Here is a 72,089-nt window from a genome sequence, read left to right on the forward strand (position 1 = left end):
AAATAATTTTTCTTTTTTACTATCTCTTACATCACTATTCACCGTTCCATTGTTATCTAATTGATACTGCTTTTTTTTTTTTACATACTTGTTTCATTTTTGCCTTTCTAATTCTTTCTTTTCCTATAGCTACTATTGTCTTCAATCTCTACAGCATCTTTGAGATTCAATATCTTTTTCAAATAACTCAAGTTTCAATTGTTTTAATGGAAATTCATATCTTATTCTTATTTGTATAATATCATCTAGCTATGTATTAATTTCTAGTTTTCTTTCTACCAAGTGAAGGATCAGTCTATACAATGATAGCTGATTCAGGAAATGACACCAGTATCAGTGATATTATTTCCTATCTGTTAAAATGCAAATTAGAGGATTATACTATTATCTATTTGCCATAATTGGTAAGTCCATTGCTTTATAATTCTTTTTAAAATGAAATATTAATAACGCATGTCTTCTGCCTCATCTACAATTATTTGGCCTCCATTATTTCTTGCATTTCATCAATATTTTCCAAAGTATTATTTCATCCATATTCCCAACATTATCTATTTGTCCATATATATGTATGCATATATACATATACCGCATGTCTCTGTATATATTTCTATACATAGATATAAATATACATATATTTATTTACATGTAATATATCTAAACTGAATAAAAAACAAGCTGTTATATCGGAAATATGGATGGAAAATATAGAAAATAAATTCCAATGAGGTGAAGGTCAAATATTTGTAGAAAAATATAGAGGACATAAATAAATATGCTCCTATATGTGTGTTTATATTTATGTATATGAACACACACATTTATGCATGTATATGTATATAAACATGCACACATATATACAAATGGAAACTGAAAATAAATTGCTCTCTCACTTAGCTGTTTCTAATACAGTTAGAACAGACTACACCCAAGGAACAACTGGTCCCAATTATAGACCATCCTAATTGCCCAAAAAAATATAAAAAGAATAAGCAGTCACTTGAAGTCTGAATTTACAAAGTTAATTTTTTTTCCAAAGGCCATCTTAGTCCCTATCTTAAAAAATGCTCTGATGACCAGAAATGAAAATTTAAAAAATACTCATTCATCTTGTACAAAAATATAAAGTCTTCATAGAAATCATATCATATTTAAATACTGCAAGTGTTTATTTTGTGTACAGATTTTGAAAGGCAGATTCCCCTCCAGAGACACTTAGAACCCCTCATAAAAATACAACTATACTATAATGGATTTTATTAACAAGGTTGATATTCTCTATTAGGAAAAACAAAGGGGAAAAATGCAACACCAAAAAAAAAAAAAAAAAAAAACTGGATTAAATAACCTCTTTTGTCTTCTCCAGTATTTTGATTAAATGATTTGAAAATAATAGCATAGAAACATGATTTTTAATATAAAAAAGAAAACTGAGATATTTATTACATGGATTTTTTTTTTTTTTTTTTTTGGTAATTCTTATAATGTCTCTTTTCTCTTAATGGTTTTTTCCCCCTCTTTCATTTTTAGATCAAATGCCAATCTCAGCATTTTCTCTATAAAATGGAAGACACATCATGAATTTTAAACAAAGGATATAGTAGTTTCAAGCAGCTGTCATCTTTTCTGCTTATTTTTCATTTTTGTTTTTCAACTCTATACAACCCCCACTTACCTGCTGCTGATTCTCCTGCTGTTCTAGGGATCACACCTGTTCTTAACTACTAGGGGTTGGTAGGTTGGGAATTGGAAAAAGACACCTGGCTTTTGGTTTCTTATTTACAACTTTCATTTGTTGGCAGGTTCAACTTATTAAATGCTGCCCTAATGCCCTCTCTCTTAAAATGATTCCTTCCCTTGCTGCTCTGTAAAAATCATGATTTTCATGAAAAGGTTAAAAACAAATTTCCAGAAAATGATAATGCAAGAAAAAAAATTGAGCTATTATTCCCTATTTCATGAAAGTATAGAAAAATAGAAAGCGCTAACATAAGGAAAGAGTAGCATTATTCGCAATTAAATACTGAAACGCATTAGCAAAGTAAATGTAGGCAGCCAATAATTTCTAAGTGTTTCCTATTATAATTGGCCAACAAGACTCTCCTCTTCCTTTCCTTTCTGTTTTTCATCTACTCTCAACTTGCAAAATCACCACAACTTCTGCAATGGGACATGATAATGATGATGATAAAATATTTTTGTGAATTTGAAATGAGAAGGGGAACTATTGTGAAAAGAAGGAATAGTTGATGTAAGCATATCCTTTAAGACAATGTTACATTATTACTTTTGGTCTTTTAATTTTAAAATATGAACATTTTCTCAAATGCATTAACTTGTTTGTAACATTCCTTGAAATTCTATCAATTTAAGATTTATCTTCACTAGTAAGCATCCCCTCAAAAACAGAGTTGCTACACACATAGACTTTGAACAGTGCAAGCACTCTTAGGCCTAGGGAAAAAGAAACTTAAAAGAGCAGGATTCCAGATTCATATGGAAAAACAACCAAGAAAAGCATCACTTTGAGTATTTCAAAAGTGTGCCTTTAACCCAAATAAAAGCAAAAAGCAAGAGACTATGTGTGAGTATACCCAGAGAAAGTATCCCCACATGGGAATATACCCTTGGAATATGCAAAAAGTACTAGACACAGTGTGTCTCTACCACAATAATGGAAGAAAACTTTTTTCTCTAATTCTCTTTTTTGTACCATGTGCCTTTTTTGACCTTTTTTGTTTGAAGTTTTCATAAGTTTAATGATATTAATACTTCAAAATATAACTAGTATATAGAATATTGATATTATGTATACTATAAATAAGTATGGGTTAAAATATGTTCTTAGTATGTTAGTCTTGTACTCTAACACCAAATTATAATATAGAGGTAAAAATTTCATTGTGAGTACATTTATAAAAATAAACCCAAAAGAATATATAGAAGAGAAAGTATTGGTATAGAAATGTTAACACAGAAATATTAACCCAGGAAATAAGATAATTGATAGCAAAAAAAGGAAGAGGAAATATTGAAAGGAGAGAGATAGATAGATTGAAAAATATGAAGGCATATAGGAAAAAACCACAAAGCAATAGAAAGAAAAATTCAGAGAACCAATCAAGAAGATTTGAGTTTGAATCCTGATTCAGATACTTTCAAGTATGACAACAGGACCAGACATTTAACCTCTCTGGACCTCAGTTTCTTTACCTATAAAACACAGAGGGCTAGGTTTATAAGTTCAAAGTATTTTCCAGTCCTAACTTTAGGATGTTATGGCTTTGGAAAAGTCATTTGCCATACTTTCTTAAAATTCCTCAAGACTAGTACTTCACTTCAGAATCTTTATCAGGAAATATTGTAATGTTTTCCTTCTTAAATTATGGCTAAGAGCACTTCCCTCATTATAACTAAGGCTGTTACCCCAAGCCTTTGTAAAATGTTATGCTTAAAAAAACCCACCAATGGGTCTATGGAGACCCGACTTTAGTTAAGTTAGGATATTTAGTTATTAGGATATTTTTATCCTTTAAGTATATCTGAGAAGAATGAAGTAAAACAAAACAATGGACTGGGTTTATTTTAAAATGATGACCTATTTTATACCACCTTTTTGAGTGTCTTTAAAGTAATAATCTCTACCTTTATGAAGGAAAGAAATTGGATCTGTTGTTGTATGACATGTCAAATCAATCCATTTATAGATATTAAAGTGGTGATATGGACATGGAAAAAGGAGGGCAAGAAGACAGAGAAAGTGAAAGAAAGCAAGAGAGAATGAGATTCCCAGACTTACACACAAGTTCCATAATTATGTCTTGCACCAAAAAGAGGCAAGATAAATGTTTGTTAAAATATCTGGAATTCACCAACATGTTAGGGGAAGCACTTTGTACATTTCAAAGTACTTTATTAAATGTCAGTGACCATTTTAAGTTGGCTGGGAAAATTGTTTGCAAACTTGAATTTTTTTGGAAAAAAATGACAAATCAAATCAAATGAATCTAGTTTTTCTATTATTCAAGTAAAGAGTATATGAATTTGCTCAATTTGCATTTGTTTGTGAAACTTTAAGAATATGACTTTCTGGTAGCTGGTCTGTACTTCTAAATGAGATGTCACCATGTTTTAAGGAGTTTTATTTTTCATAACTAAATTCTGCCTTTTAAGGTCTAGTCTATTGGAATTCCTTACAGATGTTATTTATTAAATGAGAATATTTAATGTTTTAAATTTAATTATGTGGATTCTAACCAGAAATTTTCCAAGGCCCAACAGTAGTTTGGACTGATAAATTAAAAATAGAGGTAGAAAAGTTCAAATAAAATTGATTTTTCTATTAGGTTAATTAACAAATAATAGAGCTTTTTGATATGAAATGCCTTTTGTTTTGTGTATATTTGTTTTTTTATAATAATTGCTATTTTCTTGATTGTAGTTCTAAATGTTAATAATAGTCTTTTGGTGGTGGTGGTGGTTTTAGCTCAAAACCAACTATTTCTGGTACATGAGTGGAAGTCAAACACCAAAGCTTTTTATTTTATATTTTTTAAGAATAGACTAGAATCAACCAGGATGTCTAAAACATTGATTATGTGCAATATATTGCTAATGACTGGTGTTGCAAAGTGAAAAAAAAAAGTTCTGAAGGAATTTAAGAAGCTTATGTTCTATTGGGAGGAGGCAGAATGCAAACAGATAAGTGTATACATGGCAATCTGAATGGAGACAGTAACAAACTGGGGTATTAGGAAATGCTTCTCATAGAAAGTAACATGAGCTGAGCATTAAAAAACATGGGATTCAAACAGATAAAGATATGGAGTACACTTGAGACATAGAGAACAGTCTGTACGAAGGAACAGAAAAATGGAATAGCTCAAGTTTAGTGGATCGTTTTGATTGCACTGACTTCATCAGTAGTAGTCAAGCAATTGCTAAATGGAAGGAAGTCAAGGACATGTTTTGGTCCTAATAAGAACTGACATTTATGTAGTATTTTTTAAAAATTTCAAAGAACTTTACCTTTGTAATCTCCTTTGCACTTCATAATATTATGAAATAATTATTACAAATATTATCATCCCTATACAATGAATAGAAATAATAGAAGGAAGATTTAAATTCAAATCATTGTGATTCTAGTCCTCTCCTTCTACTTATGGCATATTCCTTTACCTCCTTGACAGTGGTACCCTGAATTATCTCATAGGAGAAAGTTATACAAGGAAAAGAAGGGGAGTGCTCAGGGGAGAGCCTGTAACACTGAAATCAGGAACTGCCATACCTAGCAATTATATTTCTCTGAAAAATTTTGGGACAGAAAATAGTTAATGCATTAGTCCATAAGAGATAGTCTTTGGAACTCAGACATCATAATAACAGAAAACATTTCCCTGAGCATCAAAGGCCCAGACAAAATGTTCAAAAAGGCCTTCAAAGGAGGATACAGAGACACATTAACCAAGGCACTATACTAATTAATATAAAGATGAGACAGTTTCTCCTCATTAGTGTGAAGCATCTGAACAGCTAGCCCAAACATACTTCAAATGCTCCTACAGAAAAGAGTTAAATATATCATAGAATTCAGAGCTGAGAGAGGCGTTAGTGATAATCTAGTCCAAACCCTTCTTTTTAAAAATGAAGAATCCAAAGTTTAGAAATTATGTTGCCTGCTCAAATTCACTTACCCAATAATTAGCAGAATTGGGTTTCAAATCCTGGCTTCTGAAATCTAAATCTGACATTTACATCATTGATTATTTGATTAAAATAATTGATTTATGTGTAATAATATTAACTAGAAAACATACTGGGGCATCAGGATCTATTTTCTGTCTCTACAATGTGATTTTTTTTTTGTTACTCAAGAAAGGACCACATCCTATTAGAATCTAGAAATAAATCCTTCATAAATTGGTATGGTATTTATACATGATTTATACGTGACCTGCCAGGGGAGGCAGGGGTAAAAATACTCACCTGCATATTTGTTTTCCTTCTTCAATAAGTCCCTCAAAACACACATTATATTTTTTGGTAGATAATTGCATCTGAGGCACCAACATCTTTGTATACAGCTGTTTTCTTTTCCCCTAGGTATCACACTAAGCATGAAGAGGAAAATATAAAAACTATAATAATTAAAAAAAAAAACAATGATAATAGCAACATTTATATAGTCTCTAAAAATTGTAAAGTGCGTTAAAATATTCTTTTTTATTTTTTATTCACAACAATTCTACCAAGCTAAGTACTATTATTGCCTCATTTTACTGATAAGGAAACTGCAGCAAACACGAGTTAAGTAATTTTGGAGGGGTATCACAGGTAATAAGTTTCAGAGGCAAGAATTGTACTCAGGTCTTCCTGAAACCATGTTCAATAGATAAGTATCTCTTACTGTCATTCAGTTGTTTCAATGATGTCTGATTCTTCGTGACTTCATTTGAGGTTTTCTTGGCAAAGATACTGCAATGGTTTGCCATTTCTTTGTCCAGCTTATTTTATAGTTTAAAAATTTTGGCAAACAGAATTAATTGTGGCATACATAGCCAGAACATGTCTGAGGCTAGATTTGAATTCAAGATGTCTTCATCTAAAACTGTCATCTAAGCAACCTAGCTTAGAATATTTATCATGCTATTTAATTGTTTCTCTTACTTTCATTTTATTTATAAATCTTTCATTCATCTTTCCATTCCTTAATGCACGTGTTTAAGTATTTCAATACCTATTTTCCAAATGACAGATTCAGATAGTTTTTTATTCTAATGAAATTAATTTTTTTCTGGATATAGTTGAAATGTCAGTTGCATTTAGTCATGAACAATTACTTCACATAAATATTTTCTCTATATGTATATGATATATAAGTATATGTATATATACAAACACACACACATACACACACACAAACACACACACACACACACACACACACACACACACACACACACACACACGCACACACACATTTTATTTTTATTATGGCCTAAACTTTGTTTCCAGTATTAGCCACTGAAAAGAAGCGCTGTCATTCATAATTTGATATATATGGGATTTCTTCTTGTTCTTGTCCTTCTCCTTCTTCTCCTTCTCCTCCTTTTCCCTCTCCCTGTCCCTCTCCTTCTCTCTCTCTATCTCTCTCTCTCTCTCTCTTTCTCTCTCTCCTTCTCCTCCTCTTTCTTCTTTTCCTCCTTCTCCTCCTCTTTTTTCTTCTTCTCCTTCTCCTTCCTCTCCTTCTCCTTCTCCTTCCTCTCCTTCTCCTTCTCCTTCTCCTTCCTCTCCTTCTCCTTCTCCTTCTCCTTCTCCTTCTCCTTCTCCTTCTCCTTCTCCTCCTTCTTTATATATATATAAACATATAATTTCAGGAGGTAGAATTAGTAAATCAACACAAACAACTGAATATTAGAGGTGAGTGAGATGGAAAAATTCAAAGTAACACATCTGCTTGGATAATTACATGTTTGGATGAGGATGCAATATCATTTACCTTGCTTCTGTAATTTTAGGATTACTGGACTTTTCCCAGTATGCTAAAATCTGTATGTATCTCCTCGCCCTCCATCCTGCACAGATACACACACACATACATACACACCCACACCCACACACAAAAACCTTCAATTAGAATATGAGCAAGTCAAGTTCAGGAACAGTTTACTTTTTAAATTCTATCCCTATCCTTCAGTGCAATGTTTTCTGCTTATCAACTGAATTTCACAAAAGATCTAAGAGTTAATTAACTCCTAACAATTCAGGTGGACAAACATTCTCTAACTTTTCATCTTAAAAGTTTTGTTTTGTTTGTTTGTTTTTAGAGCATTGGAGTTTTAATTGATTTACCCAGAGTCATAAAGATAGTATGTATCAAAGTGTCTCTGTCCCAAATTGGCTCTTTATCAATTATACCCCACTAAGTACTTAATAAATAATTTTTAAAGTATTTAATTAATTCATTCATCCCTCTATCTATGTATGAGATGTGTTCATTGCATTTGTTCACTTATCCATTGTCAGCAAGTCAATGAGTGAATCTGTCATATTTTCTTTTCTAATAGAAATCCCTACTTAAGAGTAGGGATTGTTGCATTTTTATACACACACACACACACACACACACACACACACACACAGCCATCTATGTGTATACACACACATATATTGATAAAATGCAACTATAAATTCACATGCATATATCTCAAATATTATATATGTATACATACATACATATACACGTTTGTGTTTCTATGTATTCGAACTATACATATACCCCATCCAGTACAGTGGTTTAAATATATTGGAAGCTTAATGAATGTGCTTTTATTGTTGAATCAATTAATAAATATTACACTAAATGAATGATAGGAATCATCTGTCCATGGTTAACGTTGTAATGGAGGACTTGGTCTATAAGAAAAAAGTCTTAGTAGCAATATATAATGTGCTTCACTGCTTGATATAATACATCAAGATGACTTCAAAACATTAAGAGATGTATACCGTGTTTCCCCGATAATAAGACCTATCCCGAAAATAAGCCCTCCCCTTACTGTGTAAGATTCCTCTAAAATAAGCCATCCCCCCAAAATAAGCCCTATTGAGATTGCTACTGTAGTGAAGGTGATCCCCTGCACTACACGCTACATTACGGTACCCTCTGTATGCACCATCCCCCCTCTCCCCCCACCCAGGTAAAACGCACGCTGTGCTCTGAGCTGCATCCAATCAGAGCTGCAGCAGTGAGCGCATCATCCTGTTCTTCCCCAGTGATTTGCTTGCTGGCGCCATTGAGAGCAGTGCCGCGGAGGAGAGCTGAGGCAGGACAACATAAAAACCCGGTATGTAAGGAGTGAGGGGGCATGATGGAGGATAAAAGGGGCATGATGGAGGATAAAAGAAGAACTCAGGGGGCATCATGGAGGATAGAAGGAGCACTCAGGGAGCATGATGGGGTTAAAACATTATTGAGGGGCATGATGGAGTGAAAAGAAGGACTGATGCTCATAATTTTATTATTCTGTCTGTTTTGACCCTCAGACATGAGTACAAAAAGGAAGAGCTAAAATGTTGAGTACAAGAAAGCATTTGTAAAGGAGTCACATGGCAAGAATCTTGCAGTTTTCTGTAAAGAAAAACTTTTGAATCTTTGAATGGTCAGAAAATGGAGAGCAGATTATAATAACCTCAATCAACAAGTGGATGAGGGAAAAGGGAAAAAGTGCAGGTCTGGATCAGGTCGGCAACCCTTATATCCTGACTTGGAGATCCTCATTGGTGAATGGATTGCTGACCGGAGAGCAAAGGCCTTCGTTGTGCGCAGGGCTGATATTTGAGCATTTGCCCTTTCAATGGCACCGGAGTTTGAAATGGTCTCAGAAGGATTCAAAGCATCACAACACTGGTTGGACAGTTTCTTTCAATGGTATGAACTGTCCCTAAGAAGATCAACAACACTGTTTAAGCTGGAAGATGCTGAAGTTATTAAACGTGCACTTGCATTCAAGTCCTTTATTGATAGGATCGACATTTCCAAGTACCAAACCTGCAATATAATTGCTATGGATGAAACTGCAGTGTTTATGGGACAAGAATCTCAAACAACAATTCATCACAGGGGTTCAACATCAATCTACATTCCTACCACTGTGTTTTGGCAATTCCTTTGGATGGAAATAAAGCCACACCTCTAATCATCAGTAAGGGCAAGAAAGATAAGATTGAAGGTGTATCAGGCATTTACGTTCTTGAAACCTAAAAAGCCTGGTGTACACAAGCCGTTATAAGAAAGTGGGTTGATTTAATGCTGCCACTTATTATGCGAGGTAACCAAAGAGGCCTGATAATCTGGGATTCAGCCAGCACTCACTGAGCTAAAGAAATGAAGAACTTTCTTGCAGAGAGAAGAATAGATCAAGTAATGATTCCTGCAGGAATGACTGCCTATCTCCACACCCTTGATATTGCAATAAACAAGCCATTCAAGGACCATTTGCGCATGGAAGTCAATGACTACATTGAAAATAGAATGGAAAGAAATCAGCATGGAAACTTTGTGAAGCCCTGTCTGCAAGAAGTCGGTGAAGAAGTCATGGGATAAAATTACTGACAGCTGTGTCGCCAAGGCACTACGAGCAGGTTACCTGGACAAGACATGTTCATTTAAAGAGAGCTCTATTGCTGGACATGACAGATTGGGTCCACTTCTTCTGAAGGAAATAGAGGCGCAAGACATCCAGGACGGAATTCAGGGTATGGACACTTATGACAATGTTGTTGAAGAAGATGACATGATCATTATTGAATAAAGGTACTTTTTTTGGTTCACATTTACCTGTTTATTAAAATTGCTGTCAATGTTCATTAAAATAAGCCCTCCCCTGAAAATAAGCCCTCTGGTGTTTTTCTGTCCAAAAAAATATAAAACAGTGTCTTATTATCGGGGAAACACGGTATTAACTGTTTCCTGTTTGCTTGCTTACTCTGTGGTAAAGATTAGTCTTTTGTTTCATTAATGAGATTGAACTAAGTATGAGTAGAAAAACTAACAAACAAAAATAAAAAATATATCTATTATCCCATCTAATTAGTCTCTTTCTTGGTAGTTATTAAATTAAGACCTATTACAAACAGGTGGTGAGGAAGGTAGTATTATTCTTAGCAATGGTCTTCTGAAGCAAGCTGCCTACATTTCCAACCTTGGTCATAATGTGAATATGTGACATTTTTTGTTCATTCTCTCTATTTATTTAGTGTTTTTTACTAGTAGATTATTGAAAAATGATTATGACTTTGTGAGCCTAGAAAGGTAAGAAATATTACCCTTGAGATGTCTAAAAACCAAATTCCATGACAGAATTTGCTAGAGGCTGAATCTAGTAAACTTCAGCACAACCCACAAGAGTGAGTGATCTCTGAGAGCTATTATAGACAAGAATCAATTGTTTAAGTTAAATACAGTCTGGTAGCAAAGGAGCGAATTATCCAGATGCTAAGCTTCATCTAGAAGCACACCTGTGGTGTTTGGTGCTTTGTAGCACATGTAAGTGTGAAAGAGAGGGTCTGCCAATGTTGTTGGGGAAGATATGTTTGCCTTCTGTTCCTGATATATCTCCTTAGTGAATATTTCTTGTTAAAATTAATTCATATTAATTAGTAGATGATTTTGAGGCACTAATGAATGACACAAAGGAGATGTTACCTGGCTCTATTATACTGGGAGAATAGAAGGAAATGGGAACTAGAGATGATGATATTGGAATAGGCACCCCACTGTTCTTCAATGTACCTCTAGAACTTGATTAAGAGGTTGACACTTACCATCCAGAGTTGACACTTACCATCCAGAGGACCCAACTTGCCAAAAGCAATTGGAATAAGGATCCCCAGAGTTTCTATATAAGCTGACAACAAAAGTTGATATTGATAATTCTTGTTTGTCTGTGTCAGTTGCTCCTGGGCATTCCTCTGAATATCCCAGAACATTGAGAAGCCCTTCAGTCAGGAGTTTTATGAGAGTAGGCAACCATGAAATTAATTTTCCTGAGTGAAGTAGCTTATAGAGTCCAGGAGATCCCACAGGTCAATACCAAGAATAAATCCCTAAGCTAGTTCTTAACTTGTAAGTTGTTCCATTGTTGTTGTTCTAACTGGGTGAATGACTTCATCTTCTGGTTTCTGACAAAGTCAGAGTGGATTACATGTTTTCTGAACAAGTAACTTATTTATTTTTATTGTTATTGTTATGTTTAGATATGTAATTATTATATGTTGTGTTTCTTGAGATTTCTGGAATCCTTTAATCATTTTCCAGCCTAATTAAAAATTTACCTGGTCATGTTGCAAAAAATACAGAAATAAATCCTCTGACTTTGTTAGGAGAAATGGTTTATTTTATTTCTTTTTTGGAGTAGTAATGACTTGGATCAAATGGACATTTGATATTTTGATTTAATTTTTGTGATAATCAGTTTCATCATCAGTAAATTAGAGATAGTGTTTATATTACCTAATACCAATATTTTTGAGGAAATGACTTTATAAAAACTATGCAACATCATACAAAAACAAGTTATCATTACTATCTTCACAAAGACAGTCTCTTTATGATTATGTTGTTGGCTCTTTTCTGGCTTAGAATGGACTAAGCATATTAAAAGTTTACTATTCCCCATTCTTAATATAATATAAATAATTCGATTCAACAGTTATTAAGTATATAGTCTGTTGAGAGCAGTAGATCAGAAGCCTGAGGAGATGCATGGATAATTTGGGGTCAACAGAGAACAAGTACAGCTTATGAGAACCATCTACAACATGTTAAGTTGTCAATTAGGTATAAACAAAGGAAGAACAGATATATTGAATGGGTGGTTCAGACTTTAACTCAGCAACTACAAGGATTAGCTATCCTTGGATTTGGAATGCTGTGTGGTATAGTGGGTAAAGGATTATCTTTAAATTTAGAGGCTCTGCATTCAAATCTTGTTTCTGTGATTTCTACCTATGTGATTTTAGGAAGTCATTATATGTAAAATCAAGTGTTTAGACAAACAAACTTTAATGTATGCTCCTTCTCTTTAATCTATATGACTCCTCCTTTATTCTTGCCCCTCCAAAAATGAAAGCACTAATCCCTAAGCCTATTATCATTCCTCCCTGTTACAATCCACAAAAAAAAAAAAAAAAAAAAAAAAAAAATCTAACCAAGTCAAAAACAAATTTAAAAAAAAAAATCTTGCCTAAATTTATTGCCTTTATTTCCTTTCCTTTAACTTCTTCCTTGCATTTTGATTTTCAATCCCATCACTCAAGTGAAACTACTATCTTCAAAATAACTAGTTTCTTAGTTGCAAAACTAAATGTTTTTGTCTTCTTCCCTCTCCTTTTTGACTACTCTTTACCAGTACTTGACACTATTATATGTAAAGTGATGATTTATATGACCTTGCCCTCCTGAATTCTGTCTTTTTTCTTGCTTTCATTAATATAATCTTTTGCTTCTTCTCGTACTTGTCAGATTACTACTTCTTAGTCTCCTTTGCTAGATAGATCATCATCCATATTAATCCTGATCTGTGGTTATATATAATATCAATATCTCTATATAAAGGAGAGGATGCTTTCTGTTGAGGATGAATTGAACTACAATAACCACTAGCAGAGGAAAAAAATGCTGATCAAGCCTGCTGTTACTTTTTTTTTTCTCTAACAAAGAACATGTTTGGGCTTGAAAAAAAGAGCTAGTAAAGAATTATCAATATACATGGTAAGATAAGCACCTGAGTACAAATCAGCAGAAATCCTGATGCTCACATTCTCTTTGATACTAAGAGGAGAGCAGTCATAATTGAGACCAGTAAATGTCACAGAATTTTAGAGAATGAGAGAGAGTGAAAGAGAGTGGGGAGGGAAAAATGAGAGTGAAGGAGAGGGAGGGAGGGAGAGGGGAAAGGAAAAGAAGAGGGAGGAGAAGAAGAAAGAAGAAGAAGGAGAAAAAGGAGGAGGAGAAGGGGGAAAAGGAAGTCTACAAATTATAGAAAATTAGCATGATTACCCAAAAGGTGTTATTTGACATTATCATACATATGTACCATTGTATGCTAATGTCAAATAACATTAGCATACAATGGTACATATGTATGATATCTGGTTTTTAACCATAAGAAAGAGCCTATGTATTGGCACCATATTGGGGATAATGAAAGGTGTGTGTGTGTGTGTGTGTGTGTGTGTGTGTGTATAGGAGAACCTCTGGTCCTAGAGGTAATAAGGATGCTTTCTGAACTGGGCCTAGATCTCTGTGTTAGCTTTATCAATCTACTACCTCTGTGAAGTATCAATTCAAGATAAGGAATACTTGAAGAAAAAAATCTATCAATTAGAAAGGAACTACATTAATTCAAAAAATCATTTTTTCAGATCTTGCTACTGATATAGATCAGCTATGTGACACTGAAACTCAATTTCTCATGCAACTGTAAGGTTTAAGGAAGTCACCAGCATTATTCAATGTATTCACTGGAATTTCCTTATACCAAGGAGATTACAAATATAGATGAAAAATATGAGTGCCTAGAGAAGGCAGAAGACAAAGTATTAACATGAGATTTGGGTAAAGAAAGATACCCCCAATATGTGCATCAAAAAATTCTAGGAATTCAATAGTGAACACAACTTATCAAGCACAGAAAAAGCTCTGTGTATCTGCATGCATGCTCATGTGCCTGTGCATATATATTCAGATATACATATATTCATTCATACAGGTATATACATGAATGTTTATATAGATAAATAGATAGATATGATTTAAGGATGTAGACTTAGTAGATCCTTTGTGTATGATTTTAGGATGTAGTTCAAAGTAATACTCAGGATACAAAATGGGGGACAACATGACAAAAAGGTTATACAAAGAAATTGTGAGTTCCTTAGGCAAACACATGGTTGTTTTTTTTTTTTTTAAGTTGACTTGAAATAGTGAAAACTTAGTTTAAATTGTATATATGGTTCAATATGTTGACTAATTTAAGGTTATATTCTTTTTTCTTAGGTTTCACAAAGCTACTCTAAGTTGTCTGTGGTTGTTATAGTAAGAATTGTTATTGAAAATGGGAAACTTCTTACAATTAGAAATGCCCCAAAGTGTATCTTATCTGGTATAAAGATTTGAAGTTCAGACCCCTGATTTTGGATGTTTACAATTCAAAATTAATCATTACACCTAGAAAGAAGCAAAGGACCTTCTTCAATAGTACAGGAAATTAGGCTTGGGGTCAAGAATGTCACCTCAAAAATGTATTACCTTGTCTCCCTGGTCTAATTACTTAAATTCTCCAAATTTCACTTTCCTTATTTTAAAAAATGAAAACTGATTATTTTAAAGGGCTACAGACAGTAGGGGAACTCTGGATAAGGTATAAGACCCTTCAGCCCAGAGGGAAACTACTGACAATGTCTGGTTCTGCTCCCCATGTCCCGTAAGGTCTCTTGGCCTTCCTGAGAAGTGGGGGAGAGTGACAACCTGTGTAGTAATTGAAGCAGAGTGATATTAGGTTGCAAAGAATGATACCAAGTGGCAAACTACATACAATAGCAAGCTGTTTATGTGGTCCCATGTGTGCAGTATATACTTAGTGCACATCCAGTGTTGTTTTGGTTACATAAGGGTATTATGATATAAAAAGGGAAAAGAACTGGAAATAAATGGACTCCATATCTCTACCATCCTCTGGAGTTTCTTTTTATCACTCCTCCACTTCTAGAACCCGGCAGAGGGGCTCTAGAAAACACAGTACATTTTGTCACCCCATCTTGGGGATTCTAGAAAGCAGGGCACAACAGGAGATCTCTAAGAACTCTTCCATTTCTAACTCTGTGATCCTGAAAGGAAGTATAAAAAAACAAGGATGTCTGAGTTAAATAAGTTCATTAGATAAAGAGGGCTCAGGACTACAGTAAATTATAAGATCCTTATAATTATAGAACTTTAGACTACTGAAGGAATAAGACATGTAAATAACTGCAGTTTTGAAAGCAACAATGTAAAATAAGTACATGGACGGAGAAAGGAAGGGCTTGGCTTTTATATCATTAAAGGATTTTGAGAAAGATATAGATTATACTTCCCAAGAATACTATAGAGGAAGTTCCTGTTTATAGTTAAACTATGAAATCCTGTTACTGTGACAAGATAAAGCTTAACAATGAGTAAAGATTTTTTGAAGAGCATATTTTCAAAATCATTTGCAGCAGAGAAAAATATAAAGCAATATTCTCTAATGAGGGGACAAATGCTGCTCATGGGTAATGAAAGGAATGGAAATATATGAAAAAATGTCAGGAAAAAATTTAAAAAACATTTTGTTTGTGTATAAATAACTATATAAGTCAATTGTAGATTATATTTTCTATTTAATGTTAAAATATCTAGATACAGAGCTTTTCTACATAACCATTAGGAAGAACTTCCATGTGACTTTTCCCCATTATATTTCCACTACTTTAAACTCTTTTAAAAGATATTTTCTAATTTACCTCTTTCAAGAAGCCTTTACTGAACAATCTGATTTTAACCTCTTCCCCAAAATCATATGATTATATTATAAGGCATAATTTTCCCTTATGTCGTTTGTTAATATTAAGTGCTTAAATGTTCCCATTTGATCTTCCTCAAAAGCAGTAGGTAGGGATTTTGACACTTATTTCTTTAAGTTTCTTTCCACAGCACCTGAAAGCATGTTCTTCTTACCAGTAGGCACTCAACAAATCTCTGTTCACAGATTTCTAAGATCAAAGTGTTCTGAGCAGAAGTCAATCTTCTGAATTGACTGGCCTGGCTGCTTAGATCAACAGCTTATCCTGGAATGATAGCTGCTGTTATAAATCAGATTCTGCCACAATTGAATGCTTCAGCTACTTTAGGTGACTATTCAATAAATGGGATATAGTATTTTGAATTGCAATACAGAAAAAAAAAAAAAAAAAGAATGAGAACCACCATTCCATCATATATATCTTGCTTTCCTGGTTACCAACAAGCAAATAACGCCACATGAGAAACTCTCTTTTAAAGGTAACTTCTGAAAGTGATGACTTTTCCAGGGAAAAAATAACCTGTATTTTATACCTTAATTGTAAGCTACAAATTGAGCTAATAATGATACTAGTGCTATATAAAAAATGACATTTCTTTTAAAGAAATATTTGCCTTTCACAACTGTGAACATGAAAACCAATTTAATCTATTTCTACAAACTATAAAATTAATTACATAATCTTATATAATTTTCAAAGGAAAGAAATAAAGATGGTAATTAACTATGGTATATAGATTAGAAAAGAAGATACATAAATGTTGGAATCCTTACTAACTACTAACTAATTAGAGTTGATCTAATCTTACAAGAAGATGATTTGGCCAGAACCTGAAACAAGGTACTAAGTAGAACTAATCAAGACAAGGCTTGTGTTCCCACCTTTACTCATTGGAGTCCACAAGTATGCTAGCTTCACAAAGTAGACTTTCTACTTTCAGGGAGTTCACACCTCCCTTAAAGCTCATTGGGCCAGAGAGCACTATGGGAGAAAACCCATAATCCCATTCTCTCAGAAGAGGCAGATAAAAGGCCAGCGATGAGGGATCTATGGCAGAATACATTTTTTCCTCTTGGCTGGCTGATCGCGCTGGACTCGAGAGGAACGACTCTGGTGCAGAGAACACTTTGACGGATTTCAGTGGAGCTACGCCAGAAGCCCTCTCTCCGCGGCAAGTTGGTGGCTGGGCTCCCCAGAAGGAGATAAGAGAGACCTTCCATCTCTGTCTTGGTTGGAGGCAGAAGAAAGCAGAGGCAGAGGCTGAAGGACAGAACCTTTGGATTTGGAGACATCCGAAGGGCTCCAAGCCTCTAAACCGGCTTTGCCTTGAGAAGAACAGGAACTCCAACATTTGAACTCATAACACATAAAGAATCAGAAAACTACACTTTTAGTCCCAACTCTGTCATTAAGCAACCCATTAAACTTACACACACACACACACACACACACACACACCCCACACACACACACAGAATGAGAAAGTGAGACTCTAGTTAGGAAGGCCTAGCTTCAAATTCTGCATTTGATAGTACACTGTAGTTTACTAGCCATGTGATATTCACAAAACAACTACTCTTTCACACTTTCTCTTCATAGTATCTCTGTACAGGGATGGATCAGATGTGTGATTTCATTGGCATAGGAAATTCCTTCGAATAGAGATAGCATCATATATATATATTTATAGTCTTACAACTTTACTATGAGCACTGAGATGTTAAACAACTTTCCCAGAGTCACCCAGCTTTTAAACTTCGAAGATGGAATTGGAACCCAGAAGGTCCTGACTCTAAGGCTAACTTTCTAGCTTTCACAACATACTACTCTTAATTGTAAGGGCCAAATAGACTAATATTGGCTATTTTCTAAATCCCTAAAGCATTATCAAAACATTAATTACTACTATTAAGGGCAAAAAACAAACCAAAATGTAGCTATATCTATTTACATGAAGAGAGAATGGAGAATGTTATGGTAAGAGGAACATAGTGGAATGGAGAGGGAAAGAGGGAGAGAGGGAGGGGGAGAAAGAAAGGGGGAGAGAGAGAGAGAGAGAGAGAGAGAGAGAGAAACAAAAAGAGAGGGAGAGAGAGAGAGTCACAGAGACAGAGACACAGAGATACAGAGACAGACAAAAACATAGACACAGAGACAGACAAAGTTACAATTCCTAACATTTCCTTGCATAATCTACCTTGATCACAATCTATATACCTTAAATTTAAATCTTCTATAATTTGTGGCAGTAGTTATTAGTCCTAAATTACATTATTAAACCCTCAGTTTCCATAAACAAATATATATCTCATTCATTTATTCTATACTTCATTATATGTGGTAGGCTAATTTCATTAGAAAATGATTATTTCATGCCTTTTGATTACATTCTGAGATCTTGGACATTTTATAGGCCACATGTTAGGATTCTTACAAGGTGCTAAGTAAGTGGAATTGATGAGATAATGATTCTCTAATGTACATGAACTTAGTACTTAGTGCTTACTATAATTCCACAAAATTCACACCTTTAAGAGAGCATCCAACCATTCTGGAGAGCAATCTGGAATTATGCCCAAAAAGTTATCAAACTGCATACCCTTTGATCCAGCAGTGCTACTACTGGACTTATATCCCAAAGAGATACTAAAGAAGGGAAAGGGACCTGTATGTGCCAAAATGTTTGTGGTGGCTAGAAACTGGAAAATGAATGGATGCCCATCAATTGGAGAATGGTTGGGTAAATTATGGTATATGAATGCTATGGAATATTATTGTTCTGTAAGAAATGACAAGCAGGATGAATACAGAGAGGCCTGGAGAGCCTTATATGACCTGATGCTAAGTGAATGAGCAGAACCAGGAGATCATTATATACCTCAACAAAGATACTATATGAGGATGTATTCTGATGGAAGTCGATATATTCAACAAAGAGAGGTTCTAACTCAGTTCCAATTGATCAAGGATGGACAGAAGCAGCTACACCCAGAGAAGGAATACTGGGAAATGAGTGTAAACTGTTTGCATTTTTGTTTTTCTTCCCGGGTTATTTTTACCCTCTGAATCCAATTCTTCCTGTGCAACAAGAGAACTGTTCAGTTCTGCACACATATATTGTATCTAGGATATACTGTGGCATATTTAACATGTATAGGACTGCTTGACATCTGGGGGAGGGGGTGGAGGGAGGAGGGAAAAAGTTGGAACAGAACTGAGTACAAGGGATAATGTTGTAAAAAATTACCCAGACGTGAGTTCTGTCAATAAAAAGTTATAATTATTTTTTTTAAAGCATATATAATGAGGAGATCTCAGGGCCAAAGGACAAGCCCACTAGAAGACAAGCCCACTCTCGGAGGAGGAGACAGATTCATTCCAACTTCCACTTTTGTGCTAGCTGGAGACTTTCAGTGAGAGATAGAGGCTGAAGCTGGCAGAGGCAAAGGACTAGCAGCAAAAGATCTCGGAACCAAGGAGAGAGATAGGCCTCTAAGAAAGCTAACTGAGCACAAGGAAAGAGACAATACTTGAAAGAGAAAATAAAGGATATGGACTTTAACTCCTGGTCTGCATTTGGAGTAATTACTCAGAACTGAAACAAAGGCTCCCTCTAGAAGCCCCCGCCCCCAAGAAACCTGCTCCCACAGAATATTGAATTTTAGAGAAGAATATTACATTTTGATGTCCAACGTGGAGCAAAGAACCTTCATATGTGACCCAGAATTTAGGGTGAGTGCAACAGGGAAACTTTGTTTCAGGGCTAAAGTAGAATTTCAGCTAAAATTGGCAGATGTTTAGAAAACAGCTTTCTTTTCCAAATCAAGGAAAATGTGTAGAGAGCATTGTCAGACTTATGAAAAGCCAAGGTTTGATTATAATTTGACAGCAGATCACTGAACTTTTAGAAACTGTACAGTACACATCTCCTTGGTTCTCTAAGGAAAAAGAGTTGAATACAGATGAGTGGAAATTAATAGGAGAGCAACTCTGTCAATTCTACAATGAAAATGGACCTGACTCAATTTCCAAAGACACACTTAATATGTATAATTTAATACAACTGGTTTTAGGAAATAATATAAGTTATAGAATAAGGAAAAAAAAGAAAGATCAGGAGGGAGAGGTGCCAAATAAACTAAGTAAAAAGGATGAAGGATCAGATAAGAATGGAGTTAAGTACAATTTTAAGTGTGAGCCTTCACAGCAGGAGAAATTAGGTCATTCCACATCCCCTGACCTACTTCCCTCAATTAACCCTTCATGGGTGAAGGGAGAAGACAGAGGGGAGAGGCAGTGACACAATCAGCAGTACCTATGAAGCAGTCTATGACAAGATTACAAAAGGCATTGATTAAGGCTAAGAAAGAAGAACAGCCTATATCTGATTTAAAAATAAATGCATACCCTGTGATTGAAGAGCTTGACTTTTTAGGTCAAAAAAAGGAGAAGATACACTCTTTTTGATTTTGAAAAAATTAAGGATTTGAATAAAAGTCGCACTCTTTATGGGGCTACATCATCTTATGTTAAGATGTTACTAGATAATATAGCTTATGAAATCCTAACTCCTAGTGATTGGAAATCCATAGCAAGGACATGTTTAGAACCTGGACAGAACCTGATGTGGCTTTCAGAGTATCATGGATTATGTAGAATTCAAGCCTGAAGGAATAGGCAAAAAGGAGTTAACATACAAATCAGTTTTGACCAACTAGCCAGTGAAGGTCAGTGTGGAGAGAATTCAGCACAGATTAATTACCCTACAACAGCTTGTGAACAGATTGCAACTGCTGCTATAAAAGCATGGGGTTCCTTCCCAGAGCAAAATGAAGGTAAAGCCTTCACAAAAATAGAGCAAGGTCCCAATGAACCTGTTGGAATCCTTACTAATTGCTAACTAATTAGAGTTGATCTAATCTTACAAGAAGATGTTTCGGGCAGAACCTGAAACAAGGTACTAAGTAGAACTAATTAATACAAGGCTTGTGTTCACACCTTTACTCATTGGAGTTCAATGAGTTCACACCTCCCTTGAAGCTCTTTGGGAGCATAAATAGAGCTTCAATGGGCCAGTCAAGGAAGTTCTTCAGAGTGAAGACGCTACAAGTCGGGATTTCACCCAGAATTACGCCAGAAGCCCTCTCTTCAAGGCAAGACAGATTCAACTTGGTACTGGCTCTGGAGGCTGAAGAAAGCAGAGGCAGAAGCAAAGGACAAAGCGGCAAGAGGTCTTGGAACCAAGCAGAGAGATAGGCCTCTAAGCTAACCGGGCTATATTGGAGATAATAAAAGATCTGAACTTTTATCACCTGGCTGCGTTTTGAGAAGAAAAAGCTCACCACATTTTGGTGCCCGAACAGGGACCGATTCAGATCCATCTGAACTAGATCACCACATTTTGGCGCCCAACGTGGGGCAAACAGACCCCCCCCCTCAGTGGATTTCAGTGGAAAAGCTACGATCCTGATCCAGTGGAAAAGACTCTTCAACCCAGAAATTAGGGTGAGTGCAACAAAGAAATTTTGTTAGAAGAGTTAAAGTAGAATTTCATCTAAGATGGGACAGATATTTAGAAAACAGCCTGTTTCTGTTCAAGGAAAATGTTTAGAGAGCATTGTCAAAATTATGGAAAGCCAAGGTTTAATTATAAGTTTACAGCAAATCACTGAATTTTTACAAACTGTAAAGGACATATGTCCTTGTTTCTCTCTTGATAAGGAATTAGATCTAAATGAATGGAAATTAGTTGGAGAGGATCTTTGTCAATTCTATGATAAAAATGGGCCTAACTCAATAATTAATACATATAATGTAATGCAATTGGCTATAAGAAGTCATTTAAGTGATAGAATGATGAAAAGGAAAGTACAGGAGGAAAAAGTGCCAACTTTACTAGGTGAAAAGGAGGACGAATCAGATGAGAATGGAGTTAATTACAATTCTGAGCATGATACTTCACAGCAGGAGGAATTAAGTGATTCCACATCTCATGACCCTCCCCCCGCAATTAACCCTTCATGGGTGGAACAAGGGGGAGGGAGAGAGACAGAAACACAGTCAGCTTCTCCTGTAAAGAAGAATTTGACAAGATTAGAAAAAGCATTAATTAAAGCAAAAAATGAAAGAAAAGATATATCTGATTTTATAAATGCATATCCTGTGATTGAAGAGCTCAACTCCTCAGGTCAAAAAGAGAGAAAATACATTCCTTTTAATTTGGGAAAAATTAAAGATTTGAAAAAGGGTTGCACTCTTTATGGGGCTACATCATCTTATGTGAAGATGTTACTGGATAATTTGTCTTATGAAATCTTAACCCCGAATGACTGGAAATCCATCACTAAAACATGTCTAGAACCGGGACAAAATTTATTGTGGCTTTCAGAGTTTCATGAATTATGTAGGATTCAAGCCCAACATAATAGGCAAACAGGACAAATCACTTTTGACCAACTAGCTGGTCAAGGTCAGTATGCAGAGAGCTCAGAACAGATTTATTATCCCATAACAGTGTATGAGCAAATTTCTAAGGCTGCAATAAAAGCTTGGAATTCTCTCCCTGGACAGAAAGATGGAAATAATGCTTTCACAAAAATAGAGCAAGGTCCCAATGAACCTTTTGCAGATTTTGTGGGACATTTACAAACAGCTGTAATAAGAACCATTGGAGATAATGCAGCAACAGAAATAATGACCAGACATTTGGCTAAGGAAAATGCCAATGAGGTTTGCAAAAGAATTATATGGGGGCTAGACAAAGATGCTCCTTTGGAGGAGATCATAAGACACTGTGCCACAGTGGGCACAAATGCTTATTATGCCCAAACTATAATGAACATGGAAAGACAAGGTCCTTCTTGGCAAAGGAATTATAGAGAAACTCGTCGATGTTTTCAATGTGGAAAAGTTGGACATTTGAGAGCTCATTGTAGATATGGAGATAGAGTGAGAAGAAGGGGTGAGAGAAAACCCAAAACCCCATGTCCAAAATGTAACCGAGGCTTTCACTGGGCCTCTGAATGTAGGATGACCCAGAGAAATGAGAGGCAGGATCCAGCTCCAAAGTATCAATCAAAGGACAGGTGGGGCATGATAGCAGCTGAGGTTACACCCAGAGAGACTTTAGAAATTCAGGATTCTGATGTCATCAACCAACAGAAAAGCAATCAGGATTACAGTTGGGAAGAATACAGGCCTTTTAAGACAACAAGGCAGTATCCAGTGCAAACAGCTCCAACGTAATTACCAGATGATGAGGAGAAATCCCAATTTGGTAAATAGAAGGGAATTAGGTTAACTGCTTGGGGAAGAGGATCTGCTTTTCCACAGATGAAGAAAGAATCAGATAGCTGACAAAGAGACTGTTAAAAAGACTTTTAAAATCTTCAGGAATCATTGGATTTCCTAACACAAGATGAAACTGTTTTAGTTCTTGAAAAACCAGTGAGAATCATTGGATTCCTTAAGATGAAAAATTGTTGATGAGACCTTTTGCAGTACTTCAGAGCTTACAAGAATTATTAGATTCCTGGCACATGAACTAATGGACAATGGAATCCTATTGGACTGTTTCTAGGACTTATGGACATGTGTAAATTTTCAGGATGATTCATGTTATTTGTTACATTACTACTAGCCTGTGTTATATTGCTATGTGCTTATGTAAATTATGTATAATGCCTCCCATATTGATGGATTTATGTATACCATGTATATCGGTTACAAAGTTCTGTCCCATATTGATGGATTTATGTGTACCCCTTCAGAAACCCACTAATCTGATTAGATTTCCTATTTCCTTTGGTGTTTTCATCTAACAAAAGAAAGGGGGAGAGACTTGTAGCGTCTTCACTCTGAAGAACTTCCTTGACTGGCCCATTGAAGCTCTATTTATGCTCCCAAAGAGCTTCAAGGGAGGTGTGAACTCATTGAACTCCAATGAGTAAAGGTGTGAACACAAGCCTTGTATTAATTAGTTCTACTTAGTACCTTGTTTCAGGTTCTGCCCAAAACATCTTCTTGTAAGATTAGATCAACTCTAATTAGTTAGCAGTTAGTAAGGATTCCAACATGAACCCTTTGCGGATTCTAGGGATATTTGCAGATAGCTGTCACAAGAACTATTGGAGAAAATGCAGCTACAAGAATAATGATCAAACAACTGACTAAGGAAAATGCCAGTGAGGTTTGCAAAAGAATTATATGGGGACTACACAAAGATGCTCCTTTAGAGGAGATCATAAGACGCTGTGCCACAGTAGGCACAAATGCTTATTATACCCAAACTATGATGAACATGGGAAGACAGGGTCCCTCTTGGCAAGGGACTTCTAGAGAAACTCATCGATATTTTCAGTGGGGAAAGATAGGACATCTGAGAGCTCATTGTATATATGGAGATAGAATGAGAAGACAGGGTGAGAGAATAAAACCCAAAATCCCATGTCCATAATGCACTCAGGGCTTCCACTGGGCCTCAGAATGTAGATTGACCCAAGAAATGAGAGGCAGGGCTCAGCTCCAACATATCAACCAAAAGACAGGTGGGGCATGATGGCAGCTGAGTTTATACTCAGAGAGTCTTTAGAAGGTCAGGACTCTGATGTGATCTATCAGTCAAAAAGCAATCACATGGTAGAAAGGGATTACAATTGAGGACAATACAGGCTTTCTAACCCAACAGAAGGACAGTGTACAGTGGGAGCAGCTCAAATGTAATTGTCAGGAGATGAAGAGAGATCCCAAAAGTGGTAAATGGAAGGGACTAGTTAGGTTAACTGCCTGGGAGAGAGGGTTTGCTTGTATTTCTACAGATGGAGAAGGTGCCAATGAGCCGTATTTACCTTGTCTATCAGAGAGAGACAGAAAAAGAGAAAAATCTGAAAACAAAGGAGAAGACCTAAGAACAAAATCTGAAGGAATCACTGGATTCCCTAACACAAGATAAGACTGTTGCAGGACTTGAAAACCAGGAGGAATCATTGGAGTCCCTGAGATGAAAAAATGTTGATGAGACTATTGCAGGACTTCAAAACTTGCAGGAATTATTGGATTCTTGGCACATGAAGTAATGGACAATAAATTCCTTTTGGACTATTTCTAGGACATGTATAATTCCTCATGTTGATTCATGTTATTTGTTACATCACTACTAGCCTTTGTTACTATGTGCTTATGTAATTTATGTGATTATGTGTAATACCTCCTATATTGATGGATTATGTATACCTGTTTTAATACTGAGACCCTTCAGAAACCCGCTAATCTGATTTGATTTCCCATTTCCTTTGGTGTTTTCATCTCTCTTCCTGAGAAGTCAGGGAAGGCATGATCACCTCCTTTTTATGATGTTTTCACTCCTTAGAGTACACAGAAAATGGAAGAAATATTGAGTCACAAACTGACTTTAAAGATCTGCTTCTTATCTTTTGACTCAGAAAACTAGCGATGAGCTTCAGTTTTTTGTTTGTTTATTTGTTTTGCTATCTTAAGTACATTCATATGATGATTCTGAATTTCTGACTTACCTTATTTTCCCATAATAAGAAATGTATCTTTGAGAAACCTGGAAAAAATCCTCAGTATAAAGGAGTTTTAGCTGTCTTATGACTATGTCTCTTTCCAAAGATGAATCTTTCATTGCCTTAAAGGCAAAAACATTCTTAATTTCAGAAATTTGGTAGCTAAGTACTAATGTTGCTCATACATGAAGATATATGTCAATGGATAAAAGATTGGCAGTGGACTGAGAAAGATCTACATTCAAATTCAGCCTCAGACACTAGCTATATGACCTCAGGTAAGTCACTTGATGTCTGTTTCCTTCAGTTTCATCATATGTAAAAGGATGATAATAATAATATCTACCTCTCAAGGTTTTTGTTGTAGTGATCAAAAGAAATACCTGTGTAAATTATTGCACAAACATTAAAGCACTATAGAAATGCCAATATCATCATCATCATCATCATTATCATCATCTCATGTCCTAGTACACATTTTGTTGAATAAATCTTTCTGTGAATCAAAAACTTTATCCCCAAAGGCAATAAAGTTTTAATAGAAGGAGGGAGCCAACTATTATTTTTTAAAATAAAATTAGTACTTCTGTTTTTATAATTATAAAAGTAACATATTAACAATCTACATAATATAATTGTATAATTTAGGAAAGGTGTTATGTTGAATTAACCCCCATCTTTTTTGCATAGTTGTTTTAAAATTTGTTTTTCTTACATGATATTTTTTTTCCAATAGCTTTAAATTGGCTTCTCTGGTATACTAGCTTATTTATGTTTAATTACTCAATAACATCTTCTAAGATCCTGTAATGTAAAGAAGAGTGTTTAAGCATTTCATTGTATGATCTACGATCCTTGTACTTATATCTAAAATCCCCTAGCTTGTCTCAACTAATAAATATGGCACTCTGAGACAAAACTATATAGGTCAATAATTATCATCTATAGGTGGACTTTCTGGATGACATTCTTTTTGAAATCCCAAATTTTTCACCTACAGAGTTATAACAACTATTATCTCAGGAATAACTGAAGAGAATTGTAAAGAATGTTATTGAATTTCCTAGAATATTTATATAGTGTAGATTATAGTGTTGGATTATTAGTGAGTTTGGGGAATAGGAAGCTTCCCAGTCTACCTAACCTATTTCTTTGACTGGGAATTTGAATAACAATTAGAATAATTCAACAATTTTTTTTTACTTTTTTTTTTTTTTTACTATCTATATATGTTTCTTTTTGCCTCACAAAATTACTATTGAATTATCTTTTAAGTTTCTTTAGAAAGTATCATATTTAGTATTTAGTAAAAGTCTATCATAACTCAAAGAAAAATGAGAAAAAATATCCATATTTTCAGCAGCTCTGTTTAATAAGAAAATGTAGGACATTAAACATAGAAAAAAATCAAAGAAAAATCCCTAACAAGGCATTTTAGTAAGTTTTTTCTTGAATGTTGAGATACATTCATTAAATATAGAATGAATGTCTTTTCAAAATGGTACTGTTCTTAACAATTAGAAACAGAGCTGTACTATATTATTTTTTCTCCATATGTTATATGGAGGTTTAAATCTGGAAGAAAAAAATGAAAATGAATAAATGAACTAAAATTATTATTTATCTATATTTAAAGTTGTTTAAAAAAACAATAGTGGAGGGATTTTATTTGGGGGAGTATTGCAGATCTATGGTTGTTTTTCATTGATTTGTAAAATCCTTTACAAGGTTGTCTGATCATGCAGGGCTCCTACCTTTAAGAAAGGCATAATTTAAAATTAAATCAGAGTACTACTTTTTCTGTCACTAAACTAAAAGGTATCAATGACACCAAGACTCGGGATAAAGAGTCATTTTTTTTTTATTCATACAGGCTAAAATTCTACAACATCCTTTTTAGCCTGTGTTTTATCCTTATAAAATTTCCCTTGTTCATCTGAAAGTTTGGAGGAATCAACAATTAAAAACTACTTTCGCTGCTGCAGAATACAATCCTGCATGCCTTAGAATACTGTAAAATTTTTGTCTACATTTTTCCACAAATCCATCAAAGAGAACCCACAGAATTAATTAAAATATTTCTCTACTTTGTCATGTCAATCAAACATGAGAGCTCTCCATCTGTTCTCTTTCATTCTTACATTAAAATGATGCCATTCATTTTCTAGTTCTTGTTGATATGTTGCATAAGTGATTTGCCACATCCCCTCACTATTTTTGTTAAAAATCTAGAAATTATCTGTGACAAGCTTATCTCTTTCTATTACTTTGATAAAATTATATGTAGTGTCATGATAATGGTGCCATATAATGACATTGGAAGATTATTTCTATTGAAAGGGATGTATTTTTTTAATGTTTTGAAGGCATTGAGAAGTTTCCCAAAGATGGTCAAACCTTATTTTTCTTTCTCAGTTAAAAACTTAGTTCAATAGCCAATTACAAATTATTTTTCAAAATATATCTTATTTATATCATTATATATCCCCCAAATACTTGTAAACATTTTGACATACATTAAAAATTTTTGAATTCCAAACCATCTTCTTTCTTTTAGCTCTTCCTACAAACATTGAGAAGGTAAACAATATTATATTGGCTATATATGTGACCTCATGTAAAAGATATTTCCATATTAGCCATGTTGCAAAAAGAAAGCATACATACATGTATGTACACACATATTTCTCAAGATAAATAAAGTTTAAAAATTATGCTTCAGTAAGCACTTGGTGTTCTCTCACTGAGTATGGAAAGCATGTTTTCACCATAGATGTTTGGAATTGTCTTAAATCATTGCTTTGATCTTGAGGTATCTTTGACAGTTGAGCTATTTATATTATTACTCTTATTGTACATAGTGTTCTCCTGGTTCTGTTATCTTCACTTGACATTAGTTCATATAAGTCTTCATAGGTTTTTTTTTTTGCAAAACTTTTATTATTGTTATATATTGTTATATTATATAGAACATATATAATATGTTTTAACATTATTATATATTGTTAATAATGTTATATATTGTTATATATATTGTTAAATATTATATAATAAGTCTATCCTAATCATATATCACAGTTTCTTCAGTCATTCCTTAGTTGATCGACATCCCCTCAATTTTGGATCATTTACCACCACAAAAAGGAAACTACTGCAAATATTTTTGTACAGAAGGGTCCTGTTCAAATAGTGTGAAATCTACTATTGCTAGTCTTCCTTCCTTTATTCTTTGGATTTTTTTTTAATAGTCTTGACCTTTTGTTTTTCCAGATAAATTTTGCTACCATTTTTCCTAGCTTTATGAAATAATTATTTGGGAAGCTGATTGGTATGTCATTGAATAAGTAAATTAACTTAGGTAGAATTGTCATTTTTTTATTATATTAGCTAGTTCTACTCATGAGAAATTGTTATTTCTCTAATTGCTTCAAGAAGGGGAAAAACACAATATGTTTTATATTTGTCTTGAGAGGGAGACTTCAAATAATTTTATATTGTCTGCAGTTAATTTAAATGGAAATTGCTTAAACTAGCATTTTTATTTTATTTTATTTTCTAGGATTTTCTAAAAGTTCAGATGATGTCCAAAGAGTGATAGTTTTGTTTCTGCATTGTCAAGCTTTGTTCCTCCTATTTCTCATTTTGTCTTATAGCAATAGGTACAATTTATAATATAATATTGAGTAATAGTGACAATATTGGGCATCTTTGTTATTGATGAAGCTTCAAATTTATCCCAATTAAAGATAACGCTTTTGATTTTGATAAATGCTATTGATTTGGGGGGGGTTGTTTACTTTTTTGTGTCTTTTGTGTGTTTTGTTTGTTTGTTTGTTTTTGCTGAGGCAATTGGGGTTAAGTGACTTGCCCTGGATCACATAGCTAGGAAGTGTTAAATCTCTGAGGCCAGATTTGAACTCAGATCCTCCTAACTTCAGGGCTGTTGCTCTATCCACTATACCACCTAGCTGCCCCATTGCAGTTTATTTTAAATAAATAATGCTTTATTTTAAGAAAAGCTTCATTGATTCAAATGCATTCTAGTATCTTAATAGCTTTCTGTCAAAAGCTTTTCCCTCATCTATTTCAATAATCATATAATTTTATTGCTTTAGTTATTGATATGATCAATATTTTTCCTAATATTTAACCAATCCTTTATTTCTGGTATAATTCCTATTTTATTATAGTGAGATCTTCATTATTGTTCTGTAGTGAAAAGAGCACTAGATATAAAATCAAAAGATGTATCTACTTGTACTAATTCTGTCATTTTTCTGTTCCTTGATTGATCTCAATAATCATTAATATTTGTATCTCTTTTTTCCCGTTTGGCCAATTTTGCTTTTAAAGGTTTATTTCTTTCAGAATTCAGTATTTGCTTCTTTTTAACTGAGCTATTTCATTTATATAATTTTTGTACTTCACTGTCATTTCTTTATTTTTTTTCTCCTGCAACTCTTATTTGATTTTAAACATCTTTTTTTTTTATCCATTCCAGAAATTTTTGTTGGACTTCTGTCCAATTTATGTTTCTTGGAAACTTTGCTATCTTGACTTTCCTGTATTCTAAATTTAGTAATTTTTCCTTATTACCATAAAGGCTATCTATGGTTGAGTTCTTTTTTGTCAATCACAGCAAACTTGGAGGCTTTGGTCAATTAACCTCTCATTGTTCCTGAAGTTAGGCCTATGCTAGCAACAAAGGATGTCAGGGAAGAGACAACAATGGAGGTATCGCCAGGAGACCATTTGGAAGTTTCAAATCCTCAGGTTATGATACGACATGAAGTATGTACATTAAGTACATTGCATTACAATAGTGCATTAAGAGAGATTCAGTTTAAAGGGAAGGATTCTGTGAATAGTGTTTGTTTAGATATTACGGGGTGAGAGAGAGACAGACAGCCAAACAGATGGGAAGACAGGAAACAGAAGACAGAGATAGAGATCTAAACAAATATTGGGAATAATCACAATATACTTATGAGCATAACAACTTGATCTGAATTTTGGATCTTAGAATTTTGGCTCTTAGAATACCCATATGTAGCAATAAATCAGTATATAAGCATGATGTGATAAGAGACTTAGTTTAGAGATTTAATTTAGAAAGATTTCATGATTAGAAGTGAGAAAATCTGATTTCTAATTATTGTTCTGCCACTTACTGACTATGTGACTTAGATCACTTAAACTTTTTGATTCTCTGGAAAATAATAGACTAAGACTAAAAATAACTTATATTTATAATCACTAAAAATCCCTTATGCTTTTACAAGTATGTTTATGAACTTACATAAATGGGTATTTTTTTAAAAAAATCTACATAAATTGTCTTGAAAAGAGAATGTCTATCTAGGTATGACATAATGTGGCAGGTATAATATAGAAGCAGATCTATCTGAAAAAAAAATGATAGCAGAGAGAATACCAATGATAGACTTGTATGTTTGTTACTAAATAATTAAATAAACTCAAATCAAAAGTCAATGTCTATCATATCAATTTCCAACCTACCAATATCCATGTTTAAATTAAATATGTAACTGCAATCATTTTTTTTTTTTTATTTATTAGAATTCTGTAAAGGCACTTATGTAAGGAGCTAGATAGAATTTGGTTCCCAACTTACCTTCATATTCTTATTTCACATCATTGCCCTTCATGTTTTATATTTCAGACAAATTCGATTATAAGTTACCCAGAGTTCAATATTCTTTCTCACTTTCTCACTTATATAAGCAATCATTAATTTCCTCTACCTTTCAAAATCTTTATTTTCTGATTTTAAGTAGTCAGATGAAAGAATTCATACTAGTTATTCTCAATAAAATAAGAAACTAAATTATCTCCTCAAATTATGGGATTTGTAGGTATGGAAGGAGGGGAAAAGGGGGTAGAAAAGTGTTGAAGTAATCATTGAGGTTTGTGAGATTGGACACAGTTAAGAGTAGAGTAGTAGATACAATATCGGGGAGCCAAAATAAAAGTTTCTAAAATATGGTTAACAATATTATATATATATATATATATATATATATATATATATATATATATATATATATTATAGCTTACTCTAAAAGTATTTTGAAGATAGTCTTCAGGAAAAAATTCATTTTATTGACAATATTAGGGAAATATTTTTAAAAACCATAATTTTAATTGGTAAAATTATTTTAAATTATTTTATTTTAAATTATTTTATTTTAAATTTTCCAAGCTCCTTTCCTGTTTCTTAACAATGTCTTTCTATCTACCTAAAAATGACTATTGAAAGAAGAGCACAGATACCCTTTGATCCAGCAGTGTTTCTATTGGGCTTATATCCCAAAGAAATACTAAAGAAGGGAAAGGGACCTATATGTGCCAAAATGTTTGTGGCAGCCCTGTTTGTAGTGGCTAGAAACTGGAAATTGAATGGATGCCCATCAAATGGAGAATGGCTGGGTAAATTGTGGTATATGAATGTTATGGAATATTATTGTTCTGTAAGAAATGACCAGCAGGATGAATACAGAGAGGCTTGGCAAGACTTACATGAACTGATGCTAAGTGAAATGAGCAGAACCAGGCGATCATTATACACTTCGACAACGATATTGTATGAGGATGTATTCTGATGGAAGTGGATTTCTTTGACAAAGAGACCTAACTGAGTTTCAATTGATAAATGATGGACAGAAGCAGCTACACCCAAAAAAAGAACACTGGGAAACGAATGTGAACTATCTGCATTTTTGTTTTTCTTCCCGGGTTATTTTTACCTTCTGAATCCAATTCTCCCTGTGCAACAAGAGAACTGTTCGGTTCTGCAAACATATATTGTATCTAGGATATACTGCAACATATCTAACATATTTAGGAATGCTTGCCATCTGGGGGAGGGGGTAAAGGGAGGGAGGGGAAAAATTGGAACAGAGAAGAATGCAAGGGATAATGTTGTAAAAAAAATTACCCTGGCATGGATTCTGTCAATATAAAATTATTATTAAATAAAATAAAATAAAATATTTTTAAAAAAAGAAAAGAAAGAAGAGCACAGCATTATATTGGCTCTCTTACTACTTGTAATCATTTTGCCTTAATAGAATGAATCTGGAGTGCAAAAGCTAATAAATAGAATGGTTTGTCAGTGGAATGGATTGTGTACAATATACAGAAGTAAATGTTTATAATAACCTCATGTTTGATAAAATATTCAAACCACTTTATTACTCGGGATACTAGAAAGCAGTCTTGTAGAAACTAGGCATAGGCCAATATTTGACACCATATGCCAACATAAGATCAAAATAAGTATATGATTTAGACATAGAGTAATATCATAAGAAAAATTTGGAGGAAAAAAAACCTGTCAAAGTTGTGAATAAGAGAAGAATTTGTGTCCAAAGAAGTGATAGAATATATGATAGAAGATAAAATAATTTTGATTGCATGAAATTCTTTCTCTATTTTATTCAAATAGGCCTCTAGAGATATGAGATTTCCCCTTATTACCGCTTTGGCTGCATCCCATACATTTTGGTATGATGTCTCATTATTATAATTTTCTTGGATGAAGTTATTAATTATGTCTATAATTTGCTGTTTCACCCAATCATTCTTTAGTATGAGATTATTTAGTTTCCAATTATTTTTTGGTCTACTTTCCTGTGGCTTTTTATTGAATGTAATTTTCAATGCATCATGGTCTGAAAAGGATGCATTCACTATTTCTGCCTTACTGCATTTGAGTTTGAGGTTTTTATGTCCTAATATATGATCAATTTTTGTATAAGTTCCATGAACTGCTGAAAAGAAGGTGTACTCCTTTCTGTCCCCATTACATTTTCTCCAGAGATCTATCATATCTAATTTTTCTAGTATTCTATTTATCTCTTTGACTTCTTTCTTATTTATTTTGTGGTTTGATTTATCTAATTCTGAGAGTGCAAGGTTGAGATCTCCCACTATTATAGTTTTACTGTCTATTTCTTCTTGCAGCTCTCTTAATTTCTCTTTTAAGAATTTAGATGCTACACTACTTGGTGCATATATATTTAATATAGATACTTCTTCATTATTCATTCTACCCTTTAGCAAGATATAGTGCCCTTCCTTATCTCTTTTGATTAGATCAATTTTTGCTTTAGCTTGATCTGAGATCAGGATGGCTACCCCTGCTTTTTTGGCTTCACCTGAAGCATAGTAGATTTTGCTCCAACCTTTTACCTTTAACCTGCATGTATCACCCCGCTTCAGGTGTGTTTCCTGTATACAACATATTGTAGGATTCTGGCTTTTAATCCATTCTGCTAACTGCTTCCTCTTTATAGAGGAGTTTACCCCATTCACATTTATGGTTAAAATGACCAATTCTGTATTACTTGCCATCTTGTTAACCCCGGTTTATGCTTTTCTCCCTTCTTACTCCCTTACCCCCCTTCCCAGTATTAAGCTTGTGAGCTCCCCTTGCTTCTCACAGTCCTCCCTTTTTCAGTATCCCTCCCCTCCCTTAGAGTTCCCCCCCCCCAACTTGCCCCTTTCCCTCCCAGTTACCGTATTCCTTTCCACTTAGCTTATTCCTTCCTTTTTCACTTTTCCCTTCTCACTTTTCAATGAGGTGGTAGAAGTTTCACCATAGATTGAATATGTTTAAATTCTTCTCTTAATGCCAATTCTGAAAGCAGTAAAATACTCACGATTTTCATCCCTCTCCATTCTTTCTCTCAGATATACTAGGTTTTCTTTGCCTCTTCATGAAATGTAGTACCCCCACTTTCCCTTTTTTCTAGTACAATGTCCTTTCCACATCTAGTTTCTAGAACAAGGTATACATGTATTCTTTATACATCTTTACAGCCGAAATATAGTTCCCAAGATTAATCTTTACCTTTTTAGATTTCTCTTGAGTTCTGTGCTTGTAGATCAAATTTTTTGTTAAGTTCTGGCTTTTTCATCAGAAATAGATGAAATTCGCTTATTTCGTTGAATGTCCATCTTCTTCCCTGGAAAAAGATGCTCAATCTCGCTGGGTAAGTTATTTTTGGTTGCATACCAAGTTCCTTAGCCTTTCGGAATATCATATTCCAGGCCCTTCGATCCTTTAATGTGGATGCTGCCAGATCCTGGGTGATCCTTATTGTGGCTCCTTGATACTTGAATTGGGTTTTTCTAGCCGCTTGCAGTATTTTTTCCTTTGCCTGAGGGTTCTGTCATTTGGCCACTATATTCCTTGGTGTTTTGATTTTAGGATCCCTTTCAGTAGGGGATCGATGAATTCTTTCAATGTCTATTTTACCTTCTGTTTCTATGACTTCTGGGCAGTTCTCTTTGATAATTTCCTGGAAGATAGTGTCCAGGCTCTTTTTTTCATCATACTTTTCTGGAAGTCCGATGATTCTCAGGTTGTCTCTCCTGGATCTGTTTTCCAGGTCTGTTGTCTTCCCCAGAAGGTATTTCACATCCTTTTCCATTGTTTGATTTTTTTGGATTTGCTTGACTGATTCTTCTTGTCTCCTCGAGTCATTCAATTCCAATTGTTCGACCCTGATTTTCAGTGAGGTATTTTCTTCACTCACTTTTTTAAGATCTTTTTCTAATTGTCCAATTGAGTTCTTTTGTTCTGTGGAATTTTTTTCCATTTCGCCAATTTTGTTTTCCAGTTCACCAATCCTATTTTTCAAGGATTTGGTTTCTTTATCCACTCTCTCTTTAACTGACTTCTCCAGGCTCTTTTGCCAAGCCTCCCTCTCCTTTTGCAGAGCCTCCCTCTCCTTTTGCCAATTCTCCCTCTCCTTTTGCAAAGCCTCCCTCTCCTTTTCCCATTTTTCTTCTAGCTCCCTTGTGAGAGCCTTTTTAATTTCCTCCATGAGATTCATCTGTGCTGAGGGACATAAGGTCTCCTCCTTCGGGGATTCACCTGGGGACTGTTTGTTTTTAGTCTCCTCAGGATTTGGAGTCTGCTCTTTATCTGTATGAAAGCTGTCCAGGGTTAAATTCTTTTTCAGTTTCTTGCTCATTCTGTCTATTTATCAAAGACAAACTATCAAAGAAACAGAAGGAAAAAAACCCCTTGAATGGAGGCTGCTTTCTTTGGGGGAGGGGCAGGGTATTCGTGAGGCACGGGTCCTACTGTGCTATGGCGCCTGCGCGCTGAGATCTGAGCGCTCTGAGATCCGAGCGGGCTAAGACACTGTGGGGGAGGGGTGGCCAGGTCCCGAGAGACTCCAGCTGTTTGGGGTTGTATTCTTCACCCCCGGTGTTTTTAGCTTCTCTGCTGGGCTGCTGACTTGCTCCTGTAGCAAAGCTCTCCCCGCAGAGACGGCTGCGATCGCGCCCCACCCCCTCTCCGCTCTACCCGGTTCTGAGCTGCTATCTGTGCTCTGGTTGCAGCTGCTGCCCGCAGACTGCTTCCAAATACCGTCCCCGCCCTCGCGCAAAAACAGACCTTTCTTGACGAGTCTCAAGGATGGTTTCTCTTGGTAAGTAATTGTATGGTTTTTTTTTCAGTCGAGCATTAATTCAGAGGCATGAAATGAAATGAATAGTGAGAGAAAAACACGGAGGTTACACAGAAGTGTATTTCCTCTCCGCCATCTTGGCCGGAAGTCCCCGATTGCATGAAATTCAATGATGTTTCAGGTATTAAAAACAATGTAGTCAAAAGATAGAAGAAAAGTAGGAAACTGAGGAAAATATTTAGAGAAAATTTCTCTTACGAAGGCCTCATTTCTCAAATATATAGAAAAATAAGCCACCTTAAAAAAAAAAAAAAGCAACTTAGAGCCATTCCCCCATCAATAACTGATCAAAAGTTATGAACAGGAAATTTTCAGAACAGAAGTATCCAGTAACCATATGACAAAAATTTCCAATCACTAAAAATTACATAAATGCAAATTAAATCAACCCTGAAATATCACCTCATTTCTATTTAGATGTCTATTTACATGACAGAAAAGGAAAACAATAAATGCTAGAAGAGATGTGGAAAAATTGGAGCATTAATATCTTGTTGGTGAACTGTATAGATATAGAACTGGTAAGTAAAGCATGTTTTTTACTTTTTTATTCTTTTTTTTTTTTTTTTTTTGCAACAAATCTAAATTGGAAATATATTTTGCATGACTTCACATATAAACTTGATATATTGCTTGCCATCTCAATGGGTGGGAGAAAGACTGGAGAGAGAGGGAGAATTTGGAATTCAAAATAAAATGAATGAATGCTAAAAAAAAAAAAAATAGACTGTATGTGCTTCAGATTAGTAATGTCATTTTCCCCTTATATCTGCTGCATATCTTTTAAAAAAAAAATCACTCCTGGTATACTCAACTTTTAACAATGATTTGTCCTAGCATCTGAACTAAATGTGCAAAAAGTGAAGAATAAAAAAAAAGAGCATGGAATTTGGAGTCAAAGGAATAAAGTTTATTGTGTTGTGTTTGAAAAGTCACTTAATCTTTCTAGGCCTCAGTTTTATTATTGTAAAATGAATTAAATAATATCTATAGACCCTTCAAATTCTAAACATATGATCCAGGAATTAGTCTTTCATAAATTCTTTTAAATTTATTTTGTGTCTATAAATCTTGTACTCCTATTTCAATAGGGTGTTCCTGAAGTCTTTGCTTCACCAATGAGAACAGAGAGTGAAAAGTCATACTGCAAGACTTTTAATCATTCTTGGTTAGTCATTTACCGTGTACTGGGTGGAGAAATAAGTGTATCTAGTGAGAAATTCTCAAAGAACATCTACAACGACATTTTCAGAGAAAACAAGAGTATCAGATACATAAAATTCCCTTCAAAAACCACTGAGTTCATCTTACTACCTCTAAATTATACATTTAAGACATATCAAAGATGGCATAGGAACAGAAAGATCCCATTTTCTTTTAAAATAATGCATTTAGATTTCTAAATTAAGGAAAATGTATTATAAAGCACAAATGCCTTAGGAGTTAAAAGTTTGACAGGACAAATGTCTTATATTTTCTGGGGCCATCCCAGTTTTTTTCCCAAGGGTGCTTGAAATGAGCCTTGTAAAGGAAATTATTTTTTATCAGGCACTATTTCTTGATTTTAGTTTGAAAATATAGTTTTTTATAAAGCTGACCAATTATCTGAGAACCACTGGGTTGTACACTTAATTTTAAAGCAACAAATTCAATTCTAAAATATCTTTTAAATTAGGTTTTCATTTCATATGTTATTTTGATGAACTGAATGATACATATCTTCACATACCAATATATTATTTTCAAATTACCCTGATGATATATCAATGTTTTTATAAAGTTTAAAAAAAATAAAGTACTCCAGCAAATGAAAAGCCAAAATGTTTTAATAGTCATTTTTTTCCTAGAAAATGCATATTATCAATAAATAATAGAATGAATAAATAGTACCTTATTATCAATCTCAACCACAATGCAAAACTATCAAAATGAACCTAATATAGTGTTCTATATTTAGCCAAAAATATTTTAAGTTGGATTTGAAAATGTGAAATGAATTGTCCTAATTCTGAGAAGAAGCATTCATTTTCATTAAAAGTGAAATTGAATACACTTTTAAGAAAGTAAATTTTAATATTAGGACTACGTGCTGTATATACCTGAATATAAATAATGTTGACCAACCTCAATGCTTTTATATTTCTATTGAATTCATCTTTTTATTCTTCATTTCTGGAATTTTTTTTAATGTAATAGATAATACATACTATTGGCAGTAGAAGGTTCATGAAAAAACATTGGAATTTTGCAAATCAGTTCTTATAGCAGAATTTTTCCCATTTATACATACACACATATTTATTTTTTCCTCCAATCTTCAAGAGAATAGGATTCTATGCAATTAAATTTCTTAGACTTTTACTAGTTTCATAAACTACTTTTGACCTCTTAAATGTCCTAATATTTGTGGTCTAAGTGGAGACTATTCAATGAAATATAATAAAGTTTACTTCATTGTAAGCATTACTTTAGAGGGAAGGAAAATAGATGATGTATGTAGTTCATAATGTTCACAGCTAACATAATATAGCAGCTGCATGCCCTCAGGCTAACTGTCACTGTATTTTAATGTCTCGATCTGGAACTTTAGAAGGGGCATCTTACAATGGTTCTTGGACAAATCATCATATAGCTATGGAATGAGTAAAATTGTAGAAGTTTGTGGATCATATGAAGTATCTCCTATGCCCATGAATTTCAGGACAGCTTAAGGGCAAGAAGGATAAGAATACTTTTTAGGAAACCATAAATAATTTCTGTGACTGGTAAAAGGGACATGGAATTTGAGAGAGATTATGTGCTATTGAATCATGTAATATCTCAGAGAACATGTATATATCTAAATAAATCTGTGTTATATTTATTTCAGCCTGTTAAAATTATATTGAGATTTCTCAAATCCTTTCTTGTGACATTTTTTCTGTTGGTGTGATTAATTTGTTCCATTATTATATATGCATGTATATTTTATGGGATTTTTAGATCTAACTGGAGTTCTTGTAATTATAGTTTAGAACCCTAACAATGTTTGAGCCTAAAGGAGGATTGAGTCCTACTCAGTAGTTTACACACACACACACACACACACACACACACACACACACACTTTGAGAGAACATGTTGAGAGAAAAGACTAGAGATTTGGAGTCTCCAGATCTGCCCAGGATTTAATGAACTGAACTCAAAAAGAATCAGCAACACAGGGGCAACAGGGAAATGAGAAACTGGAAGATAAGAGCTACAACAGAGAATAGAGAGAATGAGGCATGCAATTGAGTCTTCTAAAGAATCTACAAAAAGATGACTCAGGATGAAAATTTGCATCTTATTTATTTTTTCAACTATATAGAGAATTTTCTGGAAAGGTCTTCCTTTGGTCAAAATTTGCTTGCTTGTGATTCTCCACTAGCAGATACTATCATATAATCTACTCACATCTTTGGTCTAAATATCTTTTGACTTCTCATTTTGCCTGAAATATAAAAAGATTTACTGGACTTACCTAATATTAAATTATAAAGAGAATATTAGGAATTAGGAATTTTTTCTGAGAACTCTGATTTACTGTGATTGTAATAATTCTTTTTTGTTCTTTTAAAATACCATAACAGAGCAGAGAAAGGAACAAAATGGACCTGAGGCACAGTATATTGTATACAGGTTAAACTAAATATGGATAATTAATTACCAAGCTTCCAAAATAAGAAAAGATAGGGAACTATATGGAAGTAGATGAGCTCTTAATAATCAGAAAGGAGATAGGAATTAATTGATAAAAAACTTTGATAGCATTATCCACTAATGTATGAATGTATACATGTATATTTGTATGCATACACACATATATTTAGGGCAGCTAGGTAATTCAATTGATAGTGGCAAGACTGAAGTCAGGTACGCTCCTTTTTCTGTGTTCCAATGTAGCTGTGTACCCATGTGCAAGTCACTTAATCTTGTTTCTCTTAGTTTCCTCATTTATAAATGAGCTGGACAGAAAAATGGCAAACCACACTAGTATCTTTGCCAAGAAAACACTAAACAGGGCCACAAAGTGTCAGACAACAAAATACATGCATTTATTTAATCTGATGTTGTTGCTTCTATATCCTCACAAAATTCCATGATATCTTTAAGTATGTATGTATATAAGTATGTATTTCACCAAATATGAAATTTGTTGAAAAATTTGTTTCCACAAATTTTGTATCTAGGAAAATGTGAAATATAATTTTATAATGTTTGAAGATGTATAAAAATTTTCATTCTCCTACAAATGAATTTATTCATATATTTATATAAATTATATTTATTTTCATTTTGACATAAATTATTCCACATCCACATAAACCTGAACTATGCAGGATGGTTTTCTCAAAATTTACAACCAGTGAAAAATTTCTTATCTACTCAGCTTATTATTATAAATACAGGATCCACATATTTGTAGCATTTCAGAGTTAGATTAAAGGAAATTGCATCAGGATTCACAAGTTTGGGGAGTAAATAGAAGTTGCTGTATTTTATATGAAATATAGTTCACCATTTCAATTTTTCATATTAAAAAGGAAGATTCAGGTGTTATTTCAACTGAATATTGTACTCACAATGTTACTTAACAATTTCAAAAAAAAAAGTTAACTAAGTATTACTTTGTAAGATTAATCTCCAAAATATTCTATTATAGCTTGTTTTTCAGATTAATAGTGTATTTACCCACATTAATCATGTTTGCTTTATCAATTAATATAAATCACATGATACCATGCCTTTCATCAAAATCACCCAAAATGATTAGATCTGGTATAATTCTGATATAGCTTCAAGAATTATTTAATTCTTTAATTATTTAAAGATATATCAATTGTGTTATAATATATATGTCATGATTTATTTTTTATTTTAAGCCATGGCAAGGTGAGGGGATTTATTTTGTGTTTTTTCAGAGGATTAAAATAAGTGAAGGTGAGAAAAACAACAATAAGTCCACAAGTATTTGTAACTATTTATCACATGCACAGTGACATAATGAGGCCTGGAGACACAAAAATAAAAAATGTTCAAAAATAAAAACACGTTTGACACTGTATTTCAGGTACCATGGAATGTTTATTCCAGAGAGTGAGAAAGAGATAACAGGAACTTGATGTTCCTGGCCAACAGTGGGCTTCACCCATCTTGGAGAAGAGAGAGCACAGGATACAATAGAATGAAAAGCTTTATGCTTTTGTTTGTTTGTCACACTTCCTTCCCTTCATAGAACAGACAGTTTGTTTCTTTTCTGGGCTATACTCTTTCTAATACACCCATGCATGTTTCCCCTAAATATGTATAAGCATGTCAACCCTCCCTTGTCATGCATCCCATGTTCTGTTAATGAGTCTCTAATTTTATGCAGCTTTTGGCATCTTATATTCACAAGTCTTATTAAGCAAGAAAAATGAAGAAAAGTCATCTTCCAGTTATTGATCCTGGCCAATTTAAGCCAGTTTCTATCCTAGACACTTTTGTCAGAAATTTGTAGCTGTTAAATTCTCCTATTGAAAGGTCATTGATTAGTTAAACTTATTATCTTACATTATCTGTGGAAACATAACTTTTCAGTATTTTCCACAAAAGAAAGCATTCTCTGCCTTCAAGAAGCTTACATTGTATTGATTGTACCTCTATACATGAACACTAAACATGATTGTTTACTAAAACTTATTTTAATATAGTAGAAGAGCTTCCTTTATTATAAGACTTGTAGTATTTAGAGATAGGAATAGTCTTAGAAATCATCTATTCAAAAGCCATATTTTACATATGAAGAAATGGTAGCGAGTAAACTGAGTTGCAGAAAGGACACATTATTTGTTCAAAGTTGAACAGTTAAGAATGGCTTGACAAGGATTTGAAATCAAACCTTGCTATTCCAGGTATGGCAATGTTTCAATCTAATCACTCTACACAGCCAATGTTGCAACCAAGCTACCAATTTCAAGTAGGTAAGAATAATTATGGAGTGCTTGAGCATCTGAGTCAAGAAAATGGTATGTAAGAAATCAGTTAATACATAGAAGCAAGACCATCAACAAACTAGATCACTGAATGAATAAATATGTGCAAAAATGATTAAGGACTTACAAATGGAAAAGCAAATGACCTTAAAGAGCTCATATTCTAATTGTGGGAGGAAGATTAGAGGGGAAAATTGAAGCAGAATATTTAGGAGGTTTCAGTTAGTAGTTATATGAAAAGATCCCATATTTTTCAAGGTTTAAAAGCAAAGTGATTGATAATGCATATTCTTTAACATTAGTTTTTCTCTTTTCTTTTTGTCAATTGCTCAAGGTCACACAGCTAGCAAGTGTTAAGTGTCTGAGGTCACAGTTGAACTCAGGTCCTTCTCACTTCAGGGCTGTAGCTCTATCCACTGCACTATATAACTGTTCCCATATTATTTTTCTAATAAAATCATGTATATAATTGAACCATTTGACAATGTGATTTCAGTACTGAGAACTTAGTTTTCCCTATCTTTATTACCTATTGACTGATTAGATGGCAGAGCTTTAGTACCTGTAGAAGCAGCTGTTTGCTAACTATTATTAGTTTTTCTTTCTGATTTGATGATTTCAGGGACAAGGCTAGAAGAAAAACTAATGGTCTGGAGGCTGCTGTGACTCTAGGGTACTATTGGACTTACCCAATTGTGTGTGATAGTTGCTCAGGAGATAGTGTGCTGTTGGTGAAGAAAGTACATCCCTTTGCCACAATGATTAATGTGAGACTAGCTGGAAGCAAATTGGTGGTCTGTAGGAGTCTGCTATTACCAAGATTTTTGGGAAGATAGTTTTTATCTGTCTTGTTATGAGTCCAAGGAGAGATTACGTGGAGGTGATGGAAGAAGTTTGACCTGCCTGGCCCATGCTCCCTTTTTATTTCTTTCTCAGGATGCTTTTCTGATATATTGACTATAATAATGTAAATAAAAACAACATAAAATAATAACCTGGACAGGAATAAGTTTCAATGGCCAATCTCAATTTTGGAAAATAAACATGTTTTGCTTTCCATAGGAGCCAAATGAAAGCCATGATTTTTTGAAAACTGAATATAGATGAAGTAACTTTAAGATAGGTTTATTTTTATGAGGAGCTTGCCTATAATGGCTGCATACTATAATGAAACCAAATGTATTATTAAGAATTATACTTCATTAATTTATAAAAGAAATAATCATTTTGTGAATTATTATATATAAATAATATATGTAATTATATATATACATATACATATACATATATATATATACATATATATATATATATATAAAACACAATATTTAAATTTTTCCTTTATTCTGCAATTTATCTTTCTTCCTTCTGATAGTGGTATCTTTAACCTTGGAAAGTATTCTTAATTATTTTATTATTTTAATTCTCAATATGTCACTGATTTTGAAAACTATAGGTTTAACTCATAAGTCACTTTTTCTTATTTATATTGTCTTTTCCCTTAACTACTCAAGGAACTATTCTTAAATAGCACTAAGCTTCTATTTGTATCAATATTAGTAATTTCTTAATTCTCAGTAATTGATGTAACAATCATTTATTTAATTTAAGAAGGAGGTATAATTCAATTTCAAAACTACTTTGACATTTTTTGGAGTTTTTGGAGTTTACTGAGGGAGTAAATTAAAAGAAACCCTTTCTATTCATTTCAGTTAAACCACAATGCAATGATTCATTAAGGACCTAGTATGTATAAAGTATTGTTTTTCATCAAGAAATATTTAAGATAGAAGTTTACAATGAAGCTTTATAAAGTGTTTCATCAACCTTCCCCATGGTTCTAGCACTTTTAAAAGCCTTTGTCTTTACATACAAAGAGAGAGGCAGAAAGAATGTGTCAGCCTTTTACAAATGTAATCCACATGCTGTAAAGCAGGAAAGGTCAGCACGTTATTTAATATTTTATGGCTGCACATAAAAATAAATGATTTCATAGCTTTCCATTTGCTCCCTCATAGTTAATGTGGTGATAATAAAAGATGCTAGATTCTGTCACCTCACCTCAGTCTATAATCTGACATGTGATTGGCATAGTTCATTTCCTGTTTCATCCTATGCATAAAGCAATGGCATTACAATGTCCATATATAGGCCTTAAATCATATCACGCCTCATTGACTGCAATAACATTCTTACTGGTTTTATCCTAACTCATACTCCAACTCATCTTAAACACAGAAGCAAGGCCTTTTTGTTTTTAAAAACAAATATTGAAAATCATAATTTATACTTTATTGACTTGGGAAGTATTTTGCAAAGACTAAACTATCATCATTTTTATTTCTACAGCTTTGAGGAATACTATCTTGGGTACACACTGCCTGCTGGATGATAAAAATCATATCTACTTTGTATGACTCCATGGTATAGACCCACTTACTGAGGGAATGGAAATATTATTAGTTAGAAAAATACTTTTTTTTTCTTCTATTTTCTCTGGTTTTTCATTCTTGCAAGCAAAACAAACAAATGAATAAAACAACTACAAATAAAACTAAACTTAATTTTTTTTCTCTTGGACATTATTTAAGAATATAATATTCTCTCAACTTTACCAATGTTTGCTGTGATATTCAACACTATAGAATCAGATTTAAATTATGAGATGCACCCTGGAGAATGGTGATTCTTAAGTGTTTTATGGAACCCTATGGAAATCTAGTTAAGTCTATGAATTATTTCTCAGAATGTTTTTAAATAATTGAAGGAAATGATAAATTTCAGTTAAAGTTAGTGAAAATAAAGGGATATGCATGTGTGTGTATATATATATATATATATGTGTGTGTGTGTGTGTGTGTATTTATTTACATACACACAACATACACACAAATACATGCATATTTATATATACACATACTTTTATTATATATTATATACATACATATATATATTATCCAAGGTCACAGTCCCATTGAAGTCTATCTATATACTCTTCAAGATCCATAGATTCCATGATAAGAACCCCTTCTCAAGAAGCTGATTGTTTTTTCTCAGAAACTGTATACAACTCTGACAGCTGGCCCCAGGTACATAGTGTTTGACTTATTAACATAACCTATGTTCCTAACACTTTACTAAACACCAGAGATACAAAGATTCCTAGATCTCATAGAGTTCACATTCTAATTGAAGACACAATGCAAACAAGTATGTACAAATAAACTCTATGCAGGAAAAATTGAAAATAACCAGGGGGCAAATGAACTAGAGTTACAAGAAAATCAGGAAATGTTAGCTGCAGAAAATGGGATTTAATCTGGGACTTGAAGGAAGCTAGGGAAACCAAGTGAGATGAGAACAATATTCCAGTTCTGGGGGACAACCAGTGAAAATGCTTGGAGTTAAGAGATAAATTAGGAGAACAGCATATTTTTGGGAAGAAAATAATGAGTTCAGTTTTAAATATATGTATTTAAGATTGTTTTGGAATATACAGTTTGAGATGTCTGGTTGACAGTAGGAAATGTAAGGTTGAAGGCCAGCAAAAAAAGTTAGGGCTGCATAAGAAGAATAGACCATATACCCCTGTCATTTTTTAGATGGCAAAAGATGAGGTAACAATATAGTAATAATAATAATAATAAAATAGCTGCAAATTTTTCTATATTACAACTATGTAGCAGACACTATGTTTAGCACTTATGTAATTTGCTCTTCACAACAAACATGGGAGAGAGATGCTATCATTATCTCCATTTTACAGATGAAATAACTGAGGCAAAAAAATAGTTTAAGTGACTTAAGTGCCACTTTTCTCATTTTGGTAAGAACTGTACTTAGTGCTAGTCATACAAAACAAACAGCAATGACAAAATATCTGCTCTCGAAGAACTCACAATCTAATGGAGAAGACAAATGCAAACAACTATATGTAAATAAGATAGAGTGGATAAATTGGACATAATCAGCAGAAGGAATACACTAGGAATGGACAATTAGGATAGGACTCTTGTACGAGATGGGATTTTAACTGAAACTTGAAGACAACACAGGAGGCCAGGAGCTGGAGATGAAGAGTAAGAGAATTTTAGGATCTAAAGACAATCAGTGAAAATACTCAAACTTTTGTTAAGAAGAACAAGGAAGCCAACCTAACTAGATAACAAAGCATGTAAGAGACAAGAGTTAGGGGAGAGACAGAGGTATGAAAGTAAGGTATAAGGAAAAAAAAATAAGAGAAGTCCAGGTTAAGAATGATTTTGAATGCTAGAAGAGTTTATTTTTGGTCTTGGAGGTGATGAGAAGTCCCTAAAGTTTGTTGAATAGAGGGTAACATGGTCAAAGTGCAATGCTTTAGGAGGATCACATTGAAAGCAGAGTGATAGATGGAATGATATGTGAAAAGACAACTCAGACAGGGAAAAAAAAAAAAAAAACTATTACAATACTCTTGGTGTGTTGCAGTAAGAGCTCACACCAGAATGGTTACAGTATCAAAGGAAAAAGGGGCAAATATGAGAGCAATTATCAATGTAGAATCATTAGGGCATTAGGATTTAGCCACAGACTGGATATGGGAAATAGACTAATATAAAAACTAAGAAGAGGGGAGGGTATTTGGAAGTAATGATTAGTTCAATACTAGACATATTAAGTTTATATGTCTATGTAAGACCTCTTTCAATATGTCCATCAGGTCTTTGGAGATTGAAGGTTAGCAGATGAATACATTTTAGAATCATTAGCATGGTTAATTGATGAGACTGTCAAATGAAAAAGAAAAGAGAGACCTGCACAGAATTCTGTGGAGCATTTCAACTTAATGAACTTAGATCTGGATAAAGATTTAGTAAAGGAAACTGAAAAGAGGTGATTCAAGAGGTAGGAGAACCAAGAAAAAATAATGTCATGAGAAGTTAGAGAAAAGATTGCAGCAAGGAGAAATGGATGATTGACAATATCAGAGACTACAGAGAGGTTAAGAAGGATGATGGTTTGAGAAATGACCATTATTAGATTTACTGATTATATTATCATTGACCACTGTGCAGAAATAGTTTTTTTTTCCACTTACATGGATTTTTTTGTGCTTTAATTATTTTTATTTCCCCTTTTTAAAACTTTGAGTTCCAGATTCTATCTTTTGTTCCCACCCCATCCTACCCTAACCTCCATTGAGAAGGGAGATGTGACATTATACAAAACACAGAAAGAAATTTAGATTGAATTTCAGAAACTAGATTGAAGAGTCCTTTTCATGACAGTCAACCACAGAAGTAAGAAGTGACATTGAACAAAAGTGAGGAAATACAAGCAGAAAACACAGGGGTAATCTTGTGATAGGTCCAAAGCACAGGGGCTAGGGTTGAGGTCTAAAGTCTGGTCCTATTATTATCCTTTCCCATACACAAATGCCCACACATCTACCCTGACTTGCCACTTCCTTTAATTTATTGGTCTTTTTGCATTGAATATTGTCTTTGGCAAGTAGAATGAAAGAAAGCTTTTTTTTTTGTTTTGTTTTGTTTTTTTCTATTTCTTAGTTATCAGCACTGTATTCTCCTTAATTTTTAAGGTGAGATAAGACTACCTTGCTACCCACAGAAGCTATTTTAAACATATGAATAGAATGAGTTTGTAAAATGCAGATCTTTTCTTACACAAAATTACCTCAGCTCTAATGATATTTTTTTCCCAGCTCTTAACTTGTCTGAGAAAGTTATGACATAGTGTTTGACTTATTAAGCACCTATGTTCCTGGCACTTTAGTAAATACCAGCGATACAAAGATTCCTAGATCTCATAGAGCTCACATTCTAATTGAAGACACAGAATGAAGACTCAATCAAATGAGTGCTCCAAAATGGTTTTGTCTGAAAACAAAAAGTAGATTACAATGGATTTGGATACCCCTGAGGAAGTTTAGAATGATTGGGATTCAGCTCGAGCTCTCTTTTTGCTAAAAGTATAACAAGATAAATAGTTGACCTGCTTTGATGATAATTTCTTTTTTATGGGTTAAAAAAGAAAATTAACATTGTGGGCCAATTCTGACTAGTATGTAGGAACTGGTTACTGAGTGGGAAGCTAGTTATAGTTTGATGTACACATGAGATTAGGGAGAGTTAATGAAAAAGGTGTGAGGATCATAGTTATAATTTGGAAGAGAATTTTGAAATCATGCAATTAAATTTCTTTGTTATATATATGAGAAAATAGATATTCATAAAATTAGATGACTTGTCTGTAATCACAGAAGTAGAAATATAAATTGAACCCTAGAGTTTTTAGTTTCACATCTAGCCCCTTATCCACTCTATCACACTGCCTAAAAATTTAGAAAAAACATTAGTTGAGATACTAAGACTTGAAATTCTGCAGGGAAACTAAGTTTACAGGAAATGGATAATAATGTTAATAGGTAGCATTTATAAATAACTTTAATATTTGAAAAGTTCTTAGAAAATGAAAGCTAATTTGATCAATATAGTATCTCTATGGTATAAATGGCATCAGTGTGTAAAATGCATACAATATGTACACACAGATACATATGTATATACATACACACATATATGAATGTGACTCTTACATGTAAGAGCAGCACATATCTATAGTTGAATTTAGATAAATATATAGATATAGGAAACATATAAAGCTGTAGAAAGGAGATTTAATAAGAGGTAGGTGGAAACTAAAGATGAAAAGGAAAGAGCTAAAGTCCTATAAGAAGTATTAGGAATGCTAAAGGTGAAGCAAGGGGAAGGCTGGTAAGGAATGTAAAAGACAACATTAAGCATCTTGTTTTTCTTTGTTGGGGGGCAAAAAGAAGATCAAAGAAAGGATAAGAATGCTACAGCTCAGGGTAAATTGAATCTAGCTAATAAGAAACTGAGAAAAAGCAGAACTAATCAATTCCTATTTTCCTTCTGTCCTATAAAAGGGGAAAAATTACCCACAAATGAAAAAATATAGAACAAAAATGTGTACTAGATAAATGAAAACCAAGATAAGTTAGGAGATAGTAAAACAGTACCTAACTACTCCAATGAATTCAAGATATCAAGTCCAGAAGAACTTTTTTCATAGTAAATAGAAAGAATTGTAGATGACACTATTGAACTCTTATCAGTGATCTATGGGGGTGGAAAAAAAAACATAATGGGAAAGTAAGAAAAACAGGGCTTGAGGAAGGCAAATTTAACCTGTTGTCCAAACAGGAAAGAAAGTAAAAGAATTGTACTAAAGGCTGATAATCAACAATAGATGATCAAATTATTGATCAACATTTAGATGATACTAAATTATCACCAAGAGCCAACATAATGAATTAGTTTAATCTTATTTTCTATTTCTGATGGGAATAAATAGAATAATGGAAAACATGAATTCTGTAGACATAGTATATCTGGATTTCAATGAGGAATTTTTCAAAAGATTTCATCCTATCTTTATATACATATGGGAAGGTATGGATAGAACACAATACACTTAGGTAAATTCAGAACTGGTTGAATGACTCTATGCAAAGTCTGATTATTGATGAGTTCATGTCAACCTAAAAGATCTGAAGGTAAGTACTTTCCCCATAGTTACAAGCAAGTTAAAAAACCATGCTTATTTGTGTATTACACAAAGCTACAGAGGAATATGTCTAATAATGCATCCAGATTTCAAAGATTTTGACAGGCTTTAATGACAGACCAAATACAATGTAATGAAATATAGTCTGAATAAAATAAAACATCATACTAGAGTTCAAAAAAGAAGCTCAACAAATAGAAGATAGTGGAAAGCCTATACTTCAAGAACACCATGAGTCTATAGTATGAAAAAGTAATCAAATCATTAGAGTTAGAATACATTACTAAAAACATTTTGGGTTTTTGCTCAGACCAATCTAACAGGTTTGTTGTTGTTGTTGTTGTTGTTGTTGTTGTTGTTTGTTTGTTTGTTTTTTTAAATAAGGGTTAGGGTGGCCCTAGTGGAGAAATTCCATACAGATAAACAAGTGTTCTGAAAAGATACTTAGAGTTAGCTGGGGCACTTTCTATTTAACTGTCTTGCTCAAGCTCAAACAGCCAATACGTGTCAGAGACGGGTGAACCTTTCTCCTGTATCTCTCTGTCTCTGCCATTCTGTCTCTTTGTATATGTCTCTTTATCTCTTTCTGTCTCTCTGTCTCTGTCTCTCTCCTTTCTAAAGTAGAAAGAGGCAAATGTAGTTAATACTGTGTTTTGGTCTGATTGGATCACAGGTAGACATTCCTTGCTCTTGCCACATGGCCAACTCATCTTTTGTTTCTGTTCATACAGTTTTTTGATGACATCTTTTTCACGCAATTCATTTCTAATATGTTTCATGCATCCAACTCCCATTTACTAAGTGCAAAATATTTTTTAAAATGCTTAGAGAAATGTAAAATGTTTTAATCACAAAAAAGTTTTTAGTATAATTTTAAATATATTTTAATGATGATTATGACAATTGAAATGTATTTGAAGAAAATAATATTCAGTATTCTATAATAGTTTTGTAGTAAAGAGTTAGTGGTCAGTAGTCTGAAAAGCTGAAAAATGTTTAATGAAAATTTTATAGCACTTATAGAACAAAAATAGAGAGAGATTGCCTTTGAAGTTGAGAGCTCACAGCAGGTATATAGAGATTAATTATTAATGTTCAACTGGAGTAGTTGCCCTCTAATCATCTTCTTATTTTTGTAGCTGACTTACAATAAAAATTATTTAAAAGGAAAAGGGAATACATTGCCTTTAATTCCTTTTCAGAGAGAAATTTTCACAGGTTCTCTAATGTGTTAGTTGCTCAGCTTGCATGTTAAAGATCTGGAAGAAATTTTATTCTACAAAGCTTAATGTTATTTTTGATATGAGGTCTATTTTCCTTGAAACAGATGAAACAAGATCTTACAGTTAAACCTTTATCTTGTGGAGAACAAGAATAAAATTATTTTATATTGACCTTTTCTGATGAGGACATTGTTGAAAATTCTATCTGATGTTTTATCATTTTGCCCCCTTCATAGTGACCTTTATTAAATAATATTGAATTAAATTTGAATTTCCTTAGGTCCTTCAATATTTACTATTAAAATGTTATTTGCTGTATGGATCATTTTTTTAAAAATTCATTTATGAACACTATAAAACAACAAATGAACTAACTTGGCAGAACCTTTTTTCTCTAATTTTTTTTCCATCTTAACCTCTTTATCTTTCTTTTTCCTTATGTAAACTCTAATTCTGACTTTCATTATAATTTTAATATTGATCTTATCACAGTATTTATTTTATTATAAATTAAGGCCTTCTGATAATTTCTTTGAATGAAGCTAAAGTAAATGACAATTGATTAGATAAATGTCAACTTTTTAATGAAACTATAGAAAAGCCATATTATTAACTTTAATTTATTGCTAATTTTCACCTTAGATAATTTCAAACAAAAAAGCTTTTAGCAGTTCTGTTAAAAAAAAAAGTAAACAAAGTTATGGAGCAGAATTTAATTAAAGAGTCAGCAAGGATAGGAAAGACGTGTGTGTATCTGGGGTGGATGGGTGTTCAAATGCATGTATGTATGTGTATATGTATATTATATATTATATATATATTATATATATATACACACATAAATATATCTTTTCTTAATTTAGGAGTGGTGGGGATGAAAAGTAGCTATGTGTGTTTATGTGTATGTATGTATGTATGTGTGTGTGTGTGTGTAAATATATATATATATATATATATATATATATATATGTGCATATGTATATATAAATATATCCCTTCTTAACTGTAGCTTACTTGATGGTGGGGAGGGATGAAGGGAGGGAAGAATAATGTAAAAAAGTATGCAGCAAAGAACAAAAGAATAATTTACAATGTAAAGACAGACACTCATGAATATAATTTCTTCCACTAACATATATATGTAATATATATATATATATATACACACACACACACATATATGCATATATATGCACATACATATAATTCTATTTATATTTCCTTAAATTGGTATTTGTTGTTATATATTTTGAATTCTCCTTGATGTTCTGCAGAGCATATGACAATTTTCTCTTTTGTTTCATTTTGTTTTGTATTGCTTTTATGTTTTTCGTTTCTCTTATTCTATTTCTTCAAAATAAAAATAAAATTAAAAGAAAAAAAAAGGCTTAATGATAACTGTTAAATCCTTTTCCATACATGTTTAATGCTCTTTTTCTTTATTTTCTAATACTGAAAAAAATCAAGTTCCTATGAGTTTATAAAAATTTTTTTTCACAATCTGTAGAATATGCCAAGTTACGGAAAAACTACTTGTAATGAAATCAAATTGCACTGATCTACATTGCTTCTTGTCTTTTCCTTTCTTCTTTCCTCCCTTTCTCCCTCTTTTTCATTCCTTTCCTCTCTTTCTCCTTTGGTCCCTTCCTTCCTCCCTTTGCCCCTTGTTTCTTTCCTGCCTTCCTGCCTTCTTGTCTTTTTCCTCTTTATGCTATCTATTGATTCTTTATTCTTTGAAGCTTGCCATATTGGTTACTGATTCACTTCAGATAGACCAGCTTTGGCCTTACTGTAGCACAAAATGACCTGACTCAGAAGTACCAGTCTCAGACTCCTGTCAGCAGGTACTCATGATCTTTTCTACACACACATACACACACACACACACACACACACACTCACTCAAACGCATACTTACACATACTTACACAAGCACATATATCCTCCTTAAATATGGCTTATAATACTTATCATAATGTTTTGCCTATAGCACTCATATTAGTTTTGGCATTTATGGTGACATACATATTTTTTACTCCAGAAAAATCGAATAGCAACAATTACAAAAGCAATACTCTCCTAAACCCAAATGAAATTATTCCCAAGTTTGAGCACAGAAAAAAAAAAAAAAAAAAAAAAAAAAAAAAAAAAACAGCAGAAACTATATCTCAACTGCTTTTTTTTTAATATTGAGGAATTTACATTGAGAAAAAGAGGGCATAAAGTGAATTTTCCTAATGAAAATCTAAAAATAATATCAGTATCCAAAATTGCCCTAATTATTCTTCCAATATCCTTGTTCAAAACTAGAGTTTCACTTTTAAAAGCCATAACAATATTTAAGGTACTGTTTAACTTTCTGATCCATTAATGCCTACATTTATAAATATTACATATTTAAAATGGGCGTGAAAATATTCTTTGTAATAAAAAAATAAAGACTTTTTGTGACTGGTGTATTCATTAATATTTAATTTTTGTGTTTTATAAAATAAATACTATTCATATTCTGTAATACGTTTTTGATTAGTCCTTAAAAATAAGTGAGACCTTGCATGCTTTTACAAGTAACATAACCTTACTTTGTTGTTATATTCTATTTCTAATTTAAACAGTAGGTTTCATTTACATTAATTATTGTGAGAAGAGAATTGGCTTCCAACATTGGGTAATTTTTGCCAAAATTAATTTTGAGCATTACACATAAAAATACATATAAAGACATATTTAGGGTCTCCACACTAATAAAAAATAGACATTTAGTGCATAAAATTCCAAAAATCAAATAAACAACTGATTTTGTATAAGTTCTTTTATTACATAATATTTTTGCTCTGCATGATTTTTAGATTTATGGACCATTTAGCCAAATTCTTTTGATTATGGATTTCTGAATTGAGAATATTCTGAAGTATAGTATAATAATTAAAATAGCAGAAGAAAAAAAGAGCATATTCAAAACCTAGAGAATTCCTTCTTAAATGTTTTTTTTTTTTCCTTTAAAGGGGTTGAATATTTTTACAAATAATATGTGATAAAATTATCTCACTATATACAGACATTTATTTGCGCATAAAGATAGACTTTATTTTGAACATATATCCCTTTTAGATCTTCCAACATTTCTATTTTTGTAAATTAATACTTTAAGAAGATTGCCCTAATTTCTTGAAGGTGATAGCTATCGAACACAAGAATCAACAGATCCACTAAGCTGAAAAGGTTTAGAGTTCAGCCAAATGATGGTTTATGTCTATGTTCCCAGGAATGATCCAATTAATCTTGGAGATCCTCATTCCTAGAAGATTGAACACAAGGTGTTTGGGGTTGAACTGTAGAAGAGAGAGGCATAATGACAAGACCTCATGAAGATTGTGTATTAAGGGATAGAGGATTTGTGAGTTGTATCAGTGGAGGAACACCAAAGCAATAAAACTGTGACCTTTTAAAGTATGAAACATCACATATAGCCTATTCCATGACAAATACAATTCCCCTTGATGGTTCCAAACTTCCAAAAATATTTGCTACTTATGAATCTGATTGGTAATAGGGATTTAAAACATTTTACTGTCATTCCTTGCAGGCACATGGCATTTGTTTCAGACCTTCACCATATCATTCATTTACAACTGTAAATCCATTGCCTATGAAACAATTTTATCAGCATTTTCAATTCTATAGACTATACTAGAATACTGCTGCTTGGAATTGGGCTGGCACAAGATTAAATCAGAGAAAGACTGAAACCCTGTTTTCTGATTTTGTCTGTTCTGAGTGTCCTTCACCTTTCCCCCCACTGCCATTATTCAATAATATGTTTTCTTATTTCAATATCATTTAAAAAAAGAAACATTATGTAAGTTATTTGTTAATAATAAAGCAAATTGAATGATAGAAGATTCATACACATATATACATACACAGAGAAACACACATATATGTATGTGTATATTTATGGTAAAAAAGATTTCCATTGTAGAAAATGATAGAAACATAGATTTCTGAATATCACACATAAATAATAACACAGGAATAATTGTTAGAGTTTGCTTTTCCCCACATCCAGAAGAGTCCTTAGTAACAGGCTATGTGTGACTATATACATACATGCATATGTGCATATATGTATGCATACTTGTATATAATATATACAGTTGTGTATATATGTATATATGTGTATTCCAACAGTATGGTCCTCATTTTGACCCTTCATTTCTGTGACCAACTCAAAACCTGTGTGTCTGGTTTGTGACTAAAGAATGAATCATGGGCCAGCCAGAGACATGAGGGCAAACAACTTTGGTGAGTTCAGATTCTAAGAATAAACTGTAAAACAATGAGAATTAACAGTTTGATGAAAAAGCTTTATTGAAAGGAAGGAGCAAGAGAAGAAAGGGGAGAGAGAAAAGGGATCAGATATACAACATAGGCATTCAGAATAACATAAAATATAACTAATATAAGCGGGAGCACAGAGACAGGTCAATTCAGCAGGGAAGGTATGCACCAATATGACCTTCTGAGAATAGAATTGTTATTGCTTTGTGGCTTCCCCTGGAGTTAGATATTTTGAATATCAAAATTCAGGGCACACAAGTGATATGAGGGGTTTGCATATTAAGTATAAAAACAAGTTGGTTATTGACAACTTATTCCTTTATTTATTTGGCCCAGCTGTTTCCATGCACATACACACAAATTGTCAGTATTTTTTCATAAGTGTCATCTTATAGCCTCCCTTAAGGGGATACTCTCAGTGCTGTTAAGACCACAAGACCTAATTTTTTCACATATTCATATAGTCATATATAGACACACATCATGCATATTACACACATAAATACCTATATCTTTGTTATTTAACATAAAGTTAAATAACTTTGGTATTTAAGTGATTTACAATATATACAGTATAAAGAATATATATATTACATATTTATTGTACCTAAATGGAATATATATATATATATATATATATATACATATATATACATATAAAAATATTTTTAGTGCTAAAATAAAATCCATCTTCCAATTGTATTTCATAGAAATTCATTCTTAAGGGGGATCCTATAATCATCCAATCCAAATTTCTTTTACATTGAGATCCAGAGATTTTATGACACAAAAATTAAAATAATCTGTTAATAATAATTACTGCCTTTTGACCCAAGTCTTCTGACTCCTGGTTCAGTTTTCTTTGACTACTCTATGCTCTAATTGGTCACAAAGTAGATGCTTAAAAGGTAATGATAGGCATGAGAAAATTGATTAACCTTCCAAGAGTCATTATATCATTTACAAACTGAATAGTAAATAATATCCCTAAATTCACATTAAAAAAATAGAGTTCCATGAAAGTAAGGATTGGATTAAAATTAAAATGACTAAAAATAAATTATAACCTTATTTTCTGAATGGAAATGAAAGTCATAAAAGCATGATTATTCTTAAGGTTTTTCTATTCATCAACATCATTGTAGCAGATAGGATGAGCTGGACATATGACAACAATGAGGAATATCTAGATATGGTCTAATCAGTCCACAAAACAGTGTGACTATCACTTATGTCTTCTAGGTGGCGTGGTAACTGGAGGAGAAGTAGGAGAGACAGATAGACCAGCAGACAGATGGACAGACAAAGTGACAAAGATAGAGACAGAGACAGAGACAGAAACAGAGAAACAGAGAGACAGAGAAAGAGAGAGATAGAAACAGAGACAGAGAGACAGAGGAAGATAAAAAGTTATCTTCCCAAGGATTTACCATATTGGTGTTGGTCTTGGTACACAGATTAATTTGCCTTGTTGTAGTTCAGAACTTCAAATGCAAGCACTGCTTGAACTTCAGGTTTTTGTAGCAGCAGAGATGACAATATGAACAAAAATGCCCAACACTTTCTACTGTTATTAAATTTGATTTTTACTATAGTCCTTTGAATTATGAAAGATAAAGGCACTTGGTAAATGAAGAATTTGTTGGGAAATTGGAAAATGTGGGACAAAGAAATATTAACATCATATAATTGAGATTCAGTGTAGAAAAAGGATGCGATTTATTCTGTTCAATTTTAGAGGGAAGAACTAGGTAGAAAGTTCAGAGATGAAAATTCAGGTTAGGTATATAGAAGAACTTCCTATTAATTAGAACTTTCTGAAAATTAATAGATTACCTGTAATGGGAGCTGGCAGTGTCTATCAGGTCCCTGTTCTCAGAATCATTTCCTTCAAAAATCTGAATGCTATTGGCTTCTTCCATCTAGTCTCTGGAAGTTGGAAGGCAGTTGTATACCTGTAAAGGGCTGAAACTCTTGAGTTAATGCACTGAGGTTGGACAACTGAGCACTTAAAGCTAATTATCAATTGGACAGTACTCTATTAGCATATACTTGGAAAATGGCCCTTCCCACTATTCTGTGCTAGCTCAATAATTGGTGTAAATAGAGAATTGCAGGAGGGACTAGAGGGTGGAGTAAGATAAGCCAGAGTCTCTTGGGTGGTGGTGGTGGAAAAGGAAGGTCACAAGATCCTGTGCCCATTCCCTTCACTTCTACCCCTAAAGACCAAGAATAAAGACCAAGGACTTTGGCTTATCCTGACTCTGGCTGATTCTAAGATATCCAGGCTACTAACTCGCTCTTCACATATACTCAGAGAAGAACCTCAATTGGAAAGACAAAGGGTGAACTCTCTTATCTCTCACCAAGGCCATGCTGCCCCTTTATCTTCAACAATAAGGAATTATTTCATGATTGTTAAAAGTTTTTTTTTAATAGTTTTTTTTTTTTTTTACTTTATTTACAAGATGTATGCATGAGTAATTATTAAGCATTGAGAGTTGCAAAATCTTTTGTTCCAATTTTCCTCTCCTTCTCCTCCGCCCCTCTCTCAGATGACAGGTAGACCAATACATGTTAAATATGTTAAAGTACATGTTAAATACAATATGTGCATACATGTCCATACAATTATTTTGCTGCACAAGAAGAATCGGACTTTGAAATAGTGTACAATTAACCTCTGAAGGAAATAAAAAATATAGGCAGATAAAAATAGAGGGATTGGGAATTCAATGTAGTGGTTTACACTCATTTCCCAGAGTTCTTTCTCTGGGTGTAGCTGGTTCATTCATTACTGCTCTATTGGAACTGATTTGGTTAATCTCATTGTTAAAGAGGGCGACATTCATCAGAATTAATCATTATATAATACTGTTGTTGAAGTATATAATAATCTCCTGGTTATGCTCATTCCAATCAGCATCAGTTCATATAAGTCTCTCCAGGCCTTTCTGAAATCATCCTGTTGGTCATTTCTTACCAAACAATAATATTCCATAATAATCATATACCACAATTTATTCAGCCATTCTCCAATTGATGGGCATCTACCAGTTTCCAGTTTCTGGCCACTGCAAAGAGGACTACCACAAACATTCTTGCACATACAGGTCCTTTTCAGTTCTTTAAGATCTCTTTGGGATATAAGCCCAGTAGTAACACTGCTGGATCAAAGGATATGCACAGTTTGATAACTTTTTGAGCAAATCACTCTCCAGAATGGCTGGATGTATCCACAATTCCAAAAACAATGTATCACTTTCCCAATTTTCCCACATGACCTCCAATATTCCACATGATCTTTCTCTGTCATTCTAGCCAATCTGACAGGTGGGTAGTGGTATCTCATAGTTGTCTTCATTTGCATTTCTCTGATTAATAATGTCTTGGAGCATCTTTTCATATGGCTAGAAATAGTTTCAATTTCTTCATCTGAAAATTGTTTATTCATATCTTTTGACCATTTATAAAATGGAAAATGGCTTGATTTCTTATAAATTAGAGTCACTTCTCTATATATTTTGGAAATGAAGGCTTTATCAGAACCTTCGACTGTAAGAATGTTTTTCCAGTTTATTGCTTCCCTTCTAATCTTGTCTACATTAGTTTTGTTTGTACAAAAAAGTTTCAACTTGATATAATCAAAATTTTCTATTTTGTGATCAATATTGATCTCTAGTTCCTCTTTGGTTACAAATTCCCTCCTCCTCTGAAAGGTAAACTATCCTATGTTCCTGTAATTTATTTATAATCTCATTCTTTATGTTTAGGTCATGAATACATTTTGACCTTATCTTCATGTACGGTGTTAAGTGTGGGTCACTGCCTAGTTTCTGCCATACTAATTCCCAAATTCCCCAGCAGTTTTTGTCAAACAGTGAATTCTTATCCCAAAAGCTGGGGTCTTTGGGTTTGTCAAACACTAAACTATTAAAGTTATTGACTATTTTGTCCTTTGAACCTAATGTATCCCACTGATCAAATCATTGATTTCTTAGCCAATACCAAATGGTTTTGGTAACTGCTCCTTTATAATATAATTTTTAGGTATGGTAGAGCTAGAATGCCTTCATTTTTTTTATTACTTCCCTTGAAATTTTTGATCTTTTCTTTTTCCATATGAATTTTGGTGGTAATTTTTCTAGGTTATTAAAAGTTTTTTGGAAGGTTGATTGCTATAGCACTAAATAGATAGATTAGTTTAGGTTAGGATTAGTTTCTCAACTCTTATTGACAAAGATAGCATTTCTAATACAATATTGAATGTTAACAGTGATAGTGGACAACCTTGTTTCATTCCTGATCTTATTGGAAATGGTTCCAGTTTATCCCTATTACATATGATGCTTCCTTATGGTTTTAAATAGATGTTACTGATTCGTTTAAGGAAAAGTCCATTTATTTCTATACTCCCAAGTTTTTTTTTTTTTTAATAGGAATGAATTTTGGATTTTATCAAATGCTTTTTCTGTATCTATTGAGAAGATCATATTTTTTTTTTTGATAATTTGGTTATTGGTATAGTCAATTATACTAATAGCTTTCCTAATATTGAGCCAGTTCTGGATTCCTGGTATAAATCTTACTTCCTCAGAGTGTATTATGTTGGGGATAATGTTTTGTAATCTTTTTGCTAATATTTTATTTAAGATTTTAGCATCAATATTCATTAGGAAGATTGGTATATAATTTTCTTTCTCTGCTTTCAATCTACCAGGTTTAGGTATCAGGACCATATCTGTATCATAAAAGGAATTTGGTAGGACTCCTTCAATCCCTATTTTTTCAAATAGTTTATATAGCATTGGAGCTAATTGTTTTTTAAATGTTTGTTAGAATTCACATGTAAATCCATCTGGTCCTGGGGATTTTTTCTTAGGGAGTTGGTTAATAGCTTGTTCTATGTCTTTTTCTAAAATGGAACTATTTAGACTATTTACTTCCTCCTCTGTTAATCTGGTCAAGCTATATTTTTGAGGTATTTTTCCATTTCATTTAAGTTATCGAATTTATTGGTATATAGTTGGGCAAAGTAATTCCTTATTGTTTCTCTAATTTCCTCTTCATTGGTGTAAAGTGCTCCCTTTTCATTTTTAAGACTAACAATTTGATTTTCCTCTTTCCTTTTTCTAATCAGATTTAACAAAGGTTTATCTATTTTATTGTATTTTTTTCATAAAACAAACTCTTAGTTTTATTTATTAATTCAATAGTTTTTTTCTTACTTTCAATATTATTAATTTCTTCTTTTAATTTTACAATTTCAAGTTTAGTATTTGATTGGAGGTTTTTAATTTGTTCTTTTTCTAGCTTTTTAAGTTGCATGCCCAATTCATTGGTTGTCTCTTTCTCTATTTTATTCAAGTAAGCCTCTAAAGATATAAAATTTTCCTTATTACTGCTTTGGCTGCATCCCACAAATTTTGGTATGATGTCTCATCATTGTCATTATCTTGGGTGAAATTATTAATTGTGTCAATATTTGCTGTTTCTTTAAGAATCCTTCTTTATGGAAAAACAGTCAATAACTACAGAAATCTAGTGTTTGACAAACCCAGAGACCCCAACTTTTGGGATAAGAACTTACTGTTTGACAAAAATTGCTGGGAAAATTGGAAACCAGTATGGCAGAAACTAGGCATCAACCCACACTTAATACCATACACCAAGATAAGGTCAAAATGGGTTCATGACTAAACATAAAGAATGAGATAATAAATAAATTAGAGGAACACAGGATAGTTTACTTTTCAGACCTGTGGAAGAGGAAGGAATTTATGATGAAAGAAGAACTAGAGATCATTACTGATCACAAAATAGAAAATTTTGAATATATCAAACTGAAAAGTTTTTGTACAAACAAAACTAATTCAGACAAGATTAGAAGGGAAACAACAAACTGGGAAAATATTTTTACAGTCAAAGGTTCTGATAAAGGTCTCATTTCCAAAATATATAATTAATTGACCCTAATTTATAAGTAATCAAGCCATTCTCCAATTGATACATGGTCAAAGGATTTGAACAGACAATTCTCAGATGAAGAAATTAAAACTATTTCTAGCCATATGAAAAGATGCTCCAATCATTATTAATCAGAGAAATGCAAATGAAGACAACTCTGAGATACCACTACACACCTGTCAGACTGCTAGAATGACGGGGAAAGATAATGCAGAATGTTGGAAGGGATGTGGGAAAACAGGAGCACTAATACATTGGTGGTAGAATTGTGAATACATCCAACCATTCTGGAGAGCAATTTGGAACTATGCTCATAAAGTTATCAAACTCTGCATACCCTTTGATTCAGCAGTGTTACTACTGGGCTTATATCCCAAAGAGATCATAAAGATGGAAAAAGGATCTGTATGTGCACAAATCTTTGTGGCAGCCCTCATTGTAGTGGCCAGAAACTGGAAACTGAGTAGATGCCCATCAATTGGAGAATGGCTGAGTAAATTGTGGTATATGAATATTATGGAATATTATTGTTCATAAGAAATGACCAACAGGATGATTTCAGAAAGGCCTGGAGAGACTTACATGAACTGATGCTGAGTGAAACGAGCAGGGCCAGGAGATCATTATATACTTCAACAACAATACTATATGATGATCAATTCTGATGGACGCTGCCCTCTTCAACAATGAGATAAACCAAATCAGTTCCAATGGAGCCGTAATGAACTGAACCAGCTACGCCCAGTGAAAGAATTCTGGGAGATGACTAAGAACCATTACATTAACTTCCTAATCCCTATATTTTTGCCTGCCTGCATTTTGGTTTTCCTTTACAGGCTAATTGTGTCCGATTCTTTTTGTACAGCAAAACAACGGTTTGGTCATGTATACTTATAGTGTATCTAATTTGTACTTCAATATATTTAACATCTACTGGTCATCCTGCCATCTAGGGGAGGGGTGGGGGGAAGGAGGGGAAAAATTGGAACAAAAGGTTTGGAAATTGTCAGTGCTGTAAAATTACCCATACATATAACTTGTAAATAAAAAGCTATTATAAAAAAAGAAGAAGAAGAAGAATTCTTTAAGATGAGATTATTTAGTTTCCAATTACTTTTTGGTCTATTTACCCCTAGCTTTTTGTTGAATGTAGATTTTATTGCATTGTGATCTGAAAATAATGCATTTACCATCTCTGCCTTTCTGCATTTAATTTTGAGGTCTTTATGCTTTAATATATGGTCAGGTTTTGTAGAGGTTCCATGAACTGCTGAGAAAAAAGTATACTCCTTTTGTGTCCATTCAATTTTCTACAAAGATCTATCATACCTCATTTTTCTAATATTCTATTTACCTCTTTAATTTCTTTCTTATTTGTTTGGTGGGTTGATTTATCTAATTCTGAGAGTGCAAGGTTGAGAACTCCCACTATTATAGTTTGCTGTCTATTTCTTTTTGCAATTCTCTCGATGTATCCTTTAGAAAGTTAGATGCTATACCACTTAGTGTGTATATGTTTAGTATTGATATTGCTTCACTGTGTATGCTACCCTTTAGCAAGATATAGTTTCCTTCCTTATCTCTTAATAAGATCATTTTTTTTTTGCTCGATCTGACATAAGGATGGCTACCCCTGCTTTTTTGACTTCACCTGAAGCATAATAGATACTGTTCCATCCTTTTACTTTTAGTCCATATATATCCCCCCTGCTTTAAATGTCCTTCCTGTAAACAACATATTATAGAGTTCTGGCTTTTCATTCAGTCTACTATCCACCTCTGTTTTATTGGAGAGTTCATCCCATTTATATTTATGATTAAAATTACTAATTCTGTATTTCCTGCCATCTTATTATCCCCAGATTTTATGCTTTTCTTTTTCTTACCTCCCTTACTTCCTCTCCAGTATTAAACTTATGGGCACCACTTTCCTCACGCAGCTTTCCCTCTTTAAAATCCCTCCCACCCCCTTTGAATTTCTTCCCCTTTCTTGTACCTTTCCTTTATTACTCTTTTCCTTTTCCCTTTTTCTCTCCCATTTTTTAATGAGGTGAGAGAAGATTCTCTGTAAAACAAATATGTCAATTATTTTCTCTTTGAGCCAACTCTGAAGAGAGTAAAATTCACACAATGATCCTCCCCCTCTCTAAATTCCCTCAGATATGATAGGTTTCATTTGCCTCTTCATGGGATATAGTTTCCCTTTTGTTATCTCTCCTTTTCCCTTTTTCTGATACTATCCCCTTTCCATTTCTACTTCCTTTTTTATGTTATATCAGTAAAATCAAATTATACATGTACTTTTTATGTATATCCATAACAGAAATACAATTTTCAAGAGTTCTTTTTATTTTTTTTTCCTTTCTTGAGTCCTATAGTTGGAGGTTAATTTTTGTTTGTTTGTTTGTTTAGTTGTTTTTTTTTTTTTTCCATATAAACAAATGAAATTCATCTGTTTCATTAAATGTCCATCTTCTTTCCGGAAGAAAATGCTCAGTTTAGCTGTATAGTTTATTCTTGGCTGCATTCCAAGTTCTTTTGCTTTTCAGCATATCAGACTACATGCCCTTTGATTTTTTTAATGTAGTAGCAGCTAGATCTTGAGTGATCCTTATTGGGACTCCTCAGCATTTTAATTGTTTTTTCTTTCTGCTTATAATATTTTTTCCTTAGTCTGATACTTCTGAAATTTAGCCACAATATTCCTTGGAGTTTTTATTTTAGAGTCTTTTTTCAGAAGGTGTTTGATGAATTCTTTCAATGCATATTTTACCCTCCGGTTCTATTACTTCTGGGCACTTCTCTTTGATGATTTCCAGTAAAATAGTATCTAGGCTCTTTTTTTCATCACAATTTTCAGGAAGTCCAACAATGCTCAGATTATCTGTCCTAGATCTATTTTCTAGGTCTGATGGTTTTTCAAGTAGATATTTAACATTTTTTTCTAATTTTTCTTTTTTTTTTTTGGTTTTGCCTGACTGATTCTTGATGTCTCAATGAATCATTCATTTATATTTGTTCAATTCTGATTTTTAATGAGATATGTTCTTCATTAGCTTTTGTTACTTCTTTTTGTATATGTCCAATAGAGTTTTCAAATGAGCTGTTTTGCTCTATGGAATTTTTTTCCATTTCACTATTTTTTTACTGAGTCATTTTCTTTTTCCAATTCAAAAATCCTACTTTTCTGGGAGTTCTTTACCTTTTCCAATCACATTTCAGGAAGTTGTTTTCTTTTTCCACTTTATCAAATTTTTATTTAAATGAGTTATAAGCCTTTTCTGTACTCTCTTGCATACCTTCTCTTTCCTTTTTCCATTTTTCTTCTGGCTCTCTTTTAAGATTTTTATAATTTCTTCTAGGAGAGTCTTGTGTTATTGGGATCAGGTTACATCCCCCTTTGGGGTTTTATCTGGATACTGTTTGATATCAGTCTCCTTGGGGTTGAGAACCTGCTCTCTTTTTGTATAAAATCTATTGACAATCCATTTGGCTTTTTTCTTTTTTACTCATCTTTATTTTTTTAAAGCCCTTATGATCTGTCTTCAGGGCAAGGAGGTTACACAGCTTCCTCTGCAGAGCAGTGTACAGTGGTTATCCTGCAAACAGGCTGTAAATAGCGGCCAAGCTGTGGGAATGCTGTGGGAAAAGTGCCACACTGGAAGTGTCTCTTCTCTGGGTAGCATGGGCTGACCTAGGGAAGTGCCCTGCTAAGAACTCCTCTATGAGGTTTAGCAACTACCCTGGAACTAGAGGCTGAGCAATGAAAGTGTTACTGCCCCAGGCAGAACCCCACCATGAGGATTAACAGTTGCCCTGAGAAGAGTCCCGCACCAGACCAGAAGTGTCTCTGCCCAGGATAGCTCACTTGTGCTGCTGAAGTTCTATTGCTTCAGACTGATCAGATTGTGCAGATTAGAAGCTGCCCTGTGCTGAGCCTCCTTGCAGGTGCAGATTTGTCACTGCCCTGGGCAAATGCCCTGTGTTGCAGAATGCAGCTTCACAGCTGTGCTTTGGTCTGTGCTGAGTCACTTCCAGTACTGGGTAGATGTAGTCAGATTCTGTTCTATTCTGGCATTTTTTGGAGTACACTCTACCTTTGGTTTTAATTTCTATGCTGATCTAATGCTTTACATCCAAAGCAAAGCAGCCAACTTGTGGTAGAGTCCTCCCTATATATTTTCCAGTGACAGAAATCCCCCCCACACCTCGGGTTTGCTCAGTATGCTAGCCTCTCCTTCTATCTCCCTGCTTGAGCTGGCCTGCTCCCACAGCTCAGAACAAACCTTTTCTGGCAATCTTCCAGATTATTTTTTGCTGGTAAATTGTTGTACTTCTGATCTTCATGAATTTTACCAGTAAAGCACTGTTTTTGAGGCTGAATTTGGTAATTAGTAGTGAGGGTATGAGAGGAGCTTAGAATGTCATGTGTGTCTTCTCTGCCATCTTGGATCCACTGCCCTGTTAATAGTTTTCAATTCTTTGGAGAGGAAAGAAGAAAAAAAAAGAGAGAAGAGGAAAGGGGGAAAATGTTTCTTTAGTAATGAATATATAAAGAATTATATGTTAATTATTACTCTTAACTGATACTAAGACTCCCTCCAGAAAACCTCCCCCAGGAAAGAATTAATGAATTCTTTCAATTATTTCATAAATGTTTCTTATGTCAATTCCATTATATATGTATGTATGTATGTATGTGTAATTATATTCAGACTGGATGTTTTAATATACTTCATTTAATTTTCAAATAAAATTAAAATTCTTAGCTATAGTAAAGGGCATTTGCTCAACTATTTCCTTGTTTTGTTACTGCTTCTGTATGCTACTTTAAAGATTGTAATCAATCTGTTCCATTTATTCCCATGCATGAATGAACACTCCAATTATTTTTTTCTTTCTCAATTTGAAATGTCCTTTTACATCTTTGTAAAAAAAAAATCATAATGACATTGCAATTTGGACATTCTATATCCTAAATAACAATTCAAATAATTGTAATTAGCTCAGACCATATCTATTACCATTTCCAGCCCTGCATAAAACTATACAAACCAAGGATTAAGATTGTGTCTTTTATGAATATGATTATTGAGTTTTAAGTCACAAAATAGCCCTTCAATATTCTTTTAGTCTGATTTTTTCACTGAGCTAGCAAACTTGTTTTTCTCTGTGTGTGAGAGGAGCAGACTAGTGGATGTATTTGTAGGTAATAGAGTTTCAATAGCAAAATTTATTTAGCTCAGCAAGGCATTAAGTTCTGTGTGAAGAAGGTTAGATAGTTGAATGATAAGTGAAAAATATAAACAATCATCTGAAAATCTGACATTGTAGAGAATATCTGAATATACAATAATAGTGAAAACAATAAAGATTGAAGAAATATATGTATATATTAATAAATGACTGAATAATTGACAGAAAACCTTTAGTCAATACAATCTTCACTAAGAAATTTTGGAAAGGTGAAAGAAAGGCACATGATTATATTTTGACAAAGTTTAGTCAATTACACATAGCCATATAGAAGTAGATTATAATTTTATCGTTCTTATTTAATAATTTAACCTAGTCTATATTGCTTGTAAAGGAACCCTAATCTTTATTTTCCTGGAGGCACACCCAAAGGAGTTTTGAATTCACAAAGTTACAAAATTTACTTTGTAACTCTCCCATACTTGTGAATTCCAATGAGTAAAGGTAAACCCAAGCATTGTATCAATTAATTCTACTTAGTACCTTGTTTCAAGTTCTGGCCCAAAACATCTCTTTGGAGGATTAGATCAATGATACTGACCCATGCTAAATTAGATAATTATTGTCTCTATCAACTCTAATCTCTTAACAATTTGTAAAGATTCCAACAGCCACCCTATAATTCTTAATTCAGTATTATTTCAGCAAATTATCATGGAATCAAATTGTCTATATTATTTTTATAGTTTAGGTATTAAGCCTATTGTCTGTTTCACACTTGCAATTCATACCACTTGACTCTCCCTTTCATCATAGCTTACTTTATTAAATTGATGTGTTTTAATGGATCATTTTTATGAAAGTATTTCATATTTGAACTTTGTCACACTGCACAGCCCAAGTCAAATGCTCAGGTATCTTAAACAAAGTATACCCCAATTAATGGAGCATTATTTAATTTACCTTTGTTTTAATTCAAGCAATTCAGTTTTATAACCATTAACTTGTCAATAAATTAATCACTTAATTGCATTTTGTATGTTTAAATAATCAACTTTTAGTGATACATTTCTCTTGAGACTTTGCCTTTGCCTTTACCTAATTTTAAAATTACTTATATCCTTTAAAAAGATAATTTAATAAAAGTAATTTAGAACCAATTTTACCATAATCCACTCTAAAGAAAATTCATGAGTCTTCTGGTTGACATGTAGCAACATGCTTAATGATCTTGATGCAATTTAATAGAACTTGAAGGAACTTAAAACTTGTAATGATTTATAATCCTTGTCCACAAAATATCATTTGTTCTTTTGGGGGGAGAAGGGAAGAGGACAGTAGTATGTTTCTACATTTACCAATTTATACTTCCCCTTACAGCATTTCAACATTATTATAGCAATCTAATTAGAAGGAAAGTTCATTAGAGCAAAGCTTCTTAAGCTGTAGGTTGCAACATCACATTGGGTCACATAATTGAATATTGGTATCATAAAATTAAGATTTATTATCAGTAAATATTTTATTTGGATAACCATTTTAATATATATGTACTTGGAATTCCAAATATTTCACAGGCAAAAAAAAAAAAAGGTGGAAAAAAGTTTAAGAAGTTCTCATTAAAGTATAGAACACAGAAGAAGGATATGCTCTCCAAAACTGAAAATACATCCTTCATTTATAGTTTAAAGTTTTTGATTGTTTCATAAACTCAAAGATGTTGACTCTCAGGATTATGTTTCTTGCATGTTTCAGAGAGAAGACTTGAAATTAGACAATCCTTAATCCAAGCCTGATCCACTTTCCTCTTTATAATGCTGACTCTTCTTTCAGTGACCTTTTATACAACCCATTATGAAAACTGCTATAGAGTTATGAAATTAGGAAACTAATGACACACAGCACTTAAATGTCATGAGGTTTATTATAATCACACCTCAGAGGTCATTTTGTCCAACCCTTCATTTTTAAATGAGAAAAAATGAGAACCTAGAGAGGCAAATTAACTTCACAGGATCATAAGATCTTATACTTAAGAGTTTAGAGTGGCTCCAAAGGCCATCTAGTTCAACCTCCAGTTTAGAGTAAGAGTAGTTTTCAAGGATTCAAGGTCATGTCTTCTGATTCCAAGTCCAATTTGTTTTCTCCTCCATTACATATTTAAATAACTTTCTATAAGTCTAAATAAATATTTATCTTGAGATATCTAAAATTAGATATTTAACCTTTTATTTTATAAGATCTAAAAGGAGGTTTACATTGAGCATTTTTAGCAAAATAGCTAGAGGGTGCATTAATAGAACATCAGGACTGGAGTCGGGAAGACAAGTTCAAATCTGGATTGTGGCAAGTCACTTTAACCTGTTTGTCTCAATTCCATATCTATAAAGTGAACTAGAGAAGAAATTGACAAACCACTTCAGTATATTTGCCAAGAAATTCTCACATGGATTCACAGAGAATTGGATACAACATAAAGAAAGACTCTTCAACAAAATCAAAACAAGTTTTGTACTTAAATTCAGTGTTAAAGTCAAAAATCACACAACCTATCTCAAACCTTATTCAGAAATTATTCTTTATAAGATTTTTTACAGGTGGCAATGAAGAATGAGTACATTTGCACACAACTAATCTACAATTTCACAAGGCACTTTTTTCAAACTTGGGGGCAATCTCATACATTAGAAACAATATTGAATTTTAAGGAATTTGTTCTCTAATACTTACTAGGTTGGTAACCATATGCAAACCATGTAAAATCAATGAAATCCATTTTCTTTACCTTCAGAAGCATTGATATGGATACTATCTATTCTGGTAGAGTCCTTTTTGTTGATCAAATAAGATAATGTATACCAAGTGGGTTGTAAGTCTAAGTGTGCTATAGAAATATCAGATATGATTATGATTTGGGACAGAGCTCTAATTACCAAGAATAATTTGGCTTAACAGAAGAAAGTATATAAATATTAATAATATTAATAAGAATAACTATAGTCTTTTTTTCAGAAGTCATATTTTCAAATATCATAAAATAAATTTATCTACCCCTTCCCCTCTCCTTTTCACATAATAGAACCATCTCCTGTTCAAGAAAAATATCATTTAACTATTTCTAACATGATTTTTGGGGACAGCTATGTATTACTATAGATAGAGCACTGAGCTTGGTATCAAGGAAGACTCATCTTCATAAATTCAAATCTGACCTCGGATTCTTAATAGGTAGCTGTGTATCCCTGGTCAAATCACTTAACCCTGCTAATCTTTGTTTCCTGTTCTTTAAAATGAGCTAGAGAAGAAAAGGCAAACCACTTTAGCACCTTTTCAGGCACAATCTCAAATAAAATTAAGAAGAATTGGATACAACTGAAAACAATTGAACAACAATACGATTTTATTTCTAGGCCTTTAAAAATCCTTCCCCCTCTTCACTTTGGATATATTTTACCTTTTTAAAATTATCTTTTCAAATATGTCATCTAAAACTGAACACATGGAGGCAGAGCCAAGATGGCAGAGAAGGCACACTCAACTTTCTAAACTCCTCTCATCCCCTTACAACCAACTATTAAATTCAGCCTCAAAACTAATGCTTGACTGCTAAAATTTATGAAGATTAGAAGCACACAATTTACCAGCCAAAGATAATCTGGAAGATTGCCAGGAAAGGTTTGTCCTGAAGGGCCAGGAACAGACCAAGGCAGGCAGGGAGAGACTAGTGTCTTGAGCAGACCAGGGGCAGGAATGATCTCTGTGGCTAGAGAAGTTATAGAGATGACTTTGTGTTGGAATCCTTACTAACTGCTAACTAATTAGAGTTGATCTAATCTTAAAAGAAGATTTTGGCCAGAACCTGAAACAAGGTACTAAGTAGAACTAATTAATACAAGGCTTGTGTTCACACCTTTACTCATTGGAGTCCACAAGTATGCTAGCTTCACAAAGTACACTTTCTAACTTCAAGGGAGTCAACACCTCCCTTAAAGCTCGTTGGGCCAGAGAGCACTATGGGAGAAAGCCCATAATCCCATTCTCTCAGAAGAGTCAGATAAAAGGCCAGCGATGAGGGATCTATGGCAGAATACATTTTTTCCACTTGGCTGGCTGGTGGCGGACGAAGAGCTTTCAGAGGATAAAGCTACGAGTGAGAGTTCAGTGGACAACCAGATTCATCTTCATCTCACACCACTGTAGTTGGTGGCTGGGCTCCCCAGAAGGAGACAAGAGAGACATTCCATCTCTGTGTTGGTTGGAGACTGAAGAAAGCAGAGGCAGAGGCTGAAGGACAGAACCTTTAGATTTGGAGATATTCGGAGGGCTCTAAGCCTCTAAACCGGCTGTGTTTTGAGAAGAACAAGAACTCCAACATTTGAACTCATAACAACTTTGCTATAGGCTAACTGTTCTGCCTTGATTACAAAGCTGAAAATGGCAGAGAAATTAAAGCCTAAAACAGAGGGCACTCTAAAAAATACCAGAACCTAACAAGATCTGACTTTAACCACCCAAACCCAGAAGTGACTCAGGCAGACCTATAACACAACCTTACAGCCACATCCTGCAGTATGGGGCTTTTGCAGGGAAAGGGGGGCAGGTACAAATCTGCATGGCAGGGGGCACAGCCTGGGGCAGCCTCTAATCTGCATAATGTGCCTCAGCCTGGGGCAATAGAACTTCCCCAGCAGACTGTGCATTCCAGGGCAGAGACACTTCCAATCCCTGCAGGGATATTCACTATTCAGCAGCTAATACCCACAGTCCTAGGATGGGCTTTGGCTTGAGGTAGCGAAACTTTCACTGCTCAGCAGCTAGTCCCAGGGCAGTCATTAACCCATACAGCAGGGTTTTTGTAGGACACTTACCCAGCTTTGCCCTGCAGGCCTGAATTACTTCCAGGTGGGGAACTCTTTCCTAGAGCACCCCATACTTTGCTACTCTTTGTAGTTGGTTGGCAAGAGAGCTACCTGTCCATACCCCTATCACTCCTTTGCCGAGGAAGCTGGTAACCTCCTGGGCCTGAAGGCAGACCCTACAGGCTTTAAAAAATGAATAAAAAAATCAAAAGGACAATCAATAGCTCTATACAGAAAGAGAGTAGCTTTTCAACTCCAAAGAGACTAATAGCAGATAGTCTCCAAACAATTGTTGGTCCCAAACACAAAAGGCTCTCCTAGAAGAGACAATTAAAAACCTTAAAAGAGAACTAAAAAAAAAATGGGGAAAGGAAAGAGAAGCTATGCAAGAGAGCAACAACTTCCTGAAATGTGAATTGGAAAAGGTAAAAAAAACTTCCAAGGAGTGCAGGGAAACAGAATTTGTGAATTGGAAAAAGAAAATAACTCACTAAAAAAATAGTGAAATGGAAAAAAAAATTCCATAGAGCAAAACAATTCATTTAAAAACTCATTTGAACATATACAAAAAGAAGTAAAAAAAGCTCTTGAAGGAAATAACTCACTAAAAGTCAGAACTGAACAAATAGAAATGACTGATTCATTGAGACATCAAGAATCAGTCAAACAAAACCAAAAGAATGAAAGATTGGAAAAATTGTCAAATATTTACTTCAAACAACAACAGACCTGGAGAATAAATCTAGGAGAGATGATCTGAGGATCATTGGACTACCTGAAAATT

The sequence above is a fragment of the Antechinus flavipes genome, chromosome 3, assembly GCF_016432865.1.
Source record: "Antechinus flavipes isolate AdamAnt ecotype Samford, QLD, Australia chromosome 3, AdamAnt_v2, whole genome shotgun sequence".
Lineage (NCBI taxonomy): Eukaryota > Metazoa > Chordata > Mammalia > Dasyuromorphia > Dasyuridae > Antechinus > Antechinus flavipes.